At 48.5% G+C, this 70657-nt stretch overlaps 3 protein-coding genes and 4 non-coding genes across 7 annotated transcripts; 2 read left to right on the top strand and 5 right to left on the bottom strand.

Moving 5' to 3' along the window:
* The first annotated feature begins 13930 nt into the window (after positions 1-13930).
* LOC149272830 (elastase-1-like) lies at positions 13931-19055 on the top strand. The gene is made up of 6 exons (XM_089506683.1): positions 13931-14027; positions 15517-15626; positions 16514-16608; positions 17377-17657; positions 18208-18371; positions 18876-19055. The coding sequence occupies exons 1-6, from the start codon at positions 13931-13933 to the stop codon at positions 19053-19055; spliced, it is 927 nt and encodes a 308-aa protein (XP_089362809.1).
* Positions 19056-19245: 190 nt separating this feature from the next.
* LOC149272829 (nuclear receptor coactivator 4-B-like) lies at positions 19246-44738 on the top strand. The gene is made up of 13 exons (XM_089506682.1): positions 19246-19284; positions 19931-20143; positions 33505-33693; positions 35498-35632; positions 37006-37146; positions 37679-37767; positions 38092-38200; positions 38334-38435; positions 38535-38681; positions 39124-40074; positions 41394-41486; positions 43356-43409; positions 44670-44738. The coding sequence occupies exons 1-13, from the start codon at positions 19246-19248 to the stop codon at positions 44736-44738; spliced, it is 2331 nt and encodes a 776-aa protein (XP_089362808.1).
* A 91-nt stretch (positions 44739-44829) lies between these two features.
* On the bottom strand, positions 44830-55101 carry LOC149272824 (mitochondrial import inner membrane translocase subunit Tim23-like). The gene is made up of 8 exons (XM_089506681.1): positions 55057-55101; positions 54740-54866; positions 52097-52155; positions 51272-51365; positions 50126-50210; positions 48618-48676; positions 47465-47575; positions 44830-44945 (listed from the first exon to the last, which is right to left on the bottom strand). Exons 1-8 carry the CDS (start codon positions 55099-55101, stop codon positions 44830-44832), a joined length of 696 nt encoding a protein of 231 aa, XP_089362807.1.
* Positions 47101-47301, bottom strand: LOC149272828 (small nucleolar RNA SNORA74). Its single transcript, XR_016279528.1, has one exon. It is a non-coding gene; the product is annotated as a small nucleolar RNA SNORA74 (small nucleolar RNA).
* On the bottom strand, positions 48384-48585 carry LOC149272827 (small nucleolar RNA SNORA74). Its single transcript, XR_016279529.1, has one exon. It is a non-coding gene; the product is annotated as a small nucleolar RNA SNORA74 (small nucleolar RNA).
* On the bottom strand, positions 49211-49415 carry LOC149272826 (small nucleolar RNA SNORA74). Its single transcript, XR_016279527.1, has one exon. It is a non-coding gene; the product is annotated as a small nucleolar RNA SNORA74 (small nucleolar RNA).
* LOC149272825 (small nucleolar RNA SNORA74) lies at positions 50718-50918 on the bottom strand. Its single transcript, XR_016279526.1, has one exon. It is a non-coding gene; the product is annotated as a small nucleolar RNA SNORA74 (small nucleolar RNA).
* Positions 55102-70657: the final 15556 nt, after the last annotated feature.

The following is a 70657-nucleotide window of genomic DNA, read 5'->3' as shown; positions in this document are numbered from 1 at the left end:
GATACCTGCCCGAAGCAAAATCCATTTAAGCCATCGAGAAAGGGTGGAAGTAGACACCGGATGATGCGGATGTTTGAAAGAAATGAACAAAGGAAGAGACAAAGGGTCTCGAAGCATACGGGTGCGAGATTCATACTCGCGAAGACAAAGAACAGGACATAAGAGAGGTCTATGAGGAAAGGCCGGATAAAAGACAGATTTAGTATTGGATTTAGTTCTCCTAGAAATATCAAAGGAAACGCCATCAGGACGGAAGACTTTTGCATGGAAATCCAAAGCTCTGACATCGGAAACACGTTTACAAGACAGAATACAGAGGAGAAGAAGAAGTTTGGAAGACAATTCTTTAAGCGACAAATCCTGATTAGAGGACCATTGTTCTAAGAAACGCAAGACCACATTAACATCCCAAGTGGATGAATAACGTGGTAAAGGAGGCCTGGAAAAACGAATACCCTTAAGCAACCTACAGACTAGAGGATGCTGACCAATAGGGACACCATCCAGAAGATCATGACCGGCGGAAATAGCCGAGCGATACAGATTCACCGTACGATATGCTTTATGATCCTGAAACAATTCAGTAAGAAAAGACAAAACCATGTTCAAAGGGGCAGAAATGGGATCCAATGATCTGCCCAAGCACCAGCTAGACCAACATCTCCACGCAGAGGAATAGGCTCTTCTAGTACCTGGGGCCCAAGCATCGGCCAAGAGAAGGAGAGTCTGTTGTGAAACTCCCTCGACAGACCAGGGTCCCCTGAAACGCGCCAAGCTATTAGTTGAAGCTGGCCCTGGACGATCAAGTCGTGGGGTTGAAGGTCCGGATCGAGTAACAGATCCCGAAAAGGAGGAATGGTCCTGGGGAAGTCCACTGATGTTTCCAGCAGCCTGGGAAACCACGGTTGGGATTTCCACAGAGGCGTTATGAGGACCAGGGATGTCGTGAACCGTAGCATATGAAGGATTGTCCTGGCAATCATGTTGAAAGGGGGAAAAGCATATAGTAGAGACCGAGGCCACTGTTGGAGAAATGCGTCGGTGGCCACTGCTTCCGGATCTGGTCTCCAACTGAAGAACTTCGGCAGGTGGGTGTTGAGACGTGAAGCGAAAAGGTCCATCTCCATAGGACCCCAGAGCAGTTGGAGTTTGAGGAAGACGGATGGATGAAGACGCCAATCCCCTGAATCCCTGAGAAAACGTGAGTTCCAATCTGCCGTGCAGTTGGAAAGACCGGGAATGTGAACAGCTGTCACCGAGATTCCTTGAAGGAGACAGAACTTCCAAAAATCCCTCGCGAGACAAGCTAGCATCTTGGATTTCGTGCCTCCCAGGTGATTGATATATCTCACCGCTGCCACGTTGTCCATTTTGAGGAGAATGGAGCACGACGCTCCAGAGGGAGCAAGACTGCGGACGGCAAAAGATCCTGCCAAGAGTTCCAGGCAGTTGATATGTAGGTAAGATTCCTCTGCGGACCATCTGCCACCTGTAGATACGGTCCCGTAGCGCGCTCCCCAACCATGTAAGCTTGCGTCCGATTCTATGATGACGTCTGGAATGGTACCAAAGATGGCTCGGCCGTTCCACGCCTCCATGTGGGACAACCACCAATTCATCTCGTCTCTGGATTCTTCGTCGAGAGAGATGCAGGTCTCGAACGAATGAGTAGAAAGCAGCGAAGAACTTTTTAGTCTTTGAAGCGCTCTGTAGTGCAGGGGGCCCGGAAATATGGCTTGAATGGAAGAGGACAAGAGACCTATCAGTCGTGCTAACTGCCTCACGGTAACAACATCCAGTCGAAGCAATCTCCTGATCTCCTTCTTGATCGCCATTATCTTTGGCTGCGGGAGGAAGAGAGACTGTTGAATGGAGTCTATCCGGAATCCCAGAAACTCTAAGGATTGGGAAGGAAGGAGCCAAGACTTGTCCCAGTTGATAAGGAAACCGAGAGACTGAAGGAGATGTAAAGTCCAGTCGAGGTGAGTTAGTAGAAGATGAGGGGACTGAGCCATGATGAGAATATCGTCCAGATAAATGATCAGACGAATACCTCGGGACCGAAGAAACGCTACTACTGGCTTCATAACCTTCGTGAAGCACCACGGGGCCGATGAGAGGCCAAAGGGAAGGCACGTAAACCTCCATTTCTGATCTGCCCACACGAATTGAAGGAGATTCTGATGATCCGCTGCAACGGGAATAGTGAAATAAGCGTCCTGAAGATCCAGTTTCACCATCCAATCCTCTGGTAACAATAGATCTCTGAGGCAATGTATCCCTTCCATTTTGAAGTGGTGATACACCACGAACGCATTGAGAGGACGAAGATTGATGACGGGTCGGACGCCCCCACCTTTCTTCGGGACTAAGAAGAGGGAGCTGACAAAGCCTGGAGAGTCTATGGGGATCTGTTGAATAGCCCCTTTCTCTGAAAGTGACTGAACCTCCTTTGATATCAGAAGGACCTGCGACACGTGAAACTTTGCCGTGGGAGGAAGACAAATCTGTTGAGGCAATGCAGTTAATTCGATACGATAGCCCCTGATCGTGTCTAGGACCCAAGCATCTGAGGAGATATGAACCCAAGCCTGATAAAAAGAAGCAAGGCGACCGCCCACCTTTGGAAGGGGAGAATGAAGAATGGTACTTACCATAAGGCCGTCTGGAAGAGGGGAAACCTCGTGAAGTCCTGGAAGGCCCGGCCCGTCCACGATAGGGGAAGAAAGGCGCTGGTCGCTGCTCGTAAGAAGCCGGGCGTTGTGAAAAGGAGCCTCTGTAGGTTCCGCGAAACCTGGCGTCACGGCCGGACGAACGGCCCCTGCTTCGTCCAGCCCCTGCAAAAATCTTAGGAGCAAAAACCTTTTTCATGGAGGTTTGAGCCTTATCCAAAGCCGTGAATGTTTTGACAAATGAACCGACATTCTTGACGAATGAATCACCAAACAAAAGACCCTTAGCTGCTTGGCCGGGTTCTTGAGAAGCCATATTAATTAACTTGGGCTCAATCTTAAGCAAGATCGACTTGCGTCGTTCAGAGCAGAGCGCAGAATTAGCATTGCCAGTAATACATATAATGCGCTGAAGCCAACCTAAGGCAACATCAAAATCAAAAGTTTCAGGCGCAGCTTTACCTGACTCCAACAACTCAAAGAGTTTAGTAATCGGACCCAATATGTCTAACAGTTTGTCCTGGCAATGGCGCAGGGAGAATTCCAACCCTTTCCTGGGTTTCCAACCCGTTTTAGCGAGAAACTGGGTAATCTGGGGATCAACGTCTGGAGTTTTACAGACCCCATCAGGCACTATGGGACGAGGGCATTCGGCCCTAAGCTTGCGCCTACTCTCTTTAGAGAGAGGCTTGCGCACACGAAGTGCCAGATATTGCGCAATATGAGATGGAGGATCCCACTCAGCAGACCGAGGGTGGCGTAAGTTATCAGGGTCAAACAGGGGGGTACCCTGAGGGTCCCTGACACCATCGTCCTCACCCTCTGTTGCCGGGACAGGGTCTGACCCTTCCCCACGAGGGGAGGATGAAAGGTCAGGAAAATCTTCAGCATCTGATCTATCGGACTCTGGGTCTCTATAGGAATCCAGATCCTCCTCACTCAAGTCAGAATCTGACAAATCTTGAAGAGCCCTAGCTCTTTTCCAATTTCTGGCCGCTTTTGCCCGGTCAGTGGCTCTCTTGCGCGGTAAACCAGCGCTCTCAGAGACAGGATTCGAAGCCTTGTCCATCTCAACAGCAGCAAGGCTGTGCATCGGGAGTGAGGCAGTATGCTTAGACTTAAACAGAGCCTTTTTGCCAACAGGAGCAGGGATAGAAACAGCAGGTATGGAAGTAGAGGGTAAAGGGGCCTGGAGTAAAGCCTGCTGAATAGACTGGCCAATAGAATGAGACATGACCCCCATAGCTGAGGACAGAGCCTTAGAGATGGAATGGGACATAGTAGCATCTAATAAGGTTTGAAAATCCTCTGAAGATAAAGGGTGAGAATCTGTAATTTGGCCACCAGAGGGAGTGCCAGCCTCTCTAGGAGAAGCAAAATGAGCATCCTGCTGATCCATGCTGACTCTGAAGCAAGGTAAGGAAACAACCAAGGGACCTGAAAAGGAAAAATCGTGGGTTGATTAACCCAGAAAGAAAAGGGGGACGAGGATAGGATAAAGGGCACCAGACAAGAAGAAAATCAAGAAACAAAGCGGCACCACGTGACCGCGACAATAAACGCGGACGAAGGTGCAATAAACAAAATGACCGCTATGGAGAGAAAGGCGCATGCGCGGATAAAACAGATACCTGCAAACCCGCGAAACGGGAAGAGGAGGAAATGCCGTGATAAGAGAATCGAAACGGAGACGGAGGTAAGAGAAGAAAAAACCGCAAACGCATAAGGAAACCCAGTTAGAAGGGTAAAGTGGAACGAAGGGAAACAGACAAAAAACGGGGCATGACAGCGGCACAAATGGAAAACGGTAAAGGGAAAAAATATATACAATAAAATATATAAATATGAGACAAAAAAAAATACCAGAAATATATATAAATACAGAGAGCAAAAAATACTTAACCGTTCCTGAGGGAGCAGCAAAGAAAGAGGAAGTTCGTTGGGATTGCATTCCCCCTGAGGATGATGAGGACTGCTGATTGGTTGGGCTATCGTTGGGCAGTGTTATGGTTGTTACTATTTCATTTGTTTTAACTCTTTCAGTCAAGTTTTTTCCCTCAATTCTTTGCTGCTGAGGGAGTAATAAAGAAAGAGAATGCATAATAGGAGCCTCCGTGTCTTTAATAAAATCCGTTAACGCCTCTATTGGACTCCGGCGATTCTCAATCCAATTACTTTCCACGTAATACTTTCCTTCTGTCCTCATGCTTTACAAACGGAGGGGTCAGTGTCTGCCCTTAAAGTAGGCCCCGGAGACACCACGAAATAGCAGGAGGGGCCCCATGATCCGGCCTTGATTATTGTAAGGGTCAGGCTTGACCTCAGATTGGCCCTAGGCAGATCAAGTGGGCGTGTGGCCACTTGGCTATTTAAGGAAGGCCAGGGGTCGTGGCCTTCCACTTTCTAAAATTTTGGAAGCAGTGAAGAAGTTTTTCTGTTTCCTATTTACAAAAAAAAAAAAAAAAAAACAAGGAAATAGCAGTCCTATTTGTCTTACCTGCTCTCTTTTTCAGTGCCATGGCTGACCTGGATGGGCTGCTGTCTCGGGTCCGGGATTCGGCGGTGCAGTTCGGGACGTCCTGGATCGAGGAGCGTTTGGCCCAGCTGGCGGCGGAAACGGCTCAGCTGTCGGCGGGAGCGACGCAGGATCCGGTGGTGCCGCAGGAGAGATCTACAAGGACTCGGAGGACTCGTCCGCCGGTGAGGCTGAGCCCGGAGGTGTCGACTGGCCCGAGCAGACGACTTCGATCCCGACCGTCGGCCGTCGCGGCGAGTGGTGAGCAGGCCTCCTCTGAGGCGCGCGAGTCGGCGGTTGAGGTGGGGTCACGTGGCTGGCGTCGTGCCAGCGAGTCGGAGGGACGACGGGACGGCGGGCGTCGTCGGCGTTCGGCTTCGCCGGCGCCTGTGTGCCGTGGGCGGCTGGCTGCGGCGTCTACCGGTGGCCGGCGGGGGAGTGCACAGCCGGAGGATGTCCCGCGACGGCGGTCCCCGTCTCGGGGATCGCTTTCTTCTGCCGCGGCTTCTAGTCGGGCCCGGGGCCGGGCGCGTGGTCGGACCCCCTCCCCCCCCCCTTCACGGCGGTCTCGCTCTCGGCGGGGTTCCACCCCCCGTTCTCGGACGGGCGACCGTTATTCCCGGGATCACGGCGATGCGGGCAGCGGTTCCAGACGGCGTAGTAGGGCGCGGTCGTCTCAGCGGTTGTCGGCTACTCCTGCTATCTTCTCTACACCTGCTGCTGGCGATGAGAGCGCGTCTGGAACGGCTGTGCACGGATCTCAAGGCCAGCTCGGTGAGTCTACAGGGGATACTGGTCCCGCAGGGTTATCTCAGGCTTCTCAGCAGTCCATTGCGCATGTGGCTGGGGCGGCTGCACAGGGTCCGGTGGTTCCTCCTGGGGATTGGGGATCTCTGGTTGCAGCCTTTAAAGCGGTTTTAGACAAGTTTCCGGCTGCTTCTCCTGCTGTTCCGTCTGCTGCGCTTGGGAGCGCGTCCCCGGCTTCTGTCTGGGTGAGTGGTGCGGCTCGCGCCGGTGAAGTGCCGTCTGTCCCTGGCTCTTCGTTAGGATCGGCTGCTGTGGGGGAAGGGGGGTGCCGGCGCGGGCTCTTCTGCAGTTGTGTCCCCTACGGCTGCGGCTGGTGCAAAGGAGGCAGGGGATTTGGCTCGCCCTTCTGACACGGCGAAAGGGGAAGTTTATGTTTGCTTCGAGGGCCCTTTGGGGGCCCATCTCAAGCAGGAGGTTAAGGAAAAGATATGGAAGGGTGAATATGTCGACATTTTCACCCTGCTGCCTTTGGAGCGATTTAATTTGGATAGGTCATCCAAAACGGAGGAGAAAAAGGAGGATGAGGAACGGCGTAGGTTTCGGCTGATTCCTAGGACCTTTCAAAATTGGCTCCAGGCGTTTGCCATATTAGCCAGTGTTATCGGTGAAAGGGCGTCTGATCACTGCTCGCAGCTGTTCTGTTATATGGATAGTATTGGCGAAGCGCATAGGGTTTATGGCGGTTTGGCTTGGCTCCGTTATGATGAGCAATTCCGTCAGCGCAAGGCGGTGCGTCCCTCCATTCGTTGGGATCACAAGGACATTGCTTTGTGGCTTAAGGTTACGGCTCCGGTGCGTCAGCCCTTTTCAGGGTCTGCCGGCGGAGCCCATAGCTCGCCGTCGGCGGGTCCCAGAAAGGGCTATTGCTGGCAATTCAATGAAGGCCAGTGTAAGTGGGGCTCCACTTGTAGGTTCAAACATGAGTGTTCAGGGTGTGCCGGTTCCCACCCCCTGTCCAAGTGCTTTAAAAAGGCAAAAGAGGGAAAGGCCTCTGGTGCTGGAGGAAAAGGGGGCGACTCCGGTGAGGGTAAATGAGATGGTCCCCTGGTTGGATAGGTATGCTGATAGGCAGGCGGCGGAGTTGATTTTTTCGGGTTTTTCGGAGGGTTTCTACATTCCGTTTCGGGAGGGGGATGTTTTTCATGCCCCTCGGAACTTGAAATCCGCTTTGTCGTTTCCTGGGGTGGTGGGAGAGAAATTGGCCAAAGAGGTTGAGTTGGGGCGCATGGCGGGACCGTTTGATAGTTCTCCTCTTCCTAATTTGCGGGTTTCCCCTTTGGGTGTGGTGCCCAAGAAGGAACTGGGCAAGTACCGTTTGATACATCACCTCTCCTTTCCTAAGGGGGGATCTGTTAACGATGGTATTGATAAGGAGCTGTGTAGGGTCTCATACGCTTCCTTTGATTCTGCCTTGCATTGGGTTCGGCGCTATGGCCGTGGTGCCTTGTTGGCTAAGTCCGATATAGAGGCGGCCTTCCGGCTATTGCCGGTTCATCCGGATTGTTTTCACCTCCTGGGCTGTATGTGGGATGGGCAGTTTTTTGTTGACAAGTGTTTGCCTATGGGGTGCTCGATCTCCTGTTTTTATTTCGAAACGGTTAGTTGTTTTTTGGAATGGGTGGTCAGGGAGGAGTCTGGGGTTCCGTCCGTCATCCATTATCTGGATGATTTTCTGTGTGTCGGTCCGAGTGGTTCTCCGGTCTGTGCCATGATTTTAGCGACTTTGCAGGGGGTCATGAGTCGTTTCGGGGTTCCGTTGGCCCTGGATAAGACGGAGGGCCCTGTTACCCGGCTGAAGTTCTTGGGCATCGAAATCGATACGGTGTCTATGATTTTCCAGCTGCCCGAGGATAAAGTTACTGATTTGCGTTCGTGGGTCGGTCGTTTCCGTGCGGCTCGAAAGGTTACGTTGCGGCAGTTGCAGTCCTTGTTGGGGAAGTTCAATTTTGCGTGTCGCATTATCCCGATGGGGCGGGTTTTTTGCAGGCGGTTGGCTCTGGCCTCAGCGGGCGTCCGTTCGGCTCATCATTTCATTCGGATTACCTCGGAGTTGAGGGAAGATCTCGCTGTTTGGGACGTCTTCTTGAGTGAGTTTAATGGGAAGGCTATTTGGATGGACGAGGCGGTGGCTAGCATCGATATGGAGTTTTATACTGATGCTGCTGGTGGCGTGGGTTACGGGGCTTTCTTCCAGGGTCGGTGGAGCGCGGCCTCTTGGCCCGCGGCTTGGACAGCCTCTGGGCTTTGCAGGAATCTGGTGTTCCTGGAACTCTTTCCAGTTGTGGTGGCCGTGGAACTCTGGGGGGATTTGCTGCGGAATAAGAGGGTTCGGCTTCATTGTGATAACATGGGCGTGGTGTTGGCCATTAACAATGTTTCTGCTTCCTCCCCCCCTGTGTTGCGGTTGCTGCGGCATCTCGTGTTGCGCTGCCTGCAGTTGAACATGTTTTTGACGGCTGCCCATATCCCTGGCGTGGACAATTCTATAGCGGATGCTTTGTCTCGACAGCTGTGGTCGCGTTTCCGGGAGCTGGCACCGGGAGCATCGCAGGAGGGTCTGGCTTGCCCACCTTGGCTTTGGACCATGGGGGACGTCGCACGTTGATGTTGCTGCAGCGGTCCCTGGCTCCCTCTACTTGGACGGCCTACCAGAGGGCTTGGTCGGTGTGGGATGCGTTCCTGGCTTCGGCTGACGACTCGTCTTCAACTGAAGGGCGAGTGTTGGCTATGTTGAGGTATCTGGGTGAGGCCTTTGAACAAGGTGTGTCGGTGTCCAGGGTCAATCAGCTGATAGCCGCGGTGTCCTTCAGGTGCAAGTTGGTTGGTGATGCTGATTTTTGTAAAGAATTTCTTGTTCAGCAGGCGCTTCGTGGTTTTCGGAAGGGTTTTCGGACGCGGGATACGCGTAGGCCGGTGACCTTTTCTATTCTGGGTCGGCTCTGTGGCCGTTTGGTTTTGGTTTGTACGGATCTCTATGAACAGGTGTTGTTTCGCGCGGCTTTTGTGGTGGCCTTTTTTGGGGCGACCCGCATTAGTGAGTTGGTCAGCCCGTCGCGAGTCCTGAGCGGTGGACTTCGTCTGGAGGATGTGTGTGTGGGTCGTGACGACGTTCGTCTGGTTATCAGGCGATCTAAAACCGATCAGTCGGGCAGGGGTTTTGCTGTCGTGCTGCGCAAGTTGGTCGGTTCTGACCTCTGTCCTGTGGATTGCTTGGTTCGTTTTTTGCGGTTACGTCCGCAGGTCCCGGGCCCCCTTTTTGTTCACGCTGACGGCTCCTTTTTGTCCCGGTTTCAATTTGTGGCCGTTTTCCGTAAGGGTTTATTGGGTATGGGCCTGTCTCCTGGGGAATTTGCCTCTCATTCCTTCCGTATTGGGGCCGCTACGGAGGCGGCTAGGTGGGGTCTTCCAGAGGCGACGATTATGAGATTGGGGCGTTGGGGTTCTGCTCGCTATCGCTCTTATGTTCGGCCTTCGTTGGTTTAATTGTTTTCTTGCTCTGATGGTGGTGTTACTTTCTCGCTCTTTTTCAGATCGTGAGCGTTGCCGTGTCTGGATTTTCGGGCACTCCTTCGTCTACTGGGCTGAAAGGAGGGCTGCGGTGCGCGTTCAGGGTACTCAGCTGGGTCTCCCGCTCAGTGATGCTCAGGTTCGCTGGTTTGGGTTTCGGGGCAAGTCTTGGGATTTTGTTCTGTCGGAGTTTTATGCTCGGGCTGCCGTTGGTTCGCCCCCTCATGTTTTAGTGTTGCATGGGGGGGGTAACGATCTTTGCGTGGTTCCTTTGCGGGTGTTAGTTCGGAATATTAAGTGCGACTTGCTGCGGTTGTGGACCCGTTTCCCTGGGCTAGTTGTGGTTTGGTCCCATATCGCCCCTCGGCTGTTTTGGAGGGGGGCAAAATCTCTTCAGGGCGTCAACAGGGCGCGGGTGAAGGTTAATAAATCTATTTCCCGTTTTGTGTCCAGGTTTGGGGGGATAGTTGTGCCCCACCCGGATCTTGAGGGTGATAATTCGTCTTTGTTTCGGGCGGATGGTGTTCATCTGACGGACATAGGTTCTGATATTTGGTTGCTGGATGTTCGTTTCGGTTTGGAGAAGGCGGTTGCTGTGTGGAGGAGCCACTGCATTCAAGTAGGTTCGAATGCATTGGCCGTGGCGGGGAACTGAGGTTCCGGTTGGCTGTTTTAAGGATACTTATTCGTGGTACCTGGTTATAATTGGGTGGTTTCTCATCCGAGGTATGGGAACCGTGTTTATTTGTCACGTTTTGTGGGCGTTTCCCACGGGCACGGTCCCAAGGGAATGAGGGGGCCGTTGTGCTTATGCCACGTGCTGGTGCGGTTTACGGCTCGTGGTTGGGGTGCACGGCAAAGTTGGTGGCAGCTCCCGGCGGAGGTGGAGCTGTCTGGAAAGGATGTCGGTTTATCCTTAAGGGGTGTGGTAGTAACCTCCATGGGGTGAAGTGTGGTAGTAGGGGTGGAGGGACCCTACGTCATGGAGGTTACAATGTTACAAAGTTGTGTACGTTTTAAAATTCAAATAAAGTTTTATGTGTCACAGTGATTTTACAATAAATAAAGCTGTGGCCTTTTTCAAAATCCATTTGGTTGTCCGTCTCATTTATTTTACGGTACAATACATTATGTTTTAAACCCGTTAGCATGACCCACAAGCTGGCAAGTGCTCGGATCAAGTAGGCCCCGGAGACACCACGAAATAGCAGGAGGGGCCCCATGATCCGGCCTTGATTATTGTAAGGGTCAGGCTTGACCTCAGATTGGCCCTAGGCAGATCAAGTGGGCGTGTGGCCACTTGGCTATTTAAGGAAGGCCAGGGGTCGTGGCCTTCCACTTTCTAAAATTTTGGAAGCAGTGAAGAAGTTTTTCCCTCCCGCCCGCCCTACTGTTGGTGTGTTGTTTCCGGTTTGTGTCCTTGTGGTGGGGGGCACGTGGGGCAGCTTGACTTCATTGGCGGGGAACTGAGGTTCCGGTTGGCTGTTTTAAGGATACTTATTCGTGGTACCTGGTTATAATTGGGTGGTTTCTCATCCGAGGTATGGGAACCGTGTTTATTTGTCACGTTTTGTGGGCGTTTCCCACGGGCACGGTCCCAAGGGAATGAGGGGGCCGTTGTGCTTATGCCACGTGCTGGTGCGGTTTACGGCTCGTGGTTGGGGTGCACGGCAAAGTTGGTGGCAGCTCCCGGCGGAGGTGGAGCTGTCTGGAAAGGATGTCGGTTTATCCTTAAGGGGTGTGGTAGTAACCTCCATGGGGTGAAGTGTGGTAGTAGGGGTGGAGGGACCCTAAGTCATGGAGGTTACAATGTTACAAAGTTGTGTACGTTTTAAAATTCAAATAAAGTTTTATGTGTCACAGTGATTTTACAATAAATAAAGCTGTGGCCTTTTTCAAAATCCATTTGGTTGTCCGTCTCATTTATTTTACGGTACAATACATTATGTTTTAAACCCGTTAGCATGACCCACAAGCTGGCAAGTGCTCGGATCAAGCTGCTGTTCCACTGACACAAAACATTTCTTTCCGCTTCTGTGAAATGTTTAGCTAATTAGCGGACCTTAGCACATCCGTTATTCTATTTTAAGACTTATTCACATAAAAACACCAAAACCAACTTTTTGTAAACAGCGGGGATCACGGTTAGGCTGGGTAGACCCTCTCATCTCCCCTGATCGGCACCAGACCCCCTGTACAATCAATGGGGGGCTATGCAGCTCCCACGTGGCCTCCTTTTTGGCACTTTGGAGCCTCTGAAGGTTTGGACATCCAATAGCAGTGGGAAAAACGCTCATTTACTTACAGAAACGCTGCTTTTAGCAGAGTAAATGGAACAGAACCTTTAGAGACTGAAGACCTACATTGGTATTTACCATTTACTAGACTTGTGCATTCGTATTCGGCAAACACGAAGGGTGCGTTTTCACTGTTCAGCCCGAATACCGAACATACGAACACGGCGGCAAAATGTATACGAAGACGAGGATATGCAAATCTTTGTGTTCGTCTTCGTCTACTAATCTCCCTGGTCCCTTCCCCATCTGGCCTACCTTATCTACGCAGCATCGCAGGGGTTAACGGGAGTGGAAATCTGTAGGTTCACCGTCAGGAGTGAGCCTATTGGTCGCCTGCAGGGGCCTCCTCTGGCATCAACCAGTCGTTGGTACAGACAGAGCAGGCCTTAAGTGTTCTGGCGCCCTGTGCGGACTACTCCTCTGGCACCCCCTCTGCCACTTCTCACTATCCCCCCCTCTGCCCCTTCTCACTATCCTCCCCCCCTCTGCCCCTTCTCACTACCCCCCTTCTCACTATCCCCCCTGCCCCTTCTCACTATCCTCCCCCCCTCTGCCCCTTCTCACTACCCCCCTTCTCACTATCCCCCCTGCCCCTTCTCACTACCCCCTTCTCACTATCCCCCCACCCCTTCTCACTACCCCCCTTCTCACTATCCCCCCCACCCCTTCTCACTACCCCCCCACACTTCTAACTATCTACTCCCTACTTCTCATTATCCTCACTTACCCTGTTGCCTGCGGTGGGACGGGAGGCATCCGTCTTCCTGCTCTGCCGCGGCGCTGGCATTTCATGTTGAGTGTCGAAATATGATGTCATATTCCGGCGTTCAACATGAAACGCCGGCACTGCGACGGAGTCAGGAAGAGTGAGGGGCGCCAAGCAGTTGCTAAAAACTTCACGAGCGACCGTTTGGCGCCCCTGCCCGGGACTTAAAGCATTTTTTTATTTTTTTTTTACTTTAACATGAAGGATGTTAAATAAAGTTTAAAAACAAAACAAAAAAACAAAGATGTTTTAATTGAAGTCCCGGGCAGGCGCCCCTGCTGCCGGCCGCACAGGTCGCACACCCCTAAGGCCCTGGGTAACGACCTCTAACTCTTGGAGCGGGGAGACCGGTGGTCTCTCTTGGCCAAGTTGCGGCACGCAGCTGCTTTAGCGCCAGGATTTCCAATGTCCGTACGAACAACTCTATTGGTCGCCAGCAGGGGGCTCGTCTGCCATCAACCAATGAAGTACAGGTGCACTTCATTGGTTCATCCCAAGTGAAAAGATGAGTCCAGATGTGGACCTCTTTAGTCTCTTGTGCCTAGAGGGATACCAGCCGGACCCCACTGACTAGGCCCATGAAGGATGAAATGTACATCTGGGGGTTTGTTGTTCCCACGTGCAAGGGAAATCTGCCTTACATTTCTGCCCTCGGGGCAGGATCAGACTCATATAAAAAAAATCTTGTCTGTTAATGGCACAAAAGAGCTAAAACTTTAAATGCCCCCTAGCAGGGCCTGCACTGAAGGACAGACGACCAAGCGGCCGGCCGTCCTTGATTGTCGTCAAACCTTTATTTGTAGGGTATTTCACCCTCCGGCCATCTCTTGGGGCCAAACCCCAAGTGGAATCTTGACTCCAAACATGGACCGCCTGGCTCTTTGGTGCCTATAGGGATATCAACCTGAAGCCACCAACGAAGACCATGAAGGCCAAAATGTACGTCCGAGGTCGTTAATGAACTTGGATTTTCGGTTCCGGGGTAAGACCGATATTCTTCTTCTGCAATGGCGCAAGACGCTCCTGAGCGGAGACTCAACCGTTAAGCGTCTGCCCGTCCTCGGCGAGTTCATCTCTGTGTGGTGTTTGTACCCTGAGTTTACGTCGTCCCTACGATACGCCGGCCCGGCGCTTACAGCCCGGCGGCTGAGCGTGTGATAAAAGTGCTGATATTAGCCTCGGTGGCCGGTTTGTCGCTAGAATGCTGGCCTCACACAGAACTCTCCAGGTCCCCGTGTTTTGATGAGGCTGTATTGTTTGTCAGATCGCTGCAGCGGCAGCTCCGTCCCGTGTACCGATCGTAATGACGGCGGCCGCTGTATAAATACCGTCGCCGAGCCGGCTCCGTCAGTTCGGGCTCCTGGAAATGATTTTAAAAGATCTGCTTGCCTTGTTTCTCGTGCTGTCGCTGGCGCAGGCAACCTCGCCGCAGCATATCATCCATCCTAAATTTCTACATCTCGGTAAGTGAGAATGCTCCGTGTCCTGGGGGGGGGGGGGAATACATAATAATGATTTTACGTTATGAATAAGGAAGTATTATATTTTTTTCCTTTATTTAAGTTATTTCAAAGAAAAGTAGTCTCCGAAATGGGTTTTAGCTGGAATGTTGGTTTTATTTAATTTTGGGTTTAAACACTAAGTATTCCTTTTTTTTTTTTCACCTAAGAGAATATATTTTCAGGGATTTGTCTGGAGTCTGAAAATTTTGATGGATCTAATTACAGAATTATGCAGAAAAATTTCTTTTTAAGAGACATTGTTTTTGGTTATATTTATCTATGTATGAAGCCCCTAGAACTAGTAGTGGGGTGCAGGGGGGCCCTAGAATTAATAGTGGGGTACAGGGAATCCCTAGGACTAGTATTGGGGTGCAGGGAGCCCCTAGAATTAATAATGGGGCACAGGGAATCCCTAGGACTAGTATTGGGGTGCAGGGAGCCCCTAGAATTAATAATGGGGTGCAGGGAATCCCTAGGACTAGTATTGGGGTGCAGGGAGCCCCTAGAATTAATAGTGGGGTGCAGGGAATCCCTAGGACTAGCATTGGGGTGCAGGGAGCACCTAGAATTAATAGTGGGCACAGGGAACCCCTAGGACTAGTAGTGGTGTACAGTGAGCCCCTAAAATTAGTAGAAGGGCACAGAGAGCCCCTAGGATTAGTAGTTGGTTGCAGGGATTCCCTAGGACTAGATGTGGTGCATAAGGAGCCCCTAGGATTAGTAGTGGGGTACAGGGAGCCCCTCATACTAGTAGTAGGGTACTAGGAGAAGGTGAGCAGTATATAGCGTACAGTTTATAGACGCATACATGGAAACTCTCTACGATTGACCAGGAGTCTCCAGGTGAAGGCCCGGCTTCCTCAGGCCTCCACGTCCGCTTCTTCATTCTCCAGGTCCTGTCTATAGGATGTAGGGCTGAGCGACATGTGGTCGCACGGCGTGACGGAGTCCCCAGTTTTTAGGCCTTAGACGGGTGTTTTTGCTGGGTGTGAGCTGATTTCTTGCTCAGTTTTTTTTTTGTTAGCGGCCATTATTCTAGCAGCGATGGAGAATCTGAATGTGAAGGCCTTTCATGCTTTGAAGTAATAACTGAAGTCTATATCCCTCTTCACTTTTTGATTCTTTAAGCCCAAATTGTGAAGTGACGTCATCTCCTGTTCACCGATCGTACAGCGCCGTGTAGGCTGCCCGGAGCTCGGCCTCCTCTGGCCAGCCGTACGTAGGGTTTGGGCTAGCTGCGTGTAATTCAATGGGGGAGAGGTGGGAGTAGGTGGGAAGGGAGCAGGGAGAGCGTTTTCTTGCAAGGAGAAAGAAGGAACTGACTTAGAGACCCAGGAAGGACTTCTAGACCAGGAGTAATTTAATCAGGAGTACCTGAACAACGAAACTTTAATGGTGCCTTGACTGGACCTTTGTATGATCCATGCGCTTGGCTATTATCTTTCTCCAGACTGGCCAGCCGACTGCGGGGTTGCATTTTTCCAGCAGAACACAGCAGGGAGGATAGTGTCAGGGAATGAAGTACGTCCGTTCTCCTGGCCTTGGCAGGTTTCCTTACAGGTAAGATCAGTGCGAGTGGAACGTATTGTTCTCTTTTTTTCTTACCTGTCCAATCCTCGCCTGGTGACCCTCTTTCCTCCCCTGATGTCCCTCTTTCCTCCCCGGATGTCCCTCTTTCCTCCCCTGGTGTCCCTCTTTCCTCCCCGGATGTCCCACTTTCCTCTCCGGATGTCCCTCTTTCCTCCCCTGATGTCCCTCTTTCCTCCACGGATGTCCCTCTTTCCTCCCCGGATGTCCCTCTTTCCTCTCCGGATGTCCCTCTTTCCTCCCCAGATGTCCCTCTTTCCTCCCTGGATGTCCCTATTTCCTCACCTCTTTTGTAGGAGCTCAGAATGTTTGCTGAGACTGATTAAGGCCTTTAAAACAATGACTTTATTACAATTGCCATAAAGAATCAACTCAGCGTGGTGAAACTCGCCCCAAAATATCACTTGACTGTTTACGATTTTAACCTGTACGTCTGCAGATATAGGAAGAAAGAAAATCAGCGTTCGTTTCAGCGTTACATCACTGTACACCAGTGGCTGCAAACTTTGTCCTGAAGGCACGCCTATGGTCCAAATCCTGCCCTGTTAGTGTGCCTCGAGGACACTTAAAGAAAATATTTAACCTGATTCTCAGGGGTCACACAGTCTGGATACTACCCTGTTGTGATCATCTATAAGACTCACAACTAGTGCTTATGCCCCAGTAGGTTATGGTTGATATCCCTGCTTGAATGCAGGTGACTCAATTAATTGTATCTGTAGACAATGACAGGTCAAGGTTTCCATGGGGACCGGTATTGGAGCCAATCGGGTAACACATTTGGCGAGCCAGTCACTATGTCGAAGCTTCATGGTGGACTGTTAAAGGGTTAATTTTTTTTTTTTTTACCCCCCTTCCAGGTTAGGGCTAGAGGAAGCAAGAAATATGTTCACGTCTGTGGTGGGACGCTCATTCACAAGAATTGGGTGCTCACTGCAGCCCACTGCTTTCAGAAGTAAGTGTTCACTTGCGGTAATGGGGAAGCCGGTCACAAAGCTGCCGGTATAGATTGGCACGATATGGCAGAATGCATGGCGGTAGCATTGGAGGACATTGGCAATTGAAAGGTTAACCTCCGCTCTCCTAGATAATGTAAATACGGATTCCACAAATGGTGTCCGGCGTCTCATGTGCAAACTTTGGCAACACACGGTGTAACAAGCGAGCACTCACATTACAATACCCAGACACCCACAAACACACGCGCAGACACTCACGCTAACACACACGTGCAGACAGACTAACACAATCAGACACTAACACACCCACATAATAACACACACACACACAGTAACTCACTTTACCATTCCTAGACACTCACGCTAACACACATGCAACCAGACACACACACACCCACATACTCAGACACGCACACACTCTAACACACCCAGACAATTGCTAACATACTCAGGCATGAAGAGATAAGTCTGGAAATTACCTCATGGAAATGCCCCTGTTCTCAGCAAGGGCACTGTCCCCCCATGATGTGGGGAGAAGGGGCCGGTTGAAGAGTTCCTTTGATCTCCTCCTACCAGCCCAGGTAGCCGCAAGATCAACGGCATCTGCCGAGCCCCCCACACATTTCACAAACGTTTAACGGGGGCTCTCGGCTATCGTATACATTAAAGCGCATGTGATGTCGGCCCCTTTAACCGGGGTCAGTCCTCTGTAACGCATAACGATGAACATGAAACTAACTTTTACTCCGTCTCCGTCCAAAAAGAGGGAAGGCAGAAGACGCAGCCAACTGGCGGATCGTCCTCGGCAAGCACAACCTCAACCGCACAGAGCCTACGGAAAAGATTTACCATGTGAAACGCATTTACAGACACGAGCGCTTCCGCTACCCCCACCTCAACGAGCTGGACTACGACATCGCCTTGGTGAAACCAGTAGGGGACATCCAGACCACGCATTTCATCCAGTACGCGTGCCTGCCCAAAAAAGAAGTGCCCCTGCGGCCCGGTCACTTCTGTTGGGTAACCGGATGGGGGGATACCAGAGGTAAGGCTGGATATATTGGTGGATAAATGGAAACGCCTCCCAGCAGAAGCGGTGAATGGATATACAGTAATAATAATAATGAGTAGTAATTGAATAAAATCGAAGAGTCTATTGGCAGCTGCTGAGTTGCTGTTTCCGAGTCGGCACAAGGGGGCGCTGTGCCAGCAGTTTTATGAATGAGCTGCCTGGAGATTCTTGAAATATTAACCCTTGAATAGCCCGTGACGATGCTTTGTATTTATTCGCCAAATATGTTGCCTAAAGGGCTCTAATACCGGCCCCTATGGAAACCTTGACTTGTCTATCAAGACTCAGACCTTAATCGGTCGTCAATCTCGTCTTAGATTCAGGAGCCGTATGTCTATCCCATGCGTGTTTACATCCCCTCACTGTATTACCCGCTACCACCTCTGCTGGGAGGCTGTTCCACTTATCTACCACTTATCTTATCTCAGTAAAGTAAAACTTCCTTACATTCTACGCCTCTAGCCGTAGATTACGACGTTGTTGCCCCCTCTCATGCATTTCAATCTGGTTTCCTTTACGAAAGGTGGCAAACAGAACCTGACGCTGTCAGAGGTCCTGAACCAAGCCAAGCTCCCCATCATCGACATGAAGACGTGTCAGCAGAAGAAATTCTGGGGGGAGAGAGTACGGGAGTCGATGGTTTGCGCAGGCTTCAGAGACATCGGCGGACCTCCCGCTGCGTGCCAGGTAACAAAGGGCAATGGCAGAATACTTAGATGAGTTCAGCGGTCCTCGGGCTCTTGGAGCGGGGGAGGGGGTCCATTTCATTATATCAGAAACCGTGGTGGCTTGAGGGCTTATTCATCAGAAGAGAAGAGAAGAGGCTATTAAGAAGGATTGTGTCTCACTCTTGCTCCTCTTCTTCTCTTGAAGTTTTGGAAAGTAGTAGATAAGTGGAACCAGCAGAGGCGGTAGAGGGTAATACAGTGAGGGTATTAAACATGCATGGGATAGACATACGGCTCCTGAATCTAGGGCTTAAGGTCTGAGTCTAGACGGGCCGACGGTGTGAGTTTACACATTATCGGCAGCTAGAACCTTTTATCTCACTGACCTCATCATGGTTTTTTTTTATGGTCAACCACGGAAAGCTTCCCAATGCAAGAGTTCGGATAGACAGACAGACAGAAAGAGGTATATGACAGATTAACCCCTAATGCACCCTGTAATATTGTTTTTTGATTATTTTAGGGAGATTCGGGGGGTCCTCTTCTCTGCCAGAATGGAAGAGAAAGGTGGGAGGTGCACGGAGTAGTCAGTTTCGGACCCATCGGCTGCACGGTGGAGAACAAGCCAAGCGTTTTCACCAGGACTTCCAGTTATATTCCTTGGATCGAGGCGACCCGGATCCGGGATTTCTTCCTGCACTGAAACCAAGGAGCGGGAACTCAAACGCGGCAGCCATTCCAATGTGGGGCTGTAAGAAGGGATTGAAGCGTAGGGTTTAGGTTGATCACTTGTGAGGGTAGCGTTCCCCGGGGCGCCGCCGCGTCTCTGTGGCCTGGTGTTTCTGAATGTAGACAACCTCGTGGCGTTGACATGGAAGATGAATAGGAGAGCGATGGTGGGCTCCTGGCATCAGGAAGTCCACGTAGAAGCTGTAAGCTAACATAGTCATTATTAGAGAAAGACACGAGTCTCGACCTCCGCTCTGACCATCGGCGAAGCTGAGAGTAAATAACTACAAGGAGCTCGGGGCCCCTCACTATAGAGGTTAGCCCCCAAATGCCACCGGCCATGACCACCTTAACACAGTGGGTTGGGTGCCTCCTTAAACTGCCCATAGTCTCCATCTGATTACACCAACTTTGGATCTAGGTTGCCTTTATTCAAGGCGGGCTCACCTGGCTGTTCCCATTAAATATCTCCTCTCAAGATGGTCCATAGTTGGACGGCCCTCCAATCGGGGGAGTGGGAATGCTCTGAAAGTTGGCCCCCAGCCTACTTAAGCCTTATGTAAAACAGCCCCTTGTAGGCCAGGCTTCCCACCGCTAACACCACCCCAAAGCTGCAGCTTTCCACCTCCCTGCAGGCGAGGCCATGCCACCCTTACTCTTACTCAGTTCCAAGGGGGTCTCGATCGCGTTCAATCAAAACCCTCATTGAATCGATTTCCTTCTTGACTCCAACATGATTGATCATCAAACTCTAACTCATCCTGTCCAGTTACGTTATCTATTGAATCTGAACAGAGCACACCTTCTGCCGGTAGTGGATTCCACATCTTTACTGCTCTTACTGTACAGAACCCGTTGCGCTTGCCCGAATGGGTGGCGTCTCCTTCTTTGTACACTCCTATTAAAGAAGAGGTCATCAGAGAGCTCTGTACGAATAAAATGACGTATATGTACGGCGCATGTCTAATACAATATGAGAAGGTACCATTTCATGCCCTTGGGGTGGCTGCTGCTGCTGAATTGTACGGGTCAACCCCTGTCCACCTGCTAGAATACTGGCAGGTTGGTGAACGTCAGCTCGTCTTCGGTGCAAATATGATGCCACATAATTACCGGGTGTTTTCATCGACTCCATAGAAAGCAACTAGGATTTTCTCGGAAAGATATAGAATATTCCGGAAAGGGTCCAGTTCAAGAATGAGGGAACGAGTCAATTATCACGCCAATGGTCGTTGGTTAATAAATAACGTGCAATGGGCTAAATTTAAGGAATGGGGAAGTAAAATGTGCGTTTAATAAAAATAAAAAAATAAAAATATATATATATATTGGTATTTAAAAAAAAAATTAGTAATTTAAGAATTTATTCCATCATTCCTTTCTTTTGCGGTTATGATGTAATAGCGTATTGCACCGTTTTCATTTTTAGAGAAAATTTAAACTTTAATGCAAGTGGATCTAAAACAGCTGAGTTTATGTGAAAAAAAAAACAAACTTATTGGTTATTTCCAAAAAAAAATAAAAAAAATTATAATAATAATTTCCTAGCAAAATTACATCAATTTATCATTTATTCCATCATATCCCATACTTTTGTGAAAAACTATTTATCATATTTTTTTTTTTTAAGAAAAATGAAATTTTTTGGAGATTAACGTATCATTCATTCACTTTCTGCATTGCGCCCTATCAATCTATTGGGATGGAAAATTCCGTCTTGAATTCATTTTGTCGGATCCTGCTCACACGGAAATAGATTAACCCTTTCTGTGCACCCTGTAATATTTAAGTGGTTGAAATGCACCTGTTTTTTTTTTTAAATATCATCACATGTGTTTTAAATATCCAAATATATCATTCCTATACATCCGCTCCATCGTACACGTATCTTATCGTGCCATATTTTATATTCATTCCACATTGTACAGCGCCGCGCAATATGACGCCGCTATATGAAACCATAAATAATAATAATATGAAGTGTGCTATTTCTATATATATATATATATATTTAGCGATTTTTTTTTAATAATATTTCTGTAGAACTACCTAAATATGTAGGCGGGGCGTATATTTTAAATGTATGGATTGTGGTAGGGCTTTAATAAAAGCAGTTTATGCATTCTGGGTCCGCTGCATTATTCCGGTCGCTAACGCTAAAATGATGTCATATATATGTAATATAATGATGTCATATATATATATGTAATATAATGATGTCATATATATGTAATATAATGATGTCATATATATATGTAATATAATGATGTCATATATATATATATATGTAATATAATGATGTCATATATATGTAATATAATGATGTCATATATATATGTAATATAATGATGTCATATATATAATGATGTCATATATAATATAATGATGTCATATATATGTAATATAATGATGTCATATATATGTAATATACACGATGTATGCTTAAAGTGATGCTCTATCCATCATATACGCTTTAATGCTGGGTGGTCCCTTTAAATCCCCCCTTGCAAATGTATGGGGGGGTCTTCGCTGCACCCCCCCCATTTGCCTCTTTCTCTGCACCCCCCCCCCCCACGTGGTATACTTGCCCCCATCGGCTCCGGCTCAGCAACACACCTGGGTGAATGCAGGTGACTCACTTAGCATATATTTAACCCCTTTGGGACCGGGGGGGGGGGTGTTGAAAATAAAACAAATACATTATTATTATTTATTGTTTTATATAGCGCCATCAAATTCCGTAGCGCTGTACATAAAGCGTAATAATGAATAGATAATAAAAACTATACTAAAATAGGGGAGGGGGGGGATCATATTTTTGGCAAATTGACCCGGCTGCATGGTGGGACATGAAAGGGTTAATATTCCAGGAGTCTCAGGGTCAGCTTCCTGGGAGCTTACAATCTAATGGGTCATCGAGACAGATGGAGGGGGTTGTAGGTTTCAGATCAAGACAAATCAACTGTGATCGGATGAACGAAAGACCGCCGAGGCCTCATTGTTTCTGTTTGTAAGTGGGGAAAATGGATATAGCGGTGTTGGTCCACGAGAAGATGGAGTCCTTGGCGGAAGGAGATACCTTTTCTTTGGCCAACATATAAAAAAATATGCCGAGATGCGTGAGCTTTCGGGACCTCAGCGGTCTCTTCTTGAGATGGAATCACATGATCAGCTTAAGTAAAATGAAAATACTGTTGTGCTACCATGGCAACTAGAGTTCAATGACATCATGTTGGCAGTGGTCCATGTCTTTGTCATTTCAAAAGCACTTAATTTACAAACCAATTGATATGCCCATCACTATGTACGATACCTGTCAAATACTCCTGAGCAAAGAGGGACGTCAGCGGAAGAAAAGAGGGACTGTCCCTATAAAAGAGGGACCCTTGGGAAGTATGCTAACGTAAACTAACTCCAGTCGGGTGCAGTAATAAATGTGATCCAGCAGAGGGCACCCCTGACACACACGGGTACTGCCAGCCGCCTTGCCTGCTCACGTGATTTCCCTCTGCCCCGCCCCCTTTCCGCTTTCGCTCGCTGGACCTGGTACCGGGCGGTGGGACGCCGGCTGTCGGCTCGCCGAGGTCATTTCAAGGCAACCGAGAGGACGCCAGGGGCTCACCGTTACTGAGCGGTGAGTTATCGCTTCGACCTGTTACCCGCTGCCATTGGTCTTTGTTTTGTCTTTTATTCGGGTCACCTCTTTCCAGTGTCGCCCCGGTTATATCTGCGCATGCGCATCTTTCCTACATTCCCTGTAACTGGGCCTCACAAGGGGTGGCGTGAGCATCGACTACATTTGCATTGACAGCTTTTAATGGCATCAAATTATGGCAATTTTTTTTTAGAATTTTCTTTTAATTCATTGAATTAAAAAAATAGTTTTAATGAAATATGGTGTAATTTAATATAAATGGTACCAAATAATGCATTTTTTTTCGAAATTGATTATTTGTAAAATATTAGAATTTCTCACTTTTTTTACTTTATCGCTACAGTAAGCGTTTTAAATACTTTTTTTTTTATTATGACTCAAGTCAAAAGATGCTGTTCACGGTTTATTATTATTCACTATTAATTGTTGTTTTTAAATATTACATTTAAGGAAAGAATATATATATAATTTTTTGTTAATTTAAAAAATTCCTTTTCAATTTATATTTTCAATTTTAGATTTTATATAAAAACTTTCCGGGCCTGGAAACATCCTTTTAGTGCGCTGGATTAAAGAAATCATTATTTTCCTTTTTTTTTTTTTTAAACCCATTTTGGGGACCAGTGACGGAGTGGCAGAGGTTAATAGCGGAGATGCCTGAAGAGCCCCCCCAGGCCTGGATCATGAGGTCCCCCCCTAGGGCACCTGTCACTGGGGTATAAGAAATAGGTAAACAATGCAGCCCATTGGCTGATTGTTGAACCAATGATGGTCTGGATCCGCCCAGTTCCTTTTGGAACCTTTGGCCTCCGTTACAGATACTCAGCTCTTCTGTGAGTGGAGACTTTAGTTGTAGAAACCTTTTATTGGGCCGATGTAGAAAAAACAAAAAATACATTCAGTTATCGAGACCACAGAGGTCCCTTCTTCAGCTAGATTTTTTGTTGTTGTTCTATTAAACCCCCAGCGCTGTATACAGTAATATAACCCCCCAGCGCTGTATACAGTAATATAACCCCCAGCGCTGTATACAGTAATATAACCCCCAGCGCTGTATACAGTAATATAACCCCCAGCGCTGTATACAGTAATATAATCCCCCAGCGCTGTATACAGTAATATAACCCCCAGCGCTGTATACAGTAATATAACCCCCCAGCGCTGTATACAGTAATATAACCCCCCCAGCGCTGTATACAGTAATATAACCCCCCAGCGCTGTATACAGTAATATAGCCCCCAGCGCTGTATACAGTAATATAACCCCCAGCGCTATATACAGTAATATAACACCCCCAGCGCTGTATACAGTAATATAACCTCCAGCGCTGTATACAGTAATATAACCCCCAGCGCTGTATACAGTAATATAACCCCCAGCGCTGTATACAGTAATATAACCCCCCAGTGCTGTATATAGTAATAAAACCCCCAGCGCTGTATACAGTAATATTGAAGTACGTTTTATTTATCACAGAGTCCATCTGAGTGATTAAGACCGAGCTATTCTATTGTTCCCCACAGGCAGTCGGATAAGGAGTCGGGGGGGTTTAGTAGATCGGGGGTCAGATAACAGAGCGAGAATCATACAAACGGCTGATATGCAGCTGCCCGAAAACATTATACAAAACAACAAGAATAACCTCTGTTTTGGGGGAAACAGCAGAACATGCGGCGTTGCTTCCTCCGTTTTGCTGATGTCGGCTGAATTCGTGGAAAGGATCGGCTGCCGGCAGCGAATGTTCCTGGACTCCGTGTCCTTACTTTGTCCTCTGCTGCCACCCCAGCCGGGCCTCCTCACCCCGTTCACCATGAATACTCCTGCCAGGCTTATCTCCCTTACCCCTCGCTCCCCCTCTCCCCTCTGTCCCCTCGCTCCCCCTCTCCCCTTGTTCCCATTGCTCACCCCTCGCTGTCCCTCTCCCATCTGTCCCCTCACTCCCCCCTCTCTCCCCTCCGTCTATCTCTTCACTTGTTGCCCATAAGCTTCACTATCTAAGACTCCCAGGTGGTGGTTCCTCCCCAAAATATCCTCCTCCCTGATCCCTCCATTGATCTGAGGGTCTTGTCCTGTCTTCTGCCCCAATGTCCCCCCCCCCCCCCCCCCCCGTTTATCAGACTCAAGTCCTTCAATAAAATCCCTTAAGAGCCACTTCTTCTGGGAGGTGAATCCATGTTTACTCTGGGATACTCTTGCATGGCTGGTCCATCTTAAGCACTTTGCACCTTCACCTCTTGTGTAATATACACCCCCCCCCCCCCCGCATCGTTTGGCCGGTCCGTCCTCGCCATTTGTTTCTGTAATTTACATCGCGCAACGCCATGGACTATGATGGTGCTATGACGATAACAAACAATAAAATAACCATAGGAGTGATGATGTCATATCTCTGCCCGCTGATGCGTTCATCTGGAGGCATTGGGAAGAATTCTCGCTCGGGGTCAGGCTGATAATCCTGATTTGCTCGGGTTATAGAGGTCCAGCCCCGGCTAATTTCTATGCAAGAAGAGCTGAGCTGGCCCTGCATAATGTATAGCTCAAACAGGGATCGCTTTGTGTACATCCCATAATAATAAAGATCCCTGCATGCCGGCAGCCGATCCTTTTGGAGATTTTATACTGCAGCATTGAAGAGGTTAAAGATTCTCTTCACTGCATATGATAGCTGAGTGGTCCCTTTAACCCTTTATGTTATGCGAGTGACCCCCCCCCCCCCCCCGCAGAGACCACCTGTGCGCATGCACACAAATATATCCTATGTATTTTAACGAGGATGCTTTCCTGCCGCTGATAGGTTACAGGAAGCATATGAAGGTTTTGGGGTGTAATCGTATATCACCCCCGGGATGTGTTATTAGATGAGCGATAATTCCTCCATTGCGTTAGCCTCTATTACTGTATATAGCGCTGGGAGGAGGTATATCACTGTATACAGCGCTGGGGGGGTTATATTACTGTATACAGCGCTGGGGGGTTATATTACTGTATACAGCGCTGGGGGTTATATCACTGTATACAGCGCTGGGGGGGTTATATTACTGTATACAGCGCTGGGGGGGTTATATTACTGTATACAGCGCTGGGGGGGTTATATTACTGTATACAGCGCTGGGGGGTTATATTACTGTATACAGCGCTGGGGGGTTATATTACTGTATACAGCGCTGGGGGGGTGTTATATTACTGTATACAGCGCTGGGGGGGTGTTATATTACTGTATACAGCGCTGGGGGGGTTATATTACTGTATACAGCGCTGGGGGGTTATATTACTGTATACAGCGCTGGGGGGGTTATATTACTGTATACAGCGCTGGGGGGGTTATATTACTGTATACAGTGCTGGGGGGGTTATATTACTGTATACAGCGCTGGGGGGGTTATATTACTGTATACAGCGCTGGGGGGGTTATATTACTGTATACAGCGCTGGGGGGGGTTATATTACTGTATACAGCGCTGGGGGGGTTATATTACTGTATACAGCGCTGGGGGGGTGTTATATTACTGTATACAGCGCTGGGGGTTATATTACTGTATACAGCGCTGGGGGGGTTATATTACTGTATACAGCGCTGGGGGGTTATATTACTGTATACAGCGCTGGGGGGTTATATTACTGTATACAGCACTGGGGGGGTTATATTACTGTATACAGCGCTGGGGGTTATATTACTGTATACAGTGCTGGGGGGGTTATATTACTGTATACAGCGCTGGGGGGTTATATTACTGTATACAGCGCTGGGGGGTTATATTACTGTATACAGCACTGGGGGGGTTATATTACTGTATACAGCGCTGGGGGGGTTATATTACTGTATACAGCGCTGGGGGGGGTTATATTACTGTATACAGCGCTGGGGGGGGTTATATTACTGTATACAGCGCTGGGGGGGTTATATTACTGTATACAGCGCTGGGGGGTTATATTACTGTATACAGCACTGGGGGTTATATTACTGTATACAGCGCTGGGGGTTATATTACTGTATACAGCGCTGGGGGTTATATTACTGTATACAGCGCTGGGGGGGTGTTATATTACTGTATACAGCGCTGGGGGTTATATTACTGTATACAGCGCTGGGGGTTATATTACTGTATACAGCGCTGGGGGTTATATTACTGTATACAGCGCTGGGGGGTGTTATATTACTGTATACAGCGCTGGGGGGTTATATTACTGTATACAGCACTGGGGGTTATTACTGTATACAGTGCTGGGGTTATATTACTGTATACAGCACTGGGGGTTATATTACTGTATACAGCGCTGGGGGTTATATTACTGTATACAGCGCTGGGGGGTTATATTACTGTATACAGCGCTGGGGGGTGTTATATTACTGTATACAGCGCTGGGGGTTATATTACTGTATACAGCGCTGGGGGGGTTATATTACTGTATACAGCGCTGGGGGGTTATATTACTGTATACAGCGCTGGGGGGTTATATTACTGTATACAGCGCTGGGGGGGTTATATTACTGTATACAGCGCTGGGGGGGGTTATATTACTGTATACAGCACTGGGGGGTTATATTACTGTATACAGCGCTGGGGGGTTATATTACTGTATACAGCGCTGGGGGGTTATATTACTGTATACAGCGCTGGGGGGTTATATTACTGTATACAGCGCTGGGGGTTATATTACTGTATACAGCGCTGGGGGGTTATATTACTGTATACAGCGCTGGGGGGGTTATATTACTGTATACAGCGCTGGGGGGGTTATATTACTGTATACAGTGCCGGGGGTTATATTACTGTATACAGCGCTGGGGGGGGTTATATTACTGTATACAGCGCTGGGGGGTTATATTACTGTATACAGCGCTGGGGGGTTATATTACTGTATACAGCGCTGGGGGTTATATTACTGTATACAGCGCTGGGGGGGTTATATTACTGTATACAGCGCTGGGGGGTTATATTACTGTATACAGCGCTGGGGGGGTTATATTACTGTATACAGCGCTGGGGGGGTTATATTAACTGTATACAGCGCTGGGGGGGTGTTATATTACTGTATACAGCGCTGGGGGGGGTTATATATTACTGTATACTATTACTGTATACAGCGCTGGGGGGGTGTTATATTACTGTATACAGCGCTGGGGGGGTTTATATTACTGTATACAGCGCTGGGGGGGTATATTACTGTATACAGCACTGGGGGGGGTTATATTACTGTATACAGCACTGGGGGGGTTATATTACTGTATACAGCACTGGGGGGGGGTTATATTACTGTATACAGCACTGGGGGGTTATATTACTGTATACAGCACCTGGGGGGGGTTATATTACTGTATACAGCGCTGGGTGTTATATTACTGTATACAGCGCTGGGTGTTATATTACTGTATACAGCGCTGGGTGTTATATTTCTGTATACAGCGCTGGGGGGTTATATTAACTGATACAGCGCTGGGGGGATATATTACTGTATACAGCGCTGGGGGGGTTATATTACTGTATACAGCGCATGGGGGTTATATTACTGTATACAGCGCTGGGGGTTATATTACTGTATACAGTGCTGGGGGGTTATATTACTGTATACAGCGCTGGGGGTTATATTACTGTATACAGCGCTTGGGGGGTTATATTACTGTATACAGCGCTGGGGGTTATATTACTGTATACAGAGCTGGGGGTTATTACTGTATACAGCACTGGGGTTATATTACTGTATACAGCGCTGGGGGTTATATTACTGTATACAGCGCTGGGGGTTATATTACTGTATACAGCGCTGGGGGGTTATATTACTGTATACAGCGCTGGGGGTTATATTACTGTATACAGCGCTGGGGGGGTTATATTACTGTATACAGCGCTGGGGGTTATATTACTGTATACAGCGCTGGGGGTTATATTACTGTATACAGCACTGGGGGTTATATTACTGTATACAGCGCTGGGGTTATATTACTGTATACAGCGCTGGGGGTTATATTACTGTATACAGCGCTGGGGGTTATATTACTGTATACAGCGCTGGGGGTTATATTACTGTATACAGCGCTGGGGGCATACAGCTCCTGAACCTAAGACGAGACCAACGACTGATTAAGGTTTTTGTCTTTGCAAAAGGAAAGAAACGGGCAGACTAGACGGGGCCGAAAGGGGCCGACCCGCCGGTGAATTCTTGGTCTATTTTTAACCCTATAATAGTGCTTGCGACAGAAAGTAAGAGGCGTAGAGTCAGAGTGGGACCTCATCGCCCTCCAGTCCCAGAGACAGCCACGAAAAGGTTAAAGCTGCTGTTCCACCTAACTTGAACTCCGTGGGATCTTTGCTGCTGTAAGGACCCTAATCAGCCGTCTGTCTCGTCTTAGATTCAGGAGCCGTATGTCTGTCCCTCTCACTGTATTACCCTCTACCACCTCTGCTGTGTGCTGTTCCATTAGAGCTTACAGGGGCAGAAGGGGTTAGCAGCGGTTACCAGGGCCCCTGGAACCCCCTTCCTAGTAGCCAGACCCCTCCAAGGCCATATTCTGACTTTAAGGCGATGTTCCCATCTAATTGGGGTGGATAGATCGGCTATTGATTAGTTTTCCTGTGCGAGACGCTATTGGATCATTGAGCGCTTCGTAAACCTAGAATAGTAATAGAATGACCCCCCCGCCGGCGAGTCCTGTCGTTCTACCGGACCAATGCAGTTTAACCATAACATTTCCTCTCGTTCCCGATTTTGCCGGGGACCACTCAATTGTCATGTGACATAAAAGTAGGCTCTGATAGGCCGCTGCTGTGCAAAATGGGAAAAGCTTTTTTAAAACGCTTGTGGTGGTTTTGTGTATTTAACCGAGGCGGGCGACCAGTTTGTGTAAGTGGAACATCAGCTTTAACCATTTGTTTGCCGGAGAAATAAATATATATATAAAATATGATTTTTAGCTTTAAAAATATTGTATTTTTTTTTTTTTAGCACTCAGTTAACCCCAAAACTACTGACCTATGTCCTTATAATTTATGTCTCATAATTAAAAAAAGGAACCCGAGCTGCCATACCGGACGCCAGAGTTATGTTGCAAACTCTTTTTTTTTTTTTGGGGGGGTGCTGTTGCTGTATTTCCTGATAAAAGTGAAAATAAAAAAAAAGCTATTTATACTCCTGATGATGAAATACGTTCTGCGCCGTGATAATGAACTTCCTTAACGCGGGGAAACTGACTGAGCTCTACCAGACACAGAAAACATAGAATCCGCCGGCAGGGTCGGCCCCCTTCGGCCCCCATCTGGTCTCCCTGTTTTTCTGATCTAAAGTCTCAAACCTTAATCAGTGGTTGGTCTCTTCTTAGATTCAGGAGCCGTACGCCTGTCTCTTGTGTGTGTTTAAACCCCTTCATGACACAGGGACGTATTACCCACCGATATTATTATTTATTATCTTTTATTTATATAGCTTGAGTATCCAGAGACCCCCCCAAAAACCTCTGAGAAAAAAACCCAAAAAAGACTGCACTGATGTCACCATGACATCACAAGGGGTACTGTCTTGTTCCAAGAGAGATCACTCAAAAGACCTTAAAGGGATCTACAGTAAAAATTTATATAAAAAAAAAACTTTATTAGATATATATATATATATATAATGTATAAGGGTGAAGCCGTATTAGTCCAGTAGACACGATGTATTGCAGAGTATGCGGCGATACCTCTTTTATTGGACTAACATACCGTATTTGCTCGATTATAAGACGAGGTTTTTTCCAGAGCAAATGCTCTTATAATCGGGGTCGTCTTATAATCAGACCTCAAATAGGTCTGATTTATGAGACTGAGATCCAGATCCCCCGCAGCGATGCAGGGGACCTGGATCCTCCTGTGTTAAATGGGGGGTGTAAGGCATTTCTGGAGGCAGAGTTGCCCTGTGTAAATGCCTTTTAAACCCCTTTAATGCCACTCTGCCTCCTGAAATGCCTTTTACCTCCCTATATGCCACTCTGCCCCATAATATGCCTTTTATAACCCCCTTAAATGCCAGAGTGGCATGTAGGGGTATAAGGCATTTCTGGAGGCAGAGTGGCACATAGGGGGTCAAAAGGCATATCATGGGGCACAGTGGCATTTAGAGGGTTAAAAGGCATATCATGGGGCACAGTGGCATATATGGGGTATAAGGCATTTCTGGGCAGAGTGGCAAGCCTGGGGCAGATGTGCGTAACTGGGAGGGCAGGTTGAAAAGAAAAAAAAAAAAGGAAATAAAAACAAAATATTTTTCTCAATCATAGCTTTATTAACAAACAATTGTTCACATAGTTTACATGAACTAACATTTACTGGTAAAACTTTTAACTATGGGGTCGTCTTATATTCGGGCTTTTTTTTCATAAGTTAATATTCAGATTTTGGGGGGGGGGGGGGTCTTCTTATAATCGAGCAAATACGGTAATATTAAAAAGACAAGCTTCCGAAGCAATACCAATCAACACGATAGAGGTTACAACTTAAAACAAGTGATGGTATAAGGGAAGGGGGGGGGGTCGTAAATAATAGGGCTGGAGGTGAGAAATGCAGAGAGGTAGAGAGAGAACCACGTTTGCCGATGTACATGAGTAAGAATCTTTGATGCTGTATGTTTTGTTGTTGTGACTGGCCGTGTTTCTGTCACATATATGTTGGCGGAGTTTGCAGCGGGATTTGTTGCGTGGTACGGTGCCATTCTGTGTATGCGCCTGTTCTGGGGCCAGTTTGCTGCGCACCAATCTTTTCCTCAGGTTTGGTGGTTGTTTGAATGCCAGTATTGGGGGCTGAGGGAATATCTTTTTCAGTATGGGGTCTTCTGAGAATATCGGCTGTAGGTCCGTAAATTAGAGGACTGCACTGGGAGGCGGGTCCCGCGGTTCCCGCCAAAAAACTTGCGGGCGGTCTTGCTGGGGCTGCGGGCGGGAGCGGGCGGTCAGGCACTGTACCTGCGGGTCCCGGTAATCCCGCGCAGTCCCACAAGGCTGCCTTCTCGCTGCTCCATTACAGTGTCTCCTATCTTGCTCTGCCCAGGAACGAGGCGGAGTCACGCGATGTGACGTCACTTCCTGTGACTCCGCCTTGTTCCTGGGCGGAGCAAGAGGAAGAGACGCCGTGAGGGAACAACTTGCGGGACTGCGCGGGAAATCAGGTAAGGAGGCGGGCGTGATTGGCCACAAATGTGGCGGGAGCGGGCAGGATTGGCCACAAATGTGGCGGGAGCGGGCAGGATTGGCCACAAATGTGGCGGGAGCGGGACACCCACATTGCGGGAGCGGGATTCAAAAAGCAGTCGCGCGCAGGGCTCTACTGTAAATGACGCCTTGTTTAGTGTGTTTGGGATGAAAGCTTGAATTGTGAAGGTAGCTGTACCTGTCCGTGGGTTTTCTATACACGGAAGAGTGAAGAAAGCCGGAGGTGACGGTCCTGCCGCAGTCCAGGAAGCTCACGCTGTGTTTTGAGAAATTCATTTTGAGTTTTATAGATGGGTGGAATGAATTGAAAGATTCGTGGAATTTTTAAAAGGTTTTCTTCTCCTTCTGTCCATATTATGAAGATGTCGTCGATGTAACGGTAATAATTATGCGGCTTGTGGGGGTGAGTGGCTAGGAATCTCGGTTCCAAGTCAGCCATGAAAAGGTTGGCATATTGCGGTGACATTTTGGTGCCCATGGCTGTCCCGGTCATTATGTTAGTCCAATAAAAAAGGTATCACCGCATACTCTGCAGTACTCTATTTTTTGACATTGTGTATGTGTATATATATATATATATATATATATATATATATATATATATATATATATATATATATATATATATATATATGAAATAAAAAAAAAAAAAAAGAAATAAATGGCCCCTTTCACTACAAATATACCTAAAGATATGTTTTTTGGTCCCTCCAATCCAAAGTTCAAGAATAGTAATAATAATAATAAAAAAAAATGTAATAATAGAATATAATCATAAAATAATAATTATTTCTTAAACCTCCGGTGACTTAGAGGGGTTAAGTTCTCTCACTCTATAAACCGCTACCACCCCTGCTGGGAGGCTGTCCCACTCATCTATCTCCCTTTCAGTAAAAAAAAAAAAGAAGATATTGCGTTTCAAGTTACGCCTGGGAAAGAACTCCTAATTATGTAAATTTCTGGGATTAGCACACTTTAGAATAACAGACATAATGAAATACATAAGGGAAGGCGCAGCGCTCTAATTCGCAATCAGATAATTAATTATGCCGTCAACCAGCGATTAACCCCTCGTCAGCCAGCATCCGTTACAAAGTGTTAAATAGCCAAAGGCGTTCAATGTGTGAAGCGTTATTATTGGTAAATTATCGAATATTTTTGTAATATATTTTTTCCCTCTTTCTTGTTTGTATACATAGCACGTTGCTTGTATACAAAGAGTTAATCTTTTCAGGGGTATTTAATCATTTATTGGGTATTTTATATGTTTTAATATCCCCTGCCTTAAAAAAAAAAAAAAAAAAAAACTTTTTGGGAATATTTAATGATCTTTTTTTTTTTTTTTTTTTTCTTCATTTAAACCGTATTTCTTGCTTTTCTTAAATATAGGACTTTGTACACAAAAAAAGGGAACTGATTTTGGGTTATGTAACCATTTTTTATATATATATATTTAATGCTTTTCTTAAATATAGGACATTTTGGGTTATTTAATCATTTATTGTTTATTTTATTATTTTGCATATTTATTGCGCTTTGTGCAAACAGGTGATTGCTTCCAGACAGCGCAGCGACTCCCTGTCGTCCCTCAGGTTCCCCCCCCAGCACCTCCCCTGTTGCTCCGCTGCGTACGTGAGCCGGAAGGCTGCCCTGGTGGCCGCTGTCTGTGGGCCCTGGCTCCGCCCACTCCTTGCGTCATCGGCCTGTCTTTAAGCCGCTGCACATCCGGCGCCGGTTTTTTTTCCAGCTGCAGCGGGATCCGGGGCTTCACGGCGAGCCAGGTACCGGCCGGCGCTGCGTGTTAGGGCTCGGTTTACGGGTACCGTGATCTGTATCGTGTGGATATGATTATATATAATGTATATTGGATCTGTTTGTAGCTCGGTAATCGGTGTTCCGGTGCGCTCTGTTTATGCTTCCCCCGGGGCGTCACTCTCCTGCGTGTGCCCGTTGTCGTCGCTGTCAGCGCTGTCGCCTTTGTCATGACATTGGACGTGACGTGTGCTTGAACTCTAATATCCTCCTTATGTCACCCGTAGAGAGCGCCTGCAGAGGCCGTAGCGTTGTCTGTGTTTTTTTTTTTTTTAACCGTTTATGGCGCGTGTGACACGTCTGCCGTTTGATTTTAGTTATGTGCAGCGCTGCGGTATGTGTTTGCAATACGTATATATCTCGAATGTTTAATGTGAATAATACGTGACTTTGTTTCTGTTCTACGCCTTCCAGCGGATCCGCAGGCTCAGTAGCACCATGCCGCGACTCTCTGTATTATGTTGTGGTTCTGAGAGGGCGGTAAATAATGGAACAGCCTCCCAGCAGAAGTGGTAGAGGGTAATACAGTGAGGGGATTAAACATGCATGGGATAGACATACAGCTCCTGAATCTAAGACGAGACCAACGACTGATTAAGGTCTGACTATTTACAGCAGGAGAAAAGGGGGATTAGACGGGGGCCGGATGGGGCCGGCAGGTCGCGTGTAAAAGGCATGTTGTGGGCAGCGCTCCGGTAAACACGCAGGAATTTGTGAGGCAGCGGAGCGTCTGGCAGCTGGAATGTCACATAGTCTGCCCCTTCATTGTGTGTCAAAGTACATCGACCTCGCACTCATGCCCGCACACTCACTCATTCGCACACTCACACTCATGCCCGCACACTCACTCATGCCCGCACACTCACTCATGCCCGCACACTCACTCATGCCCGCACACTCACTCATGCCCGCACACTCACACTCATGCCCGCACACTCACACTCATGCCCGCACACTCACTCATTCGCACACTCGCACTCATGCCCGCACACTCACTCATTCGCACACTCATGCCCGCACACGTATGAGAATTCCCAGTGCAGCAAATCTAAATTCACCCCCAGATGTTTTCTTTTCATTGATCACTCGAGGGGTTCTTTATTGGCATGTATTGCCCCAGAGTTTTTGCCCCAATCTCTTGCCCCCAGTAGGTTATGGTGGATATCCCTGCTTGAACGCAGGTGACTTCATTTTGCGTGTCCTCCAATTGCCACGAGGGCCGGTATTTGAGCCGCTTGGCGAATGACTACATAGAATCTTCGTGTATTAAAGGGTTAATATTCCGGGATCGCCGAATGCCCATCCCATGCGTGCTTAGATTCCCTCGCTGTGTCGGCCTCTGCCACTTCTGCTGGGCGGCTCTTCCGCTTATCCACCCCCTTCTCAGTAAAGTAAAATGAGTGTAGACTCGGATTGGTGCGTCTTAGGGGCCGGGAGGAACGTTTCAGAGGATTAACCCCTTGTTTTATATATATATATATGATTTTAATAATATAATTGTGTATATAATATACAGATATGTTGGCCCATTGTACGGCGCTGTGGAATATGTTGGCGCTATATAACTGGATAATATTTGCTGAGCTTCTGATAAAGTAGTGTCCGCCGGGCACCGTCTCCTGCCCCGCCAGCCTCACCGATAACGAATGCATATAATAGATGAACCTCCTATTCGGGGGCCGGCTTTGGCTGGCAGACTCGGCCCTCCGGAATTCCTGCGCGCGTCGGTCGCAGAAGTCGATTCACTCTCCCGTCTTTGTTTTTTCTTTACAGAGGGACATGGACTTCCAGATGGGCTCGCGTGCCGGGGACCCGCTCTCCAAGTGCCTCCGCGCAAGAACCGAGCTGGAGGGGGCCATTTCAGCCGTTCTGAGGGCCGAGCATGAAGTGAAAGACAACGGGAGAGAGGTAGCGCCTGAAGGAACACTCGCCTGTCTGAGTGCCTGCGCTCCAAGCATTAATAGGGGACGCTCGCCGTCGGAGTGCCTGCGCTCCAAGCATTAATAGGGCCGCTCGCTGTCGGAGTGCCTGCGCTCCAAGCATTAATAGGGGACGCTCGCCATCGGAGTGCCTGCGCTCCAAGCATTAATAGGGACGCTCGCCGTCGGAGTGCCTGCGCTCCCAGCATTAATAGGGACGCTCGCCCGTCGGAGTGCCTGCGCTCCAAGCATTAATAGGGGACGCTCGCCATCGGAGTGCCTGCGCTCCAAGCATTAATAGGGGACGCTCGCCATCGGAGTGCCTGCGCTCCAAGCATTAATAGGGGACGCTCGCTGTCGGAGTGCCTGCGCTCCAAGCATTAATAGGGACGCTCGCCCGTCGGAGTGCCTGCGCTCCCAGCATTAATAGGGACGCTCGCCGTCGGAGTGCCTGCGCTCCCAGCATTAATAGGGACGCTCGCCCGTCGGAGTGCCTGCGCTCCAAGCATTAATAGGGGACGCTCGCCCGTCGGAGTGCCTGCGCTCCAAGCATTAATAGGGGACGCTCGCCGTCGGAGTGCCTGCGCTCCCAGCGTTAGAGGAGCTGCGCGCTGATAATTGGGACTCGCTGAGCCCCGAGTTTGTTTTTTGGCGAGCGGCCGGTGTAGTGCGATAGAGCGAGGTTACTTCACCCCGCCGCTGGTGATAAGAGCCACTCAGAACAGCAAAACTCGCCAAGTCAGCTGGATTGGTATCTCCCGAAATATTGGTATCTCCCGTAACCCCCTGTCTTTGTGTTTAGATAAAGTCGATGATGTCATTTGGTAACTCGTGATGAAATTAAGCAAATAAGTAGCTGAAGGGGGAGGTGTGGATAGGGTTAAATGCATATGGAGGGGGGGGTTCTATGTTGACAAGGTGGACATGTCATACACATGAGAGTTGTCCCCCCCCCCCCCATAGGGATCAACATACGGCAGCACTGAGGGGCCAAATCTGAAGGTTCCGAAGCCAATAGCTCTGTTTGTGAAAAGATCTGGGAGCCCTGAGCTGATTAACCCCTTCAGACCAGGCTCACAATGCATCCTCATGAATGGGTATAAGGAGAACCTGCTGTCCTTAAGGGGTTAATATGAGCAAAACGCGTCAGGTCTGTAGACTTTAATCGTAGCGGTTAGAATGGACGAGGAGGACCTTAAAGAATCTGGGCTTTTAACCCTGCGTGAGACGCCTAGCAAGGATCTTAATCGTGTGTGTGAGGACCCTATATATCCGCATACAGCTTAATCGTAACACGTGTTCATCGCGTGGCCTTTGTTGGCTTCTTCTATAACGTGAACTGTCGTCTGTTTCCGCTTTCAGGTAAAGGCTCAGATCCACTCCTGCGTCAGCCGTCACTTGGAGTGCCTGCGCAGCCGCGAGGTCTGGCTCCTGGAGCAAGCGAACCTCATCCAGCAGTTGAAGGAAGAGACCCTCCAGCAGCAGGCCCAGCAGCTCTACTGGGTAAGGCAGCCGGCCCCCTCCACTGCTCAGCACATAGGGGTCCCCACGCCCAGTCGTTCCCAGAAATAACCCTTAATCATGTGACATTTTGCTTCCTGCTTTATTTAACGGGGGACGCACTTAATTGTCACATGTCATGAATAATAACCATGTGTAATATGTATGGTGTGTAATATGTATAGCTGGAATACATGTATAGTGTGTAATATATGTATAGCTGGAATATATGCGTCTATATGTATAGTGTATAATATGTATAGTGTGTAATAATATATGCGTCTATGTATAGTGTGTAATAATATATGCGTCTATATGTATAGTGTGTAATAATATATGCGTCTATATGTATAGTGTGTAATAATATATGCGTCTATATGTATAGTGTGTAATAATATATGCGTCTATATGTATAGTGTGTAATAATATACGCGTCTTATATGTATAGTGTGTATAATATGTATATGTATAGTGTGTAATTTAATATATGTATAGTATGTAATATATGCGTCTATATGTTTCCCCCCCCTTCTAGTTGCATGGACAGTTCAACTGCCTCATTCACCAGCTGGAAACCCCCCACAGCAACGATCTGGCCAATCAGATCACAGTTTGCTTGGAAAGGTAATTAGCATTTTTTTTCTCTTCTACTAATGCCGTCAACTTCAACTCTATCTTCTCTTTGCTCAGTAATATATATATATATATATATATATATATATATATATTTATATATTGAAATTTTTATATTTATATTATTTTTATATATATTTATATTATTTATATATATTTATTTTTATATTTTTATATATATATTTATATTTTTATATTTTTATATATTTATATTTTTATATATATATTTATATTTTTATATATATATTTATTATTTTTATATTTATATTATTTTTATATATATTATTTTTATTATTATTGTTTTATTTATTTTAGGTTGGGAAGCCTCGCTCTCAAACCAGAGACGTCCTCGGCCTTGTACTTCGAAGCTGATGCCGCTTTCCTCCGTCAGGCTATTACTTCCTTTGGTTCTGTCAAAACTGAGGTGGGTTAAAAAATAACAACAAAAAAAACCCCAAAAACTCGACATTTGAGGTTTTCTATAGTCTAACTCATTTTTATATAATTTTTTTAAAAAATTTTCCCTTAAATTTTTTTTTTTTTTTTTTTTTTTTTAGAATTCTGAAGAAAAACCAGCCCAATTTAACGGCGCCCCGTGCACTTTTGTGTCCCAAAATCCATGGCTTCTCCACAATTGCTTCGTTCCGGCCGCTGCGCAGGTACGGTTGCTTCTAATAAAAATAGTTATTTTTTTTATTCGGCGGACAAACAGCTTTTTTTTTTTATATATTGTCCTTTTTTTATTATTATTAATACAGAGACCTCTGTCGGAAACGTTGTCGGACAGCTCACTCTCTGATTGGCTGATGGAAAAAAAGTCTAACCAATCTCAGAGCTCCGATGTGTGCGTTCCGAGTTTTTCCCCCCAGGATTGGCTGCCAAAGAGTCGCGCCGCCGACATCCAGGTAATTGGCGCTCGGCAAGCGACACATCCGGTTTGTTGGTCATGGAGGGGCAAAAAATACCAAAGCTTCTGAGAATTGCCCCAATATGTTTTCTTTTCTAGCCCTAGCAGGCGTCGTCAGCGCTTTAGGTTATTGCATAGGGGGTATAAAGCGGGGGGGGGGGGATACGTTACGTGTGAGTAGATCCTGCCCCAAAGAGCTTATGGTCCAAAGCAGTAGGTCCATATCTTCTGGATGTTCTGCTCATCAAGACAGGCGGACAGAACGGGCCCTCGTCTGGAAGTTTAATAAACTAGGTGGACCCCAAAGAAATCTGTTTACGTTGTAAGCGATCTCGTGAAGAAGGGGATCCTGTGGAGTGTTGTGTTTGGGGGTCCGCAGCGGTTTTGCGACATGTTAATGTGTTTGGTGGTCTGTAAACATCCCATATCTGCTATTGCAGGACGGCTCCTCTAAACCCCAAGCCTTTAGTATGGAGAAGATCTGGGGTCAACTGGGGGAGCTGCACAACTGGCTGCTGCAGTCCGAAGATCAGACCGAGGAGGCTTCTGCCCGTCCGCGCCTCAGCTCCCTCTCCGGCTCCTTTGAGAAAGTTTGCGACGAAGACTTTGACCTCCGGGATCAGGAGGACGTGGATATGTCCGAGTGGCTGGTCTCCCCCGTAGAGCGAGAAGATACGACGGACGCGGCGGACAAGTGGAGGCTGGTGTTCAAGCCCTTCTTCGAGGACTACAGCCTGAGCGACTGGCTGCCAAAAGTGGAGTCTTGCGGCAACTGCTGCGGCGGCCAAACCGCCGCTCTGGAGATCGAGAACCTCGGAAACCTGAAGTGCCTCAACGAGCAGCTGGTGGGCAAGGCGGCTGCCGGTCCCGGTAACGACATGTGGCTGCTGCAGCGGAGCCAGCCGGCGCTGAGGGTGAGCGACGTCTGCAGAGCCAACGAGCCGTGCTCCAGCTTCTCCGAGTGCGTGTGCGACGACAGCTGCGAGAAGGACGCGCTGAAGAAGTGGCTGCTGAAGAGAGAAGGCAAGGACAAGAACGGCGTTCCGCAGCATCCGGAACACGAGCCGGAGAAAGCGGGGCCCCCCGCCGACGCGTGGCTGCACCCCTGCAGAAGAGCTGCGGAGGACCAGTCCCACCCCAAAAATCTAAGCCAACACGACCCCTGCCTCAAGCAATGGAAAGCCTTGCTCGAAGCCCCCCTAGCCACTTGGGTGGCCAATTCTGGCAAAACCGAAAAGGCGAGCGAGGAGACGTCCGAGAGTAAGTGGAAGCCCCCCGGCTTGAGTCCCCCGCCCCAGAACTCCGGCCCCTGGGTGTTGGCCTCCCAGAGCACAGATAAGTCGGACCTGCCTGCCGTGGAAGATAAGTGGTTACTTCGCAAGAAAGCACATGTAAGTGTCCGATAGCGGAGCCGCCCGACGGCGACCGGCGCCCGCGTGTAACCCCACCCCCTTTTTTTTTTTTTGCGTTTTTAGAGATGTATTAGTACAGGGGCGTCCAACGTGCGGCCCTCCAGCTGCTGCAGGACTACATCTCCCATACTCCTCAGCCAGCCCCTTAGCTGAAAGAGCATTATGGGAGATGTAGTCCAGCAGCTGGAGGGCCGCACGTTGGACGCCCCTGTATTAGTACATTTTAGAACTTTTCTTTTTGGTGTTTTTGTGACGTTTTAGTCCCGCGGTGCGTTCCGAGCCCCTTCTGCCGGCTTGGTTTGGGGGGGCTTGCTGGCTTTTAGGCTTGGTCTTCTTGGTTCCGCAGAGAGCCCCATTTTTTTCCGAAGTCTCGTCGGCTGTGCAGACGTCCCCGCTCTTTACGATGTACTGCGGTCCGTTGAGCCCGCTCTGTGGAGCGTAGTTGGCGGTATCCATGGAAATGGGGTGTATCCATGGAGATAACGCCTTATTTTCTGTAGCTGACGGAGACCAGGAGCCGTCGGATCAATCTTTCACTGCTTTTTACAGTGTAGTTTTTTTTCGTAGCAGTACCAGTTGCCCCCGTGATTATTAACCCCTTAAGGACAGGTTGTTTTTGTTATGTTTTGTACCCTTTGGGGTGCTCGTGTTTAGCGGTCATTTTTCTCCTCGCCCGTTTAGTGTAATCCACGCACATTTATAGTTTTTTTTCTGCACGTACCATAGATCACTTTCTAAGCTTGTTTAATGAAATGACGTGCCTGGCCCGTCATTGGACGTTAACGGGTAAAAAAAAAAAAGCAAAACGGTGCTAAAGGGTTTTTTTTATATTTAAAGGGACACTCTATCCATTAGATGGACTTTTAATGCACATGAGAGCCGAGTGTCCCTTTCACATTTTTGTGTATTTACCCCCTCCAAATGCATTGGGGGGGGGGGATTCATCACAATCAGTCCCTAAGCATTTGTCGTCTTTACCTGCGCCTCCTATTTATTCCTCCCCTTACAGGTTAAGAATGCATATGTAAAGTACTCTTACCACGCTATACTGCCTCGCCTGTGAAGAACGCACCTTAAACAACTACTTCTTAAGTCTTTTGGACGAAGGGGTCTCATAGCGGCGGTGATGACCTCGACGTTGATGCGAATTAGGATCATGGCGCTTTTTTTTTTTTTTTTTTTGTGCAAAATATACACAAAAATCTCTTGTTTTTGCATAATTTTGCGAATTTTCCTGGAGTATTACTGCTGCCTGCTCGTCGCGCATGATCAGATTATCCTTTCTCTTTCCTTTTCAGGACTATTATGGTCTAAACAGCGTCTGTGACCTGTTCACCTGCATGAAGTTAGCCGCCGACAAAGACAAGTGGTTATACCGCAGTCCCCTGCAGGTAACCGTCCCTTTTAACCCCTTAAGGACAATGGGCGGTCCCTAAACCCATTGAAAACCATGCATTTTGAGCCCCGTACATGTATGGGCTTTGTCATTAAGGGGTTAAATTCCTGCCTTAACGTAAGCGAGGTTGTTTTGCCCTTGTTTGTGTGGGGGGGTGCTTCTACAAAATCCCTCCATGCATTTGCAAGGTGCCCCTAGGCTCTCCTACATTTAGTGTCCCTTTTAAATTATATTCACACTGTATAAATTATTTTTATTTTTTTTACCTTCTCTTTCCATTTTTTGCCATTAACCCCTCGAACGATCTCTCTCTTTCTAGATGTGAAGCACCTTTATGAATCCTTGAACCCACCGTCGACCTTCTCGCCGAGGACGCGCATCCTTAATATCTTCCTGCGCTCTCCTGCCGCAAATATTTTACTAATCATTTATACGCATTAATATATCGCCCTTATTATTAAAAAAATAATAATAATAATAAAAAAATAAAAAAAAAAGTGGGGGACAAAACGCAACCGTCATAATTTCTATTTCCATGGTTTGGTACACTCGAGCTGTAGCCAACCTTGCTGCTAGGGTATCGGTTTTTATTTTAATTTTTTTTTTCTCTCCACAATTCTGCAAAAACATCAGAGGTGATGACATCAGAGGGTAATTGACATTATCCTCATTTTTGTGTTTTTTATTTTAATTTGTAAGTTTAAAGCGCACAACATCCACGTATGACCCGATAACTAGTGTTCAGCCAAATCAAGCCACTGTACGCGTACACTCTAGCCTAATTACACACCGGACAGATAGCAGCAAAGCAGACGAATAGCGCATTTTATTTTATTTTTTAACTTTTTTTTTTTTCCCCAGCATCCTTTGGCCGGTAGGAAGCGGTTGGGTTCAACAATAGCAAACTTTTTTTTTTATTATTATTATTTTTCTTCAAGTTTAATGTTCTAATTGTTGAGTTATCATAGAACTTAAATCTTAACCACAAATCCAGCCTTGACAGCCAACAAGCAACCAAGAATAATCGTTGTTTTATGAGGTTATAACTGGTTGAACAAGGTTTTTTTTTTATTTTGTTTTATTATTTTTTTGTGAAGTTTTTTTCAGGCTTAAAGCTGATTAAAATGCAGAAAGGGAAAAGACTGCATCCTAAAGCGAAATTAATGTGACTCAAGTACCGGGTGTAGATTTCGTCACAATAAACACGCGTTACCATGGTATTTGTAGGAGAGATATCACAGAAAAAGGCAATTTTTTTCTATTTTAATCAAACTTTTGAAATATTTTAAGTGCTGTTTGGATTCTGGGAACGTCGGGGGAGGGGAAACGTTTTATTTCTCGTTTGTGTGTTTTAGGGTTTATTTTTGTGTCTCTCGGACCCGTCGCGTTCCCTGCAGCAAAGAATAAACATAAATCACGTTTCCGAGCTCGCAATGTTTTCCGTGTAGCAGTGCCGCTGTCGAATCTCCTTTTCTAACCGCGTCCGCCCCCGATTCCGAGCGAATTGTTACCGCATAATGTTCAGATTCTGTTTCTCATTAAAGAAATTCGGCAATAATTTTGACTTTGAAAATTTTTTTTTTTTATTATTAATAAGCAGCTTGTGATTGGCGGCTTGTAAGTCTCGAATGAATTAATTAATGAATGAATGGCTTTCTGTATCGGTGTTAAAGGGCCGATTCCATCCCCAAAAGTGTGTGAATAAATAAATATATATACAATTTTGTTTTTAAATGCGAGTTAGAGGGGGGACGACAACTATTTTTTTTATACATGTTGGGGTCTCTGCACCGCATTTGTCTGCGTGAGAATCGGTGCAGACGTTCTTAAGTTACCGGTGTTCTGTCTCCTGTTTCCTCCCCAGCTGCCTTTACGGGACACAGGAAGCATTCCTAGGTATGCTTCTCGCACGCGCTCAGTATCCGTCCCATGGAAATCCATACAAAACGCGCTCCAGGGTACATTTGACATGAAAACGGTTTTTGTAGCGCCCGTTTTTCAGAGATAACGCATTCGTGGAATTCTCTGACTGGTAATAATTACCGCTCGGCGGCAGATTTAGTCACTTGTATGAGTTTCTCGCTTTAGTAGATTGGGGCTCAGATAACAGACACCCCTCCCGAGTCCTTAGCAGCATGCTCGTGGTAAACAATAGAATGGCTCGGTCTTAATCAGACAGAAGGACTCTATTGAAAGTCTATAGGAATGCTAATGAAGTCGGTTCCTCCACCCAGCATCAGCTCGGTGTGGGGTTCGAGCCGGGAAAGTCACCCCGAAACATTGTGACTGACAATGGCCGCCTCGGGATCTGCAGATAAAGGGAGTGTATTGGGAGAAAATGAGGTCTCTGACATTACTGTATACAGCGCTGGGGTGGGCTGCCATGTGACATGTCGGGTGGTCCTGTTCCCAAATTGAGAGCCATAAACCTGTAACGTCTTAGAACAGGGGTCTTCAAACCGCAGTGCTCCAACTACATATCCCATTATCCTCTACCAGCTGTATTGCTAAAAGAGGATCATGGGAGATGTAGTCTTGGAGAACATGTTACAAGTACCCTACTCAGCTCCACGATTATGCACCAAGCCGCCGAACCCCTAACGTACCGGCTCGGGTTGGTTTCCGAAACCCTTTGAATGTAGGGACTGTCAGAAGCGCTGCTGAGAGAGTTGCCGCTATGTAAATAGATATGGGGGGGGGGGGGGTTAGAAAAACCTTCTATTTTGGATATATTTAGGGGTTTTGTCGCATTTGATGATCCGCCGGGAATGGAAAAACTCGAAGCTCCGTTAGTTTGTCTTGAAAATAAGCTTTTGACGCCCAAAGTGAATCCACACGACGGCTAAAAGTCAGCACCACGCTTTATTACAGCCACCCAGATTGTTCTGGTGTTAAGAACATATATAATATATATAGAGAGCCATGTGCTCTGACCGACCAGTCCTGTAAAGCATGGTTTTTACAACATACAGCTCAAAAAAAATATTTTTTTATTCGCCGGAGAGGGGAGAGGAAAAACCAAAAATCACTATTTTCGATGAAGTGGCTCGATTTAACAAAAATAAAAAAAAAAGTGCAGAATTATCATTACAATACACAAAATTCTTAAATATATATCTGGTTGGAATTAGATTTACTTAAATATATGGGGGGTTTTTGGCCTCTCTTATTGACACAGACCACGCCGCCGCGCATGTTTAACTTCTTGCCCCGGAGAGCCAGCGCTTTCTGTCCGTCCACGAAATGATCCCCAAAGTAGGGGAAAAAAAAAAAAGGTCGACAAAGGTCCGAGAGGGCCGACTGAAACGACAGTTCATACCGCGGAGTCCAAAGCGTTCTTAGAGGGAGATCTGCGCCGAGGAACCCTTGATGTGCTCCCAGTTGTTGTAAAGAGCGTAGATGCCGGTGAGCGCGAGACCGGCGAGTCCGCCCCGGGTGACGCCACGCAATCCAGCTGTAAAAAGAAAGAGAAGTTAATAAGGACTTAAGTAGAAGCTGCAGCACAGAGCGTCTGCTTACAATAAATATATATATATATATATATATATATATATAATATACACATTCATATTACAGGGTATGCGATAAGCTGGAGCGTCCCTTTACGTTGGTCAAATTTGCTTTAACCAATTAAAACAGTTTTTTTTTTTACCCTGTTGCTAGGCAGAAAAAAAAAAAAGTCTAGCTGTATTTAGTTTTGCCCCATCCCCCCCTTAAGGCAACTCCCTGCCTGTCCCGCTGCGATAGACTCGCATTCCTCCGTGTCAGGAGATCCAATCTGCCCCGGCCGCGGCTCACATGGGGTTCGTTTCCTTATCTGCCTCCGGAGAGCGGCAGACCAGGGCAGAGTCGCTGCTGACTCGACGTTTCCAGGGAGACGGCGGATACTCCGAACCGGGTTTACCAGAGCCCAGCCCGTCGGGGCCGGAGAGTTTATTTCTCCTCCCTGGCCTTGACCTCCGCAGAGTTTCCTGAAGTATTCACGGGGCTCAGGCTGCCGAGCGCATCGCCCACTGCCTGCCTAGAAGGAATATCCTAAGGGAGATGCAGATACCCTTAGCAGGCAGCGGCAGGCAGGCAGACAGCGGCAGGCAGGCAGGCAGACAGCGGCAGGCAGGCAGGCAGACAGCACCTTTTGATCCTGTCTGCCATGGGTGGGGATGCAGTGTATGAGCGTGTGCGCGCACGCACACACACAATTCAGCCAACTCACAACAATCCCATCCGTTTAAAATCTCATGCTGCTAGAACAGCGACCACACCAATGACGACCCCCCCCAATCACATACTACCAACCAGCACACGTATGCGGCCCCCATTTCTCCTGCTGTAAAGACTCGAACCTTAATCAGTCGTTGGTCTCGTCTTAGATTCAGGAGCCGTATGTCTATCCCATGCATGTCTAACTCCGCTCACTGTATTACCCTCTGCCACCTCTGCTGGGAGTTTGTTCCACTCATCTACCCTCTCATATGTGCTAGTTGCATAGAATCATATTTGATAACTAACATAACAGCGCTACAGAACCTCCTAATCTGTTACAAAACGTAACGATAACTTAATGACAAAACATTGCCCATTGATATTTATACCTGGCGCCGACATTCTCCCCCGAGCCGGGGCAGGACTGCAGTTATCTGCCCTTGCGCACACTTTCTGCCCCAGCACGTCTTATCTTTGGCTGAGACAGCAGGTATAAGGCTGTAAAAATGTCAGGCGGCCCCTGGTCGGCTGAACGAGGACTTTAAAACCCCCCCGTTCTTTGTTTTAACAGTCAGGAGGGGCTGTTTATTTCCTCGTTAACACGCGGGGTAATCGCACAGTAACCGGGCAGGCGATTTTCCATCGCCTCTTTAACTACCAGATAGGGAAAGTATAAAGTTAGAGTGTCAGCTCTGTGGGTTGGGTGGAAGGGCTCATTGTTATGACCGTGACATTGGCGCTAGTGGCTCGTATATAGAAGGTTTATAGACGTTTAAATCCATAACGAGGTATTCTGAGAGCAGCGTACGTGTCTTACTGCACCCGCAAGCAGCAGAGATCTGCCCCGTGCCCCACTCCCAGCTCATGGAAATTACCCCTCTAGGCCAGAGGAGCCACCTGTACCTCCAGACTGTCTTATGTACCCCCCACTGACTGATAGAGATGGGTTATTCCGCAGAAGAGGGGTGTTAACGTATGGTTTACATGTATGAACACAAAGAGTTGACATAGAACACGCTCTCTTCTACTATTGGTTAGACAAAAACTCAATGGTGGTAGCCAGGGCAGGGCTAGCCCCGTGGGGCAAGTAAACCCACCCACAACCCATCAGCTCCTTGCTCCCCCCCCCCATATTCACAATCACATCCATGCTCCCACACAAACACTTGCACATTCATTCTCATTCTAACATATACACATTCATACATTCTCATTCTCTTACTCACGCATTTCCGCCCCCCCCCCCCACCCCCCACATATTAAAAGCTGCCTATTGAATGATTTCTTATCACTGGCATGGAAACAGCCGCAAATGCCCGTCGGGTGGGTTGCACGGCTGGACTTTACACAGAGATTCAGATAATCAGCAGCCAGGACTGGGAGCGCGTCTAGGATCCGGGATTTATTTTGTAGACTTCCACCACTGGTGGCCAAGCAGTCAATGCTTGGCACGATTTGGCGGAAGTCCGGCACTACCTGGCACCAGCGCCGCGTGCCACCAAAACGATAGCAGCGGCGTCTAGTGTGTGGCGGCAGCGCTTTGATCTGCCAGCAGTGTAACACAGTCACAGGCATGGACAAGCGCCGGACAGCTGACTACCGCTGGAGACGCGCAGGACACCTCGGCAATGTCTGTTCTCCTACACGTCTGCCGGCGTCGGCTCGCTCGTTGTATGGGCGAGCGGTCACCCCCTACAGAGCGACGGCTCGCCGCGTTTCCGAGGACGGGTGCGTACGAAGACTTAAGGCGCTCAGCGTTTTCGCACGTACCTGTAGACTTGTAGAGCATCCCCGTCATTGTGCCGGCGGCTACGGTGTTGAGGTCATCTTCTGCCCCTCGCGTCTTCTCTATGACCACGCCGAAGGCGCTGTACAGTAATGCTGGGCACGGCAAGATAAAGCAACGGTTAGCACGGAACCCTAATAAACCCCAAAACGTCCCAAATACAGCGGGCACCATTGGCCAGCTTTGTGTATGGCCCTCCACCATTGGCCAGCTTTGTGTATGCTTCCCCACCATTGGCCAGCTTTGTGTATGCTTCCCCACCATTGGCCAGCTTCTTGTATGCTTCCCCACCATTGGCCAGCTTTGTGTATGCTTCCCCACCATTGGCCAGCTTTTTGTATGGCCCTCCACCATTGGCCAGCTTTGTGTATGGTTCCCCACCATTGGCCAGCTTTTTGTATGGTTCCCCACCATTGGCCAGCTTTGTGTATGGTTCCCCACCATTGGCCAGCTTTTTGTATGGTTCCCCACCATTGGCCAGCTTTGTGTATGGTTCCCCACCATTGGCCAGCTTTTTGTATGGTTCCCCACCATTGGCCAGCTTTGTGTATGGTTCCCCACCATTGGCCAGCTTTTTGTATGCTTCCCCACCATTGGCCAGCTAATTAATTTCTACCATGAAGTCATTATAATTGGAGTGAATAAATAAAAGGGCCGATTGTTCCCCGCTGAGGGCCGTGGACCTGGTTTGTGGACAGAACGTTCTGTTACAGGTTGTTGCGATCCCCACACCCCAGCTTCACGCTCCTTTCGCAACGGCACAGATTAAACTTTGTTATCAGGGAGGCCATCATCCGCCAGGCAGGCGCGAGGTTAACGATGATGGCGAACCGCAAAACCCCATCCTAGACGACACTCTCGTCACATGCAGACTAGTCCCTACGAGGGGCGGCATCATTAAATCCTGTACGCTTCCAGACTAGCGCCAACAGCCAGAGCCGGGGTGCGGCGCACTCTCGAGGAAGCGCGACAATGCCGGGGTCCGGCACCACGCGCCCCCAGAACAGGGGCAACTTGGGCCGGCATTGGACGGCAGTGTCTTCATCTCCCAGCCCCGTAATACCACCGCCGGCACCTGCAAGCACAGCGGCTGACTACTACTGGGAGCTACAGACAAAACGAGGGGCATTAACTTACCCACGGACCCCAGGGTGTTGGCCCACAATGCACCTTGCCTCGTCACCATGTTCAAGATCCTAGAAGGAGACACAATGTCGTGGGTAAAGTTACACAAAGTATTGCGCAACGCAACCGGCAGGGAGGGGGCGACATCCCCTCATTGACTGCGGCCCCCAGAACGCTCCTCTGGGTAATTAGACCGGTCTGAACAATTAGCCTCGGCCTATTTAGGAATTAACCCCCCCCCCCGTACAGAAGTATTGAGCCTTTCAGCCATCAGGAGCACTTTAACACACAGGAGACAGCTGAAATATTTCTGGGGGGTCTCCTTCAAACGCACGTTTTTGCCCCCCCACCACGTTATTTTTTGTGCAGGAGATGCACTTAGCAGATCCTGCCCGTAGCAAACGTACTGTCAGCTCCAATGCTGGCTCAGCAACCGCCGTGGGCGGGGTCTGTGTGCAAGCGGCCAATCAGTGACAAGAGTGATGGGGGCATGGGGAGGAGGGAAGCTTCTACCTCGCTTGTTAAACGACAGTTCTTTGCCGGGGCTGCCCGAGACATTAAACTGCCCCAGTACGTTACCGGTTTATCCTTAGCCGGTGGGAATAAATGTCCGCTTCCGGACTAGCGCTGCACGGCCGAGGCTAGCGTCCAGCGCACTCTCGAGGAAGCCCGACTTTGCCTCACACCGGCGCCGCGTCCGCCAGAACGGAGGCCGCGACGCCGCGCATGCGACGGCAGCATCTCAATCTCCCAGCGGCGTAACACGGTCGCGGGCACGGTAAAAGCACCGGACAGCTGACTGCCGCTGGAGGAGCCGGGCCGATCGCACGCCGCAAAACACACAACTCAGAAAACACGAGAATTCCCCGAATAAAGTGAAATATCAGACGCCAATAAACCCAAAGAGCGAGAGACGTCCGTAGGGCCGGCCGACAGACAGACCGACCGACAGACAGACAGACCGACGGGGATACAGGAACCATGCGGTCGCTAAACAAAGCCGTCTACTGCCACCTGCTGGCGGCTTCGTGCACTGCGGCCTCAACAAAACATCCATTTCGTGAAGATCAATGGGGGGGGGGGGGGGGCAACCAACCAAATAAAGAAAAAAACACAACTAAAAAAAAAAAAATACAAAAAAAACAGCCAAAAAAAACACAACCAACTAAAAAAAAATTACAAAAAAACAGCCAAACACAGAAAAATTTATAAATAAAAAAAACACAACCAACTAAAAAAAAAAATACAAAAAAAAACCAGCCAAACAAACACAAAAATAAACTAAAAAAAAATACAAAAAAACAAAAATAAATAAAAAAACCACCAACTAAAAAAAATACAAAAAAAAAAAACAGCCAAACAGACACAGAAAAATAAATAAATAAAAAAAACACAACAAGCGCACATTTCTACACTTTCACTTGTTCTCATACGATAAATTAGAATTGGCCACGTTATCCGAGGCTTTAGGGACGTTTCGGACGCTGGATTTGGTTAAAAAGTCACATTTTTAGACTTACTGGACGTTTTTGGGTTTGGACCAAGCCATGCTCTGCGTCTCTTTAAGTCCGAGCCGGAGACCGTTCAACGTGCCAAACGCGGCTCCTGCAAACCAAACAAAGACGCTTACTCTGACGCACCGCATACTGCAGCTTCTGCCCAATTCCTGCATCCAGAACATATAAATAAATAAATATAAATCGCGCATCCTAAGCGCTGCTGGAGAATGAAGTTTCAAAATTAAGTCCCTCTAGCTTTTGAAAAGCAATCAGGAACCCACATTGTTGTGGTTTTATTTTCTGCCCCCGAAACCTGGACAATTATTCCTCCCCATTAACCTGCGCCCCCCCCCCACCCCACGTTACTGGCCCTCCTTGGTAGTGGCTACGCTGCAGAGCATCGCTCCTGTAACGGTTAACTGCTACAATTTGATGAATAAAACTATGGACGGTATCATAATAGGACAGGGGCGTCCAACCTGCGGCCCTCCAGCTGCTGAAGGACTACACCTCCCATCCTCCTCAGCCAGCCCCTTAGCTAGCTGAGAGCATTATGGGAGATGTAGTCCTGCAGCAGCTGGAGGGCCGCAGGCTGGACGGCCCTGTTGTAGGAGATGTCTGCTTCCAGACTAGCGCCGAGTAGGAGGAGACCGCCGAGCGCACTCTCAGAGAAGCAGGACGCTGCCTCGTACCAACGGCACTTCACCAAAACGGCGACCGCGCCATTCGGCACGTCACGGCAGCGCCTTTATCTGCCAGCGGTGTAACACGGTCACGGGCACGGGCACGCACCGGACAGCTGACTACCGCTGGAAACATTTATCACAGAAGGGCAGATCAGACGCTTTCAGTCCTCTGTGTCCCTCGCTCTATTAGCTGCTACCACCTCTGCCCGGAGGCCGTTCCATTGGGAAAGCAGTAAATATTTTCCTTTACATCCAACATCGGTGCTGGCGGCCCGACGCTGCGTCACGGGGAGGCAAGGAAGAGCGCTCATGGGAATGGCTTCCTCCGACCCGAAACGTCCTATGTTCTGCGAGCCGGCCTTATTACTCATGCACGTCACGGGCTTGCATTGGAGAAGCCGCCGAGCCCCGGTCTTCGGCCAGCTCAGACGGAACGCATGGCAGACATTTAAAGGCGTTCCCATCGGCCGGGGCCACAAACCTGAAATGCAGCAGCCGCCGATCGTGAAGAACGCCAGCTCAAACCTCCCCCGAGTCTTGTTGGCGCCCGTCGGCAGGATGAACTCGTCCGTGTCCTAAAAACACGGGAAAAAAAATTAGGGAATCGATAAAAATAAGATTTCAAAAAAAAAAATAAACCCGAAAACAACGCCAGGTTTATTTAAAACATTAACCCCTTCCTTACAAAGGCTTTTTAAGTGCCAGAATTGCCATTTTCGCCCATACACGGGTCTGATTAAGATTGCAGTTTTGCGGTAAGAGGTTTTGGGGGTAGCGATGGGGGGGGGGGGATAAAACTTTTTTTTTTTTTTTGTAGCGCTAAGGCAACGGGATATCAGAGCTTTTATTTTTTTAATTTATTTCAGAGAGCAGAAATTAGAGCCCAATCTAAAACCAGGGGGTCAGAGGCTTCGATGTAACGCAAGGAAGTTTTCCTTTACTTAATAAAGGTTGTAGATACATGGACCAGCCCCCAAGAAGAGGTTTCGAATAGAGCGTGTGAATTTAACCCTTTTGCGGCCCGACGTCGCATATACGATGGAATATTTTACGGCTTGTGGTCCAATGTTGGATTCCTTGATGGCCACTAGATGTCGCTATCATCCCATTCATGGTGCAATTAAAGTATTCGGGCGCCCCTGGTGGTGAAGAACACAAAGGCCACCTGCTTGTCACAAAGCGATAAGCGATGCGAGTAGCTTTTGGGGCACGCTTGATTTTTTTCAGGGGTCCCCAGCAGGCCACTCATCGAGCACAGTAAATAAGTGATTGACACAAACTAAACGGACGGCCCTCGCTCGCTTACCTGCACCAGATACCGGGGATCCACGTTCAAATACGGGGAAAGGGGACTCATTCCGGTAACTGCAAAGGAAACAGGATACGGGTTTTAGCTTTGTTTTCATCTGGGGGTGGCAAGTCCCCGACATGCTTGAACCCCGCCGTGCACCCACCCGGAATCTGCATTCCAAAAATCTTAAACGTGCCTTCCTTCTCTTAGTTTCATCGCCTTAACCTAGCCATTGTACAGCGCTGCGGAATATGACGGCGCTATATAGAACATTAATAAAACCGTCACCCTCTGTTTCTGAGACTTGTGGCCCCGTTTCATGTAACGGACCCCCCTTTTCTCCCCATTCTTTTCCCATGCACGATCCTACGAGCCCCAGACTTTATGTGTAGCCCCCACAGGGTTCAAAGGGGGTCAGAGTTTTTTCTGCACCCACCGCATGCTTTTTGCTCAGTATGTATTTTTACATACAAGACACATTGGGGGCCATTCACTAAAGGGAGTTGTGTTTCAGGTCCCGGACTTACTAAGGGCCATCCCGATAAGCTTTTGTTGAAAGGAAGCCCTTTGGCTGGCCCTGCATAATGCATAGTTAAATCAGCATGTCTACTCATCCATTATACAGGGCCAGAGTTAACACAACTCTGTCGTAGTGAATAGAAATACCGTATTGGCTCGGATATAGGCCCCCCCCGTATATAGGCCGCACCCTAAAAGTTTGGTGCTTTTTTAAAGAAATTTTTTTTTCTTTAAAAAAGCACCAAAAAAACATGCTGCCACTCTGCCCCCCCCGAGATATGCTGCCACTCTGCCCCCCCCCCGAGATATGCTGCCACTGTCCTCCCTCCCCGAGATATGCTACCACTGTCGTCCTCCTCCTCCCCCCGAGATATGCTGCCACTGTCCTCCTCCCCCCCCTGAGATATGCTGCCACTCCCCCCCCCCCGAGATATGCTACCACTGTCCTCCTCCTCCTCCCCCCCTGAGATATGCTGCCACTGTCCGCCCCCCCCGAGATATGCTGCCACTGTCCGCCCCCCCCCGAGATATGCTGCCACTGTCCCCCCCCCAGATATGCTGCCACTGTCTCCCCCCCCCGAGATATGCTGCCACTGTCCCCCCCCCGAGATATGCTGCCACTGTCCCCCCCCCCCCGAGATATGCTGCCACTCTGCCCCCCCCGAGATATGCTGCCACTCTGCCCCCCCCGAGATATGCTGCCACTGTCCCCCCCCCGAGATATGCTGCCACTCTGCCCCCCCCGAGATATGCTGCCACTCTGCCCCCCCCGAGATATGCTGCCACTGTCTCCCCCCCCCCAGATATGCTGCCACTGTCCCCCCCCCCCCCCCCCGAGATATGCTGCCATTGTCGTCCTCCTCCTCCTCTGCCCCCCCCCCCCGATTTACCGGAGCAGACTCCCGGGTGTCTTGCGGGGCCGGCGGGGGACATCTACGCAATACGCGTATACAACTTCCGGTGCCGGCACTGGACGGTCCGCGCGATGCACTTAGACAACCTCTCGTGCCGGCACCCCCCCCCCCGTGGAAAGTGCTGGCGGGGGAGGCTGTCTGAGCGTATCGGGGAGTGGGATGCGGGTCCCCTGCACCGCTGCGGGGGATCTGTATCCTAACCCCGCTGCATGTCCCGGGCGTCGGGCGCTAGACCCCGAATATAGGCCGCATATAGGGGGGAGTGCGGCCTATATTCGAGCCAATACGGTACCAGCTCTGCTCCAACCGTGTTAAATATACATTGTGACGGTGCAGCCAAACTTTGCAGATAGTATAACTTTTCCACCTAGCTTGATTTTTTTTCCATGCCTTTTAACATTAAAATTTTAATGGATATATTTATTAGTATATATAATAGATATCCAATTATTATTTTTAGTCTATTTTACTATCCTTGAATACTGCATTTTTGTGCATTTTTTTTCTCCCTGTGCATCTCACTAGCTCCTTCATCTTAAATAGCCAAAGAAAAGACTATGCCACCTATTCTATTTATTCTCCAAGCCCCTTTGGACCCTTCCTAGCACTATTTATTTAGCGTGTCACTAGCCCCCAGGCCTCGTCACTAGCCCCCCAGGCCGAACTTTCAGGACATTAGCCTAAACGGCTAGGGCTTCATAATACATTTATTTTTTTCACTGCGCATGCGTGTTGAAGTATTGAATCTGATCGCTGCAATAATAAACACGGTGGCCCTTATGGGTGGCCCTCTCCCTCAACTTGAAATTTGCCACCTTTGCAGGGTGGGAGCAAGGAGATCTGCGCCCCCCCCGGCAGGGAAGGAGGGGGCCACATATCCTTTTGGGGGACTGTGGCCCTGGCGCTCACCGTGGCCCTTAATAGACACGTGCGTTAACTGACTATATATTCAGCGCTTCGAGAAAAATAAGGGCATCGGGGATAAAATAGGGACACAGAGTTGGCGACTAAACTGGGACTGACCCGCCTAAACGCGGACAGATAGGAGGTATGGCATCCCGTGTTTGCCCGGGAACATAGGTATCAGGGACCTATCGTTACTCAAACGCTTTTCAAGGCATTATTAACGAGCCCATCTCCTATACGAGCCTCTATATGTCTCCTGACCCTGCACGGGCCCGTCTCCTGGCCTCCCCACGTTAACGCCCCTCAGCTTAATACTCACGCGGGACTCCGGCGAGGTCTGAGTGCGAATAACCGGAGGCTCCACCACCAAACAGGCTGCCAAGCCCTCCTCTGCCCCCGGCTGCCCCGGGTAGTTGTCGGAGTCCATTTCCCCCGGGCCCGAGCACCTATCTGCTCTCGTACAGCACACTCGACCTCGTGCCTACGAATCCCCTCTCTGACCTCTCACGGGTACGCCGTAAAAGAAGGCACTTCCGCTCCTGCTCCCCACTTCCGCTTCGCGTTGGCTCAGCTTACTTTCCGACAGCCGGAAACCTAGCGCACGCGCACGGCGTCCTGTCAACAGGAGCGACGTACTCCAAGCTCGTGCGCCCAGGGTCGCTTCCGCAGAGCGCTGCCCATGCGCGAAGGGTTATGCCCTGTGGTAAACGTCGCTGCTTTACGGCAGGGAGCGGAAGCGCAATCGTTTTGTTTTGACGCGAACAGTCAAGGTGTCTATTCGGGATGCTGAGCTTCCGGTGGATCCGCGTGTCCCGTGAGAAGCGATGAGCTCGAGCCCTGACGTGGAAAGCGAAAAGCCGCGAGTCAAAAGAGTTCGTACCGAAGGGCCAGCGGAGGAAACAGAGGGTCCTGAGGAACAAAGGGCCCCCCCCGGGGAGCCGGGGCCCCGACAGCACCGTGGGGAACAAAGGTGAGTGTTTGCTTCCCCTAGTGTGCGCAGACACCTACTTTCCTTACTCTTGCCAGGAACGCTTAATCATCATGTGACACATCCAGCAGCCGCTGATAGGCCATTGCCGTAGCACCTGAAAGAGCTTCTTCTTGAAAGCTTGTGTTTTCATGCTCGTTGTGTCTCTCTACGCCCAAATCGCTCCGCAATGCACCGCTTATGCCCCGTTTACTCGTTGTACAGCACTATGGAATGCGATGGTGCTATACGTACATAGAGATCTGGACATAGACAAACGCTTCCCGTACTAGAAAGGGTTAAGGCGAGTAAGTCCATTAGGGGCAGGAAGTAATGTATAGTTGGAAAGGACCGGGGTCCGCGCCGGTAGCTCGTGCCTCTGCGATTTAGTTAATCGGGCCCTAATCTAGGGCCAAACCCGGCCTCGGCTGCCGCTTTCGGTTTTGTGTTCAGGGTTTCACCGGATGTCCCCTGATTTCGGGCCCCGTTTGCCCCGTTACCCTTCTTATGTAATCCACGCATAACATCTCGTAACGAATCGCCCGGCCCAATAAAGCACAAGCAGGGAGATGGCTTTGGTCCGACGTCCAGCGATCTCATGGCCGTCGGTGAGTATTCTGGGGCTGGATACAGGCATTTCCTCACCTTGGAGCTGTTTGGGGGGCAAAGATGGACATGTTTCTGTCTTCTTTCTTCAGTAATATAACCCCCAGAGCTGTATACAGTAATATAACCCCCAGAGCTGTATACAGTAATATAACCCCCAGAGCTGTATACAGTAATATAACCCCCCAGCGCTGTATACAGTAATATAACCCCTCAGCGCTGGATACAGTAATATACCCCCAGCGCTGTATACAGTAATATAACCCCCAGAGCTGTATACAGTAATATAACCCCCCAGCGCTGTATACAGTAATATAACCCCCCAGCGCTGTATACAGTAATATAACCCCCCAGCGCTGTATACAGTAATATAACCCCCAGCGCTGTATACAGTAATATAACTCCCAGCGCTGTATACAGTAATATAACCACCCAACGCTGTATACAGTAATATAACCCCCCAGCGCTGTATACAGTAATATAACCCCCAGCGCTGTATACAGTAATATAACTCCCAGCGCTGTATACAGTAATATAACCACCCAACGCTGTATCAGTAATAACCCCCAGCGCTGTATACAGTAATATAACCCCCAGCGCTGTATACAGTAATATAACCCCCAGCGCTGTATACAGTAATATAACCCCCAGCGCTGTATACAGTAATATAACCCCCCAGCGCTGTATACAGTAATATAACCCCCCAGCGCTGTATACAGTAATATAACCCCCCCAGCGCTGTATACAGTAATATAACCCCCAGAGCTGTATACAGTAATATAACCCCCAGAGCTGTATACAGTAATATAACCCCCAGAGCTGTATACAGTAATATAACCCCCCAGCGCTGTATACAGTAATATAACCCCTCAGCGCTGGATACAGTAATATACCCCCAGCGCTGTATACAGTAATATAACCCCCAGAGCTGTATACAGTAATATAACCCCCAGCGCTGTATACAGTAATATAACCCCCCAGCGCTGTATACAGTAATATAACCCCCCAGCGCTGTATACAGTAATATAACCCCCAGCGCTGTATACAGTAATATAACTCCCAGCGCTGTATATCAGTAATATAACCACCCAACGCTGTATACAGTAATATAACCCCCCAGCGCTGTATACAGTAATATAACCCCCAGCGCTGTATACAGTAATATAACTCCCAGCGCTGTATACAGTAATATAACCACCCAACGCTGTATACAGTAATAACCCCCAGCGCTGTATACAGTAATATAACCCCCAGCGCTGTATACAGTAATATAACCCCCAGCGCTGTATACAGTAATATAACCCCCAGCGCTGTATACAGTAATATAACCCCCAGCGCTGTATACAGTAATATAACCCCCCAGCGCTGTATACAGTAATATAACCCCCCAGCGCTGTATACAGTAATATAACCCCCCCAGCGCTGTATACAGTAATATAACCCCCAGTGCTGTATACAGTAATATAACCCCCGGTGCTGTATACAGTAATATAACCCCCAGCGCTGTATATAGTAATATAACCCCCAGCGCTGTATACAGTAATATAACCCCCCAGCGCTGTATACAGTAATATAACCCCCCAGCGCTGTATACAGTAATATAACCCCCCAGCGCTGTATACAGTAATATAACCCCCCAGCGCTGTATACAGTAATATAACCCCCCAGAGCTGTATACAGTAATATAACCCCCAGCGCTGTATACAGTAATATAACTCCCAGCGCTGTATACAGTAATAACCCCCCAGCGCTGTATACAGTAATAACCCCCCAGCGCTGTATACAGTAATAACCCCCCAGCGCTGTATACAGTAATATAACCCCCCAGCGCTGTATACAGTAATATAACCCCCAGCGCTGTATACAGTAATATAACCCCCAGCGCTGTATACAGTAATATAACCCCCAGCGCTGTATACAGTAATATAACCCCCAGCGCTGTATACAGTAATATAACCCCCAGCGCTGTATACAGTAATATAACCCCCAGCGCTGTATACAGTAATATAACCCCCAGCGCTGTATACAGTAATATAACCCCCAGCGCTGTATACAGTAATATAACCCCCAGCGCTGTATACAGTAATATAACCCCCAGCGCTGTATACAGTAATATAACCCCCAGCGCTGTATACAGTAATATAACCCCCAGCGCTGTATACAGTAATATAACCCCCAGCGCTGTATACAGTAATATAACCCCCAGTGCTGGATACAGTAATATAACCCCCCAGCGCTGTATACAGTAATATAACCCCCAGCGCTGTATACAGTAATATAACCCACAGCGCTGTATACAGTAATATAACCCCCAGCGCTGTATACAGTAATATAACCCCCAGCGCTGTATACAGTAATATAACCCCCAGCGCTGTATACAGTAATATAACCCCCCAGCGCTGTATACAGTAATATAACCCCCCAGCGCTGTATACAGTAATATAACCCCCCAGCGCTGTATACAGTAATATAACCCCCCAGCGCTGTATACAGTAATATAACCCCCAGCGCTGTATACAGTAATATAACCCCCAGCGCTGTATACAGTAATATAACCCCCCAGCGCTGTATACAGTAATATAACCCCCCAGCGCTGTATACAGTAATATAACCCCCCAGCGCTGTATACAGTAATATAACCCCCCAGCGCTGTATACAGTAATATAACCCCCCAGCGCTGTATACAGTAATATAACCCCCAGCGCTGTATACAGTAATATAACCCCCGGCGCTGTATACAGTAATATAACCCCCGGTGCTGTATACAGTAATATAACCCCCGGTGCTGTATACAGTAATATAACCCCCGGCGCTGTATATAGTAATATAACCCCCAGCGCTGTATACAGTAATATAACCCCCAGTGCTGTATACAGTAATATAACCCCCAGCGCTGTATACAGTAATATAACCCCCAGCGCTGTATACAGTAATATAACCCCCCAGCGCTGTATACAGTAATATAACCCCCCAGCACTGTATACAGTAATATAACCCCCAGCGCTGTATACAGTAATATAACCCCCCAGTGCTGTATACAGTAATATAACCCCCCAGCGCTGAATACAGTAATATAACCCCCCAGCGCTGTATACAGGAATATAACCCCCAGCGCTGTATACATTAATATAACCCCCCAGCGCTGTATACAGTAATATAACCCCCCAGCGCTGTATACAGTAATATAACCCCCAGCGCTGTATACAGTAATATAACCCCCCAGTGCTGTATACAGTAATATAACCCCCCAGCGCTGAATACAGTAATATAACCCCCCAGCGCTGTATACAGGAATATAACCCCCAGCGCTGTATACATTAATATAACCCCCCAGCGCTGTATACAGTAATATAACCCCCCAGCGCTGTATACAGTAATATAACCCCCCAGCGCTGTATACAGTAATATAACCCCCAGAGCTGTATACAGTAATATAATAAATACATTATCGTGCGAGAGGAAGCCCAAAGTCGTCACTTCGTTTGTTTTTCCAGCCGTCCTCGTGAAGCGCCGGCCGTTTCGTGGCGTTCCGTTTGTTGCCGGGACTCTGATCCTCACACGCGTGACGGGCCCCTGACGACGCGAGGACGGACGCGTCCGTTTAGCTCTCCTAATGCCCGCTGTTGTCTGCTTCCCTCCTGCCAGTTTTCAAGCAGCGGACCCTCCACTCTTGGCTGGGACAGAAACGGGCGCCATCCGGCGAGCACAACAGGTAAAGCCTTCGGCTTCGTGGCGTCGCCGCTCGGTATCCGCAGCGAGCCGGCCCTGTATAATGCATCATTCAATCGGTGCGACGACCATCGAGCAATCTCAGATTTTATTATACATTATACAGGGCCAGATACACTGGGAGGTCGCTGCGGTGGCCCCTCCGTAATGCACCGACGAGCCGATTCGCTCCATGAACCCCACAGATTATTTTTTCATATTTTTTATTTATTTTATATATATTTTTTTTTGGTTTTGTTTGTTTGAATTTGTTGTTTTTCTTTGAGTTTAAGTGTGAGGCCATATGACGAATACGTGAAGAATACGTGAAGAATACGTTAAATAGTTTAGTGTTCGAGCTCAGAATATCTTTGCTGTAAAAAGAGACAAATCGTTCATTTTTGTTGCCGTTTTTTTTTTTTTTACGTAAATAGCTATTATATTTTTAACATAAAAACAGAATTTAGTCCGCTGTAGAGACTCAAACCTCAATCGGTCGCTGGCCTCGTCTTAGATTCAGGAGCCGTATGCCTGTCCCATGTGTGTTTAATCCCCTCACTGTATTACCCTCTACCACCTCTGCTGGGAGGCGGTTCCGCGTATCTACCCGCCTCTCGGTAAAATGAAACCTCTTTGCTTTGACTAAGTTTCCGCCCCTGCGGCTCCTCTTTCCTCCTGTGCTTTTGTGAAATCGGTTGATGTATAGAACGGGACTTTCAGAGGAGCCGCTTTCACATCGCAAGCAGTCGTTAATTTATCCAGATTAATCAAAGTCTCATTAGAAAAAAATATGCACACGCACTTGAAATGATCAGAAATCCAGCGCAGACGGGGTTAATGTTCTAAGTGACTATTGTTGCTGAAAACGGCTGATTTTTAATGGAATCTCTTAATAGGTGGAGGCCCTTTATCACTGCCATCACTCCTTTATCACTCCCATCACTCCTTTATCACTCCCATCACTCCTTTATCACTCCCATCACTCCTGTGTTCCAATGGCCCTTTATCACTCCCATCACTCCTGTGGGCCAATAGCCCCTTAATCACTCCTGTGTCCCATTGGCCCCTTTTGACTCCCATCACTCCTGTGTCCCAATGGCCCTTTATCACGCCCATCACTCCTATGTCCCAGTGGCCCTTTATCACTCCCATCACTCCTGTGTCCCAGTGGCCCTTTATCACTCCCATCACTCCTGTGTCCCAATGGCCCTTTATCACTCCCATCACTCCTGTGTCCCATTGGCCCCTTTATCACTCCCATCACTCCTGTGTGCCAATGGCCCTTTATCACTCCCATCACTCCTGTGTCCCATTGGCCCCTTTTCACTCCCATCACTCCTGTGTGCCAATGGCCCTTTATCACTCCCATCACTCCTGTGTCCCATTGGCCCCTTTTCACTCCCATCACTCCTGTGTTCCAATGGCCCTTTATCACTCCCATCACTCCTGTGTCCCATTGGCCCCTTTATCACTCCCATCACTCCTGTGTCCCATTGGCCCCTTTATCACTCCCATCACTCCTGTGTGCCAATGGCCCTTTATCACTCCCATCACTCCTGTGTCCCAATAGCCCCTTAATCACTCCTGTGTCCCATTGGCCCCTTTTCACTCCCATCACTCCTGTGTCCCAGTGGCCCTTTATCCCTCCCATCACTCCTGTGTCCCAGTGGCCCTTTATCCCTCCCATCACTCCTGTGTTCCAACGGCCCTTTATCACTCCCATCACTCCTGTGTCCCAGTGGCCCTTTATCCCTCCCATCACTCCTGTGTTCCAACGGCCCTTTATCCCTCCCATCACTCCTGTGTTCCAACGGCCCTTTATCACTCTCATCACTCCTGTGTCCCAACGGCATGTTGCGCTTGCTGATCCAAGTTTAGCAGCCCTGAAAGTGACAGTAATCTGTTTATATTATAATATATGTATAACAGGATATTAAGTTGTGTAGAGAGAGCTCTGCCCGGAGTCGCACTTCCAACCACCGCGTTTCACACCCCGCGTGGGGTTCCCGGCCTCCATGCTTTATCATATATCTCAGTAAGCCCCGCGTTCCTCTCGCTGTCGTATGCCGCGACCCCTCTGCTCCCTGGGGGGGGGGGTGGGGGGGGGGGTCTCATTAGATTGGGCCGTTAATGTCCTCTGCGGGTTTCGAATGCTTCTCCAAAATGCGTTTTTGGTGTAGTTTGTTCTTGTCCCGCAGATATCACCAGAAACGTAACCCCGGCCCCACCGCCGCCAAGATGAGCTCAGAGGGGGAAAACGGATAACGGCGACCAGAGGAGGAACGTCCCGCAAAACGTCTCCCCGCGGAGCCCTCGGAAGCCCCAACATGGCCACCCGTGTCTGACCTCTTCATGCTTGGGGGCGCCGGCAGAAGATCAACGCTTAAACAACAAGCCAGAGGTTGACAACCAACATCCCGCTTCACCAGAAGACAACGTCCTAGACGAAGAAAGAAATGTGAAGTTAGTAAAAGGGCGTCCATCCGATGACCCAACGCCTCCTGCTTCCCGAAGCCCCGCGACGGACGCGGCCGATTGCGTTCCGGAAAGCCCCCTCTCCGCCGCGGACCACGGAGAGTCAGGAAGCAGCACCCAAGACGCGGAGATAAATCCGCGCGACGAGGCCCGGTCCCCCGCGGCGCGGGAAAGCGAGTCCGAGTCGTTGATGGAGGTGGATCAGAAGAGCAGCCAGGGCTCCGAAGAGGAACCGGAAGAGACCGACGACGACGTTCCGCAGCCGGACTCCCAAAGCAGCAGCGGCCGCCGACGGGCTTCTGACTCCGACGTACAGGACTCGCCCGTGGCTGGCGGAGCAAAGCATTCTGGGAAAAGCAGGCTAGGCGTCATTCAGAGCCACTTGTCCGACGGAATAGGCAGAGCCAAGGAGAAAAGGTAACCTATTTCTGGTTTCGGGTCGGCCTTGCCTCCGTGTCCGGGTTCTTAGAATAAATCTGAGGATTCAGATGATTAAAATCGGCAAATCTCACAGATTTATTTCTTTTTTTCCTCCCCTATTTTAAAAAACGAGGACACCTGGTGCTAATTCTAGTACTAATTCCAGCGTACCTGGTCCACCCGACTTTCACGGCACTTCCTGAAACGGTAAACTTAAAATTGCAGGAATGACTTAAAAAGCAGTGGAGACGGTTGGATTTTTATTTCCATTTTGTAGGTTTTTTTTTTTTGGTTTTTTTTATTTTATTTATTTTTTGAGACCACAAGGGGGCTTAAATAGAATTTTTAGGTTTCAAAAATGCATTATTGGTGTAAAATAATTTTTTTTCATGATAGATATATATCATTTTTTATTTTATGTCTTTCTGGGACTGCAGTTTGGGTTTAAAAATGCATTATCGGTGTAGGATTATGTTTTTCGTAATATATATATATATATTTTATTTTTTTTTTTATTTCATTCTGGGACTGCAAAGTCGAATTTTTAGTTTTAAAAATGCATTATTGGTGTAAAATTCTTTATTTCTTTTATAAGATGTATACTTTTTAGAATGTGTTGATCGTATCTATTCATCATTTATTCTTGCGCACTGTCCAATGGGTAAACAGGATGTAACGAGTAAGGCATCACATGACCAGCCAATTTCTTTCACGTACTTTATTCCCTATCGCATAGACTGCGTTTTCTAGGGAATGCTTGCCTTCAAAGTACCGGGCCGCTTTGTGGTTTAATTTAAATTGAATTCAAATTCATTCGTTTCTTACCCTGAAAACACAATTATTTTTCCTACCAAATACCGCGGAGGGGAGAAAAAAGGTTCCTGCGCGATTAATGTTGTGTCTTAAGTGGAACAGCACCTTAAATTCTGTAATTGGAAACCCTTCTTTGAGTTGGGACCATGGCAATGGGGGGGTGGGACTTTTCTACACGCTCGATAGTTGGCAGGTACAGGTCACGGCCTCCCTTTTCTTATTAGAGGGGCACTCCGGCCATCGAATGCAAGTTGAGGTCCCTTTAACCCTTTCATGCCCTAAAGAACTGAGTCTGAAAGGGCGCGTCCCTGCCACTGCATGGGGGATCTGTCTTTTTGACAGCCTGGACTGTCACTCGTGCTGGGCATGAGCGCCGGTACACCGTTACACAAGGAATGCCTGATCGCGCGATCGGGCATTCCCTTTCGGTAGACGTCCGCGCTGCCTCTGATTGGCTGGAGGGCACAGAGGGTAAAGGTGACTCGCGGGGCCCTTTTCATAAACATTCATCTTACGTAGGGCTGTGAACTGTTTAAAGGATAAGCCAAAGATTCGATTGTCGCCTAAATATAACTATAGCAAAAAAAAAACAAAAAACATAACACATATATAAAAAATATGGTGAGGAAAAATCTGCCCCACCCTACACTCAATGGGTTAACTTTTTTAAAACGTTCAGGCTTTTTCAGGGGTAAATATACGGCGAAGGACGTCCTTAGTCAAAGCCCCGGCGGTGTACTTTCTCTTCCTTTTGGCATCTAAAGGGTTACGCGTTCGCTCATCGTGGCTTTAGGGCCGGGCCGGGCCGTCGCCGCCGGAATAGAAAGAAGAATTATAACGCAAAGGGGCGGAAGAAAAGAAAGTGAAAATAAAACGGGGCGAGGTCTGCCTTTGGCCCCCCGGCTTACCATCCGCTGGGGCGCTCATTAACCTCTTCAGCGCCAGCGCGCAGCAGCGCCTTTTGTTGTTTTCTCCGTGCGTTAACTATCGTGTCCTCCTGCCGGTGAATCTCATCGCCCCCCCCCCGGCGTCGGGGATATTTCCGGTACTGCTTCCAAGAGAAGAATGTGAAACAGAGCTCCTGAGTTTGGAGAATGGGCTTCAGGCAGATTGTTAGGGACTCGGCGGGGAGGAAAAACATGCGCATGTGCTGTGTGTTTTATGTGTGTTTGTTGTGCCTGATTATGAGTATTTTTAAAAGTCACAGAAGAATATTCCCTTACTTTCAAATTCAGGTGGTGGGGTTTTCTTTTGGGGGGGGGGGTTATTTTTAGTCCAAATTCTTTTGGATTTATCCAAATTTTATTTTAACGCAATCTGCAAATTTTGTTAATTGCGGTACGAATGTCTGAGAACGAGGAGAAACCCGAACAAAACAAACTAAAGCGAAGCAGGGAGCTCAGAATTTTCGTTTTGCATTTAGTTGTGTGTTCGCGCTCGCTCACTCTCACTCACTTTTTCACTCACTCACATACTCTCATTCACTCACTCTCACATCCTCACTCACTTACTCTCACTCACTCTTACTCACTTTCTCTCACACACTCACTTTCTCTCACACTCTTTTAATGCCTCCCTGCTTTCTTCGCCAACTGCTTCCGTGTCCCCGTCTCCTTTTCCGCAGGTCAGTTTCTTCTCTTTCCTCTTCTTCTTCCCCGTCTCCTTTCTTCGTCCGCTTCTCCCCTGTATCGACAGTTTAATGTCACCGGCACCCAAAGTGTAGAGGGGTTAAAGTGCTCAGAGTTACCCTTACTCTCTGTGAGTGCATTCTTCAACAGAAAAATATGCGATTACTTACCTGAAGTAGAAGCTGCAGCCATGCAGCTGCCCTCCTCTTGTTGTCTGAGTGGCAATAAGTGGCAGGAAAGTCTTAATATAGCGCGCATGCGCACTGGTACGCTGGAAATTGCAAGCTAAAGAGCGGGCTTTGGGGGGAACTTGTAAATAAGGGGATTCTGACTTATCCCTCCCCGAATTTCCAGGGGTAAAGTAACGGCGTTCATTTAGAGGAGACACTCGGCCCTCGTACGGCTCGAGTGTCTCTTTAACGTGATCTCTTAACACCAGTAGCCAAAAATTGCCGGCTATGGAAGTAGTTGAGGGTGGCCTAGAAGGCCTTACTGTGTTTGTGGTAGGCAGGTGGAACAGCCTCCCAGCAGAGGTGGTAGAGGGTAATACAGTATTAAACATGCATGGGATAGACATACGGCTCCTGAATCTAAGACGAGACCAGGGCCTGATTTGACGGGCGTACCGGGCCTGATTTGATGGGCGTCACATGTTTCTGGGTACATCGTGGGCTTGTGTTGGGGGTTCAGTGATCTGAATGCATTGTGTCCTCGCCAGATGTTGAGGTACGTTGTACCCCGGGGGTTGGTGGCGGTTGTCGCGCTGAAACTTAAAAGCGCCGCCCGGAAGCGGTCTGTTGTCGTGGATGGCGAATGCTCCCCCGCGGACACGTAAGTTACCGCCCCCGCGGACACGTAAGTTACCGCCCCCGCGGACACGTAAGTTACCGCCCCCGCGGACACGTAAGTTACCGCCCCCGCGGACACAGAATCCGATTTTTCATCCAAGACGCTGTAAATAGCCGTCACTGTATCTGCTCGTCTTGTAAGCGAGGTTTTCTCTTAGTCAGACCTCAGATCCGCGCTCTCTCTGCCGACCGCTTCCGCGTCCTCCTTATCCATGGCTCCGCTTCTTCGTTTGCCTCCTTTCTTCTTCTTCTTCTTCTTCTGCCTTCTTTCTTCGTCCGCTTAGCCCCGGTATCGCCCCCCGTTTTCCAGGTACTTCTGCAATGGGTGCAGCCCTCTTCCCTGATGGGGGGGGAGGGCGTAACGGCTGTGAATCCTGTACCTTTACTGCCCTCGCTGTAAAGAATCCTTTACTTTGTGGCGTATGAAGTCTTCACTCTTCCCGTCTGAGGACAACCTCTTATTCCTTGTACTTTTCTGTTAATGAACTGGAGAGCTCTTTATATCCAAAATCCAGCGCAGACGGGGTTAATGCTGTAAATGACTATTGAAGCTGGTAACGGCTGATTTTCAATGGAATCTCTTCATAGGCGTACAGAGGCCCTTTATCACTCCCATCACTCCTGTGTGCCAATGGCCCTTTATCACTCCCATCACTCCTGGGTTCCAGTGGCCCTTTATCACTCCCATCACTCCTGTGTCCCAGTGGCCCTTTATCACTCCCATCACTCCTGGGTTCCAATGGCCCTTTATCACTCCCATCACTCCTGGGTTCCAATGGCCCTTTATCACTCCCATCACTCCTGTGTTCCAATGGCCTTTATCACTTTATATGAAAGTTGCCGCAGCCTCTCAGATCTCCGGGAGGTTTTTCTCGCCGGGTTGGGTTATCTCCGGATTGCCGTTTTCGTTGCTGACATTATTTGGTTAATAAATGACTGAAGGAATTTGGAGAGGGGCCACGGTCGGCCGGCACGAAGCGCCGGTTCCTTTCATTCCGAGGTCAGTGTTTGTGTTCCTGGGCGTGTTTGTTCCCACGTGCGATATTCTTCATACGTGACGCTTCCCTCTGCGCGACATCAAACTTTGACCAATAGCGTCGCTTGCACCGATCGTGAGCGCGTCTCCTCCATGTGTGCACAATATGTGTCGCCTTACATGGCCCACTATGGCCCTTCTAGTGGCGGGGGGGGGCACAGACGAGAATAGGTAAGCATCAGACCAAGAATAAACCTCTCAATGCAAAAATAAAATGTGACAGAAGCCTCCATCACTGGGACCACTGGAGAAGCCTGACTGCCAGCCTCCTCCCTATTGACTATGGGCCCTGGGTTTGTAAAGGCTTCTGTGGCTACCCCCAGCAGTATCATCTCATCACTGGCTGAGGGGATTATCTCCGGCAGACAGCCAGGATCTGCCACCAGGGAGTGACCACCATTGTTTCAGTTTAATGTTTAATTTAATGCTTGTCACTGATGCTCTCCTTCGCGTTCTCTCTCTCTCTCTCTCTCTCTCTCTCTCTCTCTCGTCACTGATGCTCTCCTTCGCTCTCCCTCTCTTTTCTCCACTGGCTTGTCACTGATGCTCTCCTTCGCTCTCTCTCTCTCTCTACCTTCTCCACTGACCGCTTCCGTGCCCATCTCCTTTCCTGCAGCTTGGCTGCTTCTCTTGCCTCTTCTTGTTCTCCTGCATTCTTTCTTCGGCAGCTCCTCCCTGGTATCGGCTCCGTTAACCGGGCCCTCCAGATCCTCTCCACGCTCACCCTTTCCCCAATTGTAGAAGGCGCGGCGGCTCTGCCCTTTTGCGGAAATTCTCCGAGACGCCGGAATATTGCAGACAAGTTTGTGGAGATAAATATATACACGCGCACGCACACACACGCACAATCTCTCTCTCACCGGCCGCTTTATTAGGTACACCTGTCCAATTGCTTGTTAACACAAACAGCTAATCAGCCAATCACATGGCAGCAACTCAACGCAGTTAGACGTGTAGACGCGGTCAACTTCCTGAAGTTCAGCTGAGAACAGGAGCCCGAGGCTACAATTCGCACAGAATCACCAACATTGCGCAGCGGAAGACCGGGAAGAACGTTGCCTGGTCTGATGAGACTTTGGCGTAAATAACATGAAAGCTGGGATCCGTCCTGCCTCGTCCCAGCCGTTCAGGCTGGTGGTGGGGGTGTAATGGTGTGGGGGACATTTTCTTGGCAGACTTTGGGCCCCTTTGGGCCAATTGAGCATCGTTTAAGCGCGACAGCCCACCTGAGTATTGTTGCGGACCGCGTCCATCCCTTTATGACCGCGGTGTCCCCATCTCCTGATGGCCGCTTCCAGCAGGATAACGCACCGCGTCACAAACCTCACATCATCTCCCAGCTGTTTTCTTGAACGTGACGATGAGTTCCACTCCACAGTCTCCAGATCCCAATCCAATAGAGCTCCTTTGGGATGTGGAACGGAAGATTTGCATCCTGGATGTGCGGCCGACAAACCTGCGGCGACTGCGTGATGTCATCACGTCCACATGGACCAAAACTTCTGAGGAAAGCTTCCAGCACCTTGTAGAAAGTCTGCCATGAAGAATGAAGGCTGTCCTGGGGGGCAAAAGGGGGTCCAGCCCGGTACTAGCAAAGTGTACCTCATAACGTGGCCAGTGTGAATATATATCATATAAACAAAATCCAACACCTAGGGAATGGATAGGAGTATGAGTATACGAGTGATTGAATGTATGTTTGTGAATGAGTGTGATAGCATGGATGTGTAAGTCTGGGGGGGGGGGTAGCATGGCATAGGGAGCCTGTAATTGCACTCCTATCATGCCAGCATGTTCCGGCTACCTGGGCATGATAGGAGTGTGATTGTTAACAATTGTACATGGCTGCCCTGTTTTTGGTTTCAAGGTGAGGATTCCCCCCCCCCCCCATATACTTTATAATGGGGTTTGTGTTTATGTATATTTAGGGTGCCCAATAAACCACGGGCAATATGTGTAGGGCAGCAGTGCACATAAGCGAAATTCACCAATGCCCTGCGCATGCGCACAAGCCTGACATATTGAGATTCCTCAGTCATTCCTGATCATTTTTATCCAGCCCTCAACTGAACTCTCTCCAGAATGTCAATATCCTTCTGGAGATGGAGGTTTCCTGAACTCCCATTGTACAGTGCTGCGGACTATGATGGCGCTATATCAATAACTAATAATATTCCCCAGCGCTCTGTCTAGTTAGGGAGGGCATTATATCTTTTGGCTTTTATCTACGTCGTCTCGGGGGGGGGGGAAGGAGAAGGATTACGGTCTGGGCAAGAACGATTTGGGAATAGTCATATTCTGTGCCGTGTAAATAATAGACTTTTTAAAACTTTTATTATTTTTTTTTATTTGTTTTTTTTATATATATATATAACTTATTTTTGATGGAAGTCGATTCATTTTCTCTTTCCTTTTTTGTACCTGTAGGAAAGAGCCTTTGAGCTCTCCGTACCATTCTTCAAATGAAACCTGGTTAGGCGCACCCATCGAAGAGATGAAGAGAATGCCGGTGTGCGGCTTGCGTCTGCCGCCCCTCAGGCAGTCGGGCCAGCATACCGTCACCGTGCGGGTAAGACCCCCTTCTTTATAGAAATTAAAATGGCCACGTGTTTCCTAGGAATTTAGTGATAAAGTCTGAAAACAAAAAAAATTCTACTTAAATGGACGGTCTGGTGTAGAGGACTGCATCGGGATGCGTGTCTCTTCTCTTGTTCCGCCCAGGAACCCAGCGGAGTCACGTGACTCCGCTGGATCACATGACTCTGCTCTGTTCCGGCGGAGCAAGAGAGGAGACGCTGTGTGCGTGGTAAATCTGCAGTTCAGGTAAGGGGGTTTGGGAGTTTGTATGAACCAGTATGTGTGATTGAGGGAATGAATGAGTATCTGTGAATGAATGAGTGAATTAGAGTTTGGCGGTGGCGGGCGGGAGTGGAGCACACACGTTGCATGTCCGGCACGGGGCTCTAGTCTGGTGTCCCCTATAGTTCTACCATTGGAGGTTGTATATGAAGGTACGTTAAATCTGTGGTGAACGATCATTGCTGATCTAGCGTCCCTCCGTAGAAATAATTCTCTAATCATGGAGTAACATGTTTTGCTGTCATGTGTCACACGAAAGTAACCGCTGATAGGCTATTGTCATATAAGCTTTCCTTCTTGTTGCAGTATGACCGGTTACAGGAGAACGCGGAGCCCGAGCCGTATCCGCCTCGCTACAAAGGCCCCTGGGACCACAGCTTTGTCAAGATGCCCTGTCTAAGCAGCAAAGAGTTCTACAGCACTAAGGTGAGCGCTTGCCGCTTCTGCGCAGGAAAGGCCGGCAACGGCTTGCCGACGATGTCCCTTTCATGCCGACGATGTTTTACTCCTGTGTTTTTATAGAACGGCGAATGGGCCTCCGGGAACCGGTGGAAGTCCATCGTGAGATCGCTCGGACGAAGAATCGAGAGTGCGCAGGAGCTTAAGGCACGTTTTTATTTGTTGTAGCTGCCCATGTCATCCATAGCTCGACTATTCTTGCCAGTGATTGGCTGCTTGGAGCAGCCGGTCACTGGCAGGAAAGTGCTTGCATTGAAAGCGATGGGTGCACGCAAACAGTCCCCGGCAGGCAGCCTTCCCTGAGCCAGCCCTGAATCCGAGTGCAGGTCAGTATATCGCGTGAATGCATCTCCTGCACCACGTTTAGCCGAGGAAAGGGGACAATGAATGTGGGGGGGATTCTGCAGAACCCCCCACC

Source organism: Sceloporus occidentalis, unplaced genomic scaffold, assembly GCF_023333645.1.
Source record: "Sceloporus occidentalis isolate IW3139 unplaced genomic scaffold, rSceOcc1.0.p SCAF_413, whole genome shotgun sequence".
Taxonomy (NCBI): Eukaryota; Metazoa; Chordata; class Lepidosauria; order Squamata; family Phrynosomatidae; genus Sceloporus; species Sceloporus occidentalis.
This window is presented reverse-complemented; position numbering and strand designations above follow the sequence as displayed.

What these genes read in the sequence shown, in the direction of transcription:
- LOC149272830 (XM_089506683.1), top strand. Translation starts at nt 13,931, where the DNA reads ATGATTTTAAAAGATCTGCTTGCCTTGTTTCTCGTGCTGTCGCTGGCG. An exon ending in CTTGGCAGGTTTCCTTACAG is followed by an intron (nt 15,627 to 16,513) that starts GTAAGATCAGTG and finishes CCCCCCTTCCAG; the next exon opens with GTTAGGGCTAGAGGAAGCAA. An exon ending in GCAGCCCACTGCTTTCAGAA is followed by an intron (nt 16,609 to 17,376) that starts GTAAGTGTTCAC and finishes CCGTCCAAAAAG; the next exon opens with AGGGAAGGCAGAAGACGCAG.
- LOC149272829 (XM_089506682.1), top strand. Translation starts at nt 19,246, where the DNA reads ATGGTGGGCTCCTGGCATCAGGAAGTCCACGTAGAAGCT. An exon ending in AGGCCCAGCAGCTCTACTGG is followed by an intron (nt 37,147 to 37,678) that starts GTAAGGCAGCCG and finishes CCCCCCTTCTAG; the next exon opens with TTGCATGGACAGTTCAACTG. An exon ending in ATGCTTCTCGCACGCGCTCA is followed by an intron (nt 43,410 to 44,669) that starts GTATCCGTCCCA and finishes TTATTGACACAG; the next exon opens with ACCACGCCGCCGCGCATGTT.
- LOC149272824 (XM_089506681.1), bottom strand. Translation starts at nt 55,101, where the DNA reads ATGGGCAGCGCTCTGCGGAAGCGACCCTGGGCGCACGAGCTTGGA. An exon ending in ATCCCCGGTATCTGGTGCAG is followed by an intron (nt 51,366 to 52,096) that starts GTAAGCGAGCGA and finishes CCGTGTTTTTAG; the next exon opens with GACACGGACGAGTTCATCCT. An exon ending in TCCAAACCCAAAAACGTCCA is followed by an intron (nt 48,677 to 50,125) that starts GTAAGTCTAAAA and finishes GTCTCCTTCTAG; the next exon opens with GATCTTGAACATGGTGACGA.